Source organism: Eucyclogobius newberryi, unplaced genomic scaffold (genome assembly GCF_026437365.1).
Source record: "Eucyclogobius newberryi isolate DKJ021-1_F unplaced genomic scaffold, fEucNew1.0.hap1 SCAF_4, whole genome shotgun sequence".
NCBI lineage: Eukaryota > Metazoa > Chordata > Actinopteri > Gobiiformes > Gobiidae > Eucyclogobius > Eucyclogobius newberryi.
In genome coordinates, this window is record NW_027316056.1 from 8,991,784 (window position 1) to 9,063,636 (window position 71,853).

General features: G+C 39.8%; 4 protein-coding genes across 4 annotated transcripts in view; 3 read left to right on the forward strand and 1 right to left on the reverse strand.

The window, feature by feature from the left end:
• The first annotated feature begins 9,430 nt into the window (after positions 1–9,430).
• Positions 9,431–13,109, forward strand: LOC140377555 (ladderlectin-like). The gene is made up of 9 exons (XM_072463001.1): positions 9,431–9,493; positions 9,763–9,825; positions 10,102–10,161; positions 10,737–10,796; positions 11,272–11,307; positions 11,400–11,491; positions 12,010–12,135; positions 12,646–12,745; positions 12,995–13,109. Exons 2-9 carry the CDS (start codon positions 9,771–9,773, stop codon positions 13,066–13,068), a joined length of 603 nt encoding a protein of 200 aa, XP_072319102.1. The 5' UTR covers positions 9,431–9,493; positions 9,763–9,770; the 3' UTR covers positions 13,069–13,109.
• Positions 13,110–30,781: 17,672 nt separating this feature from the next.
• Positions 30,782–34,622, forward strand: LOC140378174 (ladderlectin-like). Its single transcript, XM_072463891.1, has 9 exons — positions 30,782–30,815; positions 31,116–31,178; positions 31,455–31,514; positions 32,090–32,149; positions 32,809–32,844; positions 32,937–33,028; positions 33,547–33,672; positions 34,183–34,282; positions 34,532–34,622. The coding sequence occupies exons 2-9, from the start codon at positions 31,124–31,126 to the stop codon at positions 34,603–34,605; spliced, it is 603 nt and encodes a 200-aa protein (XP_072319992.1). The 5' UTR covers positions 30,782–30,815; positions 31,116–31,123; the 3' UTR covers positions 34,606–34,622.
• Positions 34,623–37,664: 3,042 nt separating this feature from the next.
• On the forward strand, positions 37,665–51,682 carry LOC140377645 (mitoferrin-2-like). The gene is made up of 4 exons (XM_072463122.1): positions 37,665–38,050; positions 46,809–47,037; positions 47,473–47,529; positions 48,721–51,682. Exons 1-4 carry the CDS (start codon positions 37,730–37,732, stop codon positions 49,257–49,259), a joined length of 1,146 nt encoding a protein of 381 aa, XP_072319223.1. The 5' UTR covers positions 37,665–37,729; the 3' UTR covers positions 49,260–51,682.
• A 10,856-nt stretch (positions 51,683–62,538) lies between these two features.
• Positions 62,539–71,853, reverse strand: part of LOC140377538 (homeobox protein Nkx-2.5-like) — an 11,043-nt gene continuing 1,728 nt past the window's right edge. The window contains exon 2 of the mRNA XM_072462980.1: positions 62,539–63,172. Coding sequence (XP_072319081.1) covers positions 62,598–63,172 — 575 coding nt within the window. The 3' untranslated portion in view covers positions 62,539–62,597. The remainder of the gene's footprint in view (positions 63,173–71,853) is intronic.

The window sequence follows — 71,853 nt, forward strand, 5'->3', positions numbered from 1 at the left end:
GTGGTGTAATATGCCATTGTGTTTCTTCAGCTACTGTCATGTCAATTATACATTGTACATTATATATTATACATTACATAACCTTTCAAGTTGATCACTTATTTTCTTCCCTCTATATTCCATGTCTGTGTATGTTGATCGATTGTCCCGATTGTCCCGTGCATAATACAGGTGTTCAGCACCCATATTACCGTCATCGCTGTGATGATGATAACTGTTGATTTTTTTCCCACAGAGTATGGTACTCTGCGCACCGTAGCCTCTGGCTCTCGTTCAGCGTAGCAGAGTATAGTACTTTGCGTACTGTAGAATCTGTCTCCCCATCCATTGTAGCAAGTATCGTACTCTACCGTAGACTCTGGACAAAACTCATACAAACGAAGTCCTGCGTCTTGTAGATTGCTTATGGATCTGGTGCTGTGTTGTCTGCTGCACCCATGATCTCGTCCCTCCACTGGTCGGTGTGTGGACGACACGGTGTGGCTCCGTCCACTTGGCTCGTCCACTTGGCTCGTCTCTGTAAACACCACATCTCCAACACGTTCTTTGCTGCGGTGATAAACAAAGTCTTTTCGACAATTCAGTGTATTTCAAACAGTTTTCTTGTTTACAATTTATTTATTTTTTTTGTTTGTAATTATTGATTCGGAATATTTGTTTACACGTACATATCCCTCCTTTTTGAGATATGGCCTTGCCCATTTCTCAAACTTCTACATTTAAACAAAATTCAATAATCCAGATAGTTTACAACGATGTAATCAAGGAAGAGATGGAATTGCGTCTGTCACTCCAACTCCGCAATGTCACCTCTTGACCTTTCACAGTTCAGTGGTCACGTCCCTGGCTGAGCCCCCCCTTCCACGGCGCTGGGCCCCCACCCTAAGTGTCTGTAATCCGACACTGCCAAACCTATCTGTTTTACCACCATTTGTTTCAAACTCCAAATGTTTCAAACTTTAAATGTTTCAAACTCTAAAAGTCTCAAACTCTAAAAGTCTCAAACTATAAATGTCTGGTGTCCACGTGTGCGCGCGTATGTATGTGTGTGTGTGTGTGTATGTGTGTGTGTGTGTGTGTGTGTTTCAAATACATCAAACAATAATAATTATCCCAACAATTCCCCGTTGAGCTGGCCAGTTCAGTCAGTTCACAACTTAGAGTATCAACATCAAATTTCACATCTCCTCTGTGGGTGTGGCCTGAAAAAAGTCACCCATCTAATGTAATATGTGCTAATCTTCTATATGTCTATACGTCTATATTTGTATAACAATCAAAATGATTCTAAACCTTCCCCTTGTACATAAGGCACATCTTTTATCAACCTGTTTTTCCCCTTGTTGCCTACTTTCTTTGTCTTTTCTTTGTCACTCATCTCATCTTCCTCTCTGTCTCTCTCTGTCTTCCTCTCTGTCTTCCTCTCTGTCTCGGAGGAAACACCCATTTCCAAATTTCTACACCTGCTTTTTCTTTCTCTCTTTCACTTACTCTTAACCTCACTTGTAACCTGCTTTTACTTTCTAATTGCTGCTGATATAACTATCAGACGCTGCATCCCCTGGGGTTCCAGTGTTCTTCACTCCTCCTGTTTAGTTCCCGTTATCACTGGTTTCATAACTTCTATAGCGTCTAAATTTAGATGATGTTGTCTAATTTAAATTTATTCAATTCTTGATTGAATCTCAACAATCCTTCAGGTATTTCCTTTAGAATGTCAAATTCTTTCCCTGTTAATGTTAACTTTTCCTATTACTCATCAGTCAACCCCCCCTGAGGTGTAACCTCTTGGTGTCCCTGTGATCCGTAAAGATAACAACATCTGCTCCATCTTGAGTCCTCCAGATTCTTTGCCAGTCAATAGCCCCTTATCTCTGACTATCTTTTATGACTTGGTGTCGTTTGCCTTTAGTTAATGACACACAGTCATGTCTTTCCAAGGAGGACATCCGCACGTCACTATTTAACTTATTCCCTCACTTACGTCTACATGCAATACGAGGTTTCCTCATGATAATACAAATAAATAAGTTACTGATATACTTTTACTATCACTTTACTTACTGCCCGTTCTACTCCTATGTCCAAAAACATCAGTAGTCACTAATTTACCCATATTATCACACTCCAGGCCCATGCTTGGCATTTGATCCTAAATTTAAAAACACTTATGTCTTTTCGTCCTGTACTTTTATCTAGTCATGCATTAAGTCCAAAAATACAATTTTCGTCAAGTCCAAAAATGAAACAAAACAAAACAAAACGTAGGTTTGTTCTGTGCACTCAAAAAACACGATACCGTAAAAACACAACTTTTGTCTTCTATGTCGGGGACAGGAAGTGTCCTGTCTGTGATCACATTCCCCAAAAAATTGGCCATCTATTAAAATCTGAATTCATCTTCATCTCTTATCAAGTTTAACAAAATCTTTATAATTGATTGTTGTCAATCAAACAAAAACCCTTAAAATTTGTTCTATAGAGCTCTCAAATACTAAAATTTAAAACCAGCTGAGTTTAGTTCCTAATTCATTCATTCAGAGCGTCCTCTGATAGCTGTCTTCCAATTCTCCTGTCTTGTTGACCCCCCTTATCTCCCCCTCTCTGCCATGTCATCTGAGCATACTTGAAGTCTCCCTCCAAAATCCTCTTATGACTTTTCCTTTGTCTTTTTACAGTTTGGGGTGATAATTTTGGCATTATGTGGTCTCGGTCGTCCGAGAGAAATGCTACTTGCTTTACAGTCACGGTCAATGTCAAGCTTCTAGAGAAAATTCCTTATTAGATTCCTCCGGACATAAACGTGGTGTTTAATGATTCACCCGTGACTGCAAATTTTAGATCTCTCAGAATAACGCCTTGTGACCCTTGTATGATTAATTGTGATTCACACTTGTTAGTTAATCACTTATTAATCCTCATTCACATATTCACACTTCTCTCTTACTTCCTTCGCTCGTGCACAGCGCTTACATTCACTCATCTTTATGTCAGTAACAACTCGTACATAAGGCCTCATTACTTGCTTTCGGTGAGAAACTTAACTCGTGGTGAGCAATTTAACTCCTTTATGTGAGAACTTATCTACACAAAGCTAACCAATATTTTTCAGAAATATTAACTCCCTGCTTATGTGAGAAACTTATCTCGCCCATAAGCCTAAAATATTTCCTCAGTAATATCAAAGTGGGCTATAAAAGCCTACAATATTTCACAGTAATATTAAACTGGGCATCCACCAACAATATTTCACAGTAATATTAAACTGGGCATCCACCAACAATATTTCACAGTAATATTAAACTGGGCATCCACCAACAATATTTCACAGTAATATTAAACTGGGCATCCACCAACAATATTTCACTTTAATGAGTAAATATTAAACTCCTGTATTTTTTTTAATGAGTAAATATTAAACTCCTGTATTTTTTGTCTGAGAAATATTAAACTCCTCTTTATGCGAGTAACTAAACTCCTGCATAAAGCCTATGCATAAAACGTTTTATGGCTCACTCTTTTTCACACACAAAGTTTTTGTCTGACCTTCTTTGTCGCCTGTGTTCTCCTGCTGCTTCGAAACGACGCGCTCTCCTCGCGGAGAATGAGGTGCGATGGGCGGCCACGGGAAAAGTGTACTTCTTTCTGCTGTGAACACAGACTTTCACCGATTCACCCGTCAATCTCCGCGAAGGGGCTGCTTGTCATCCGGCTCGAAGGACCAGAAAATGTCATGGAATCAGACATACACCGATGCTATTCCGTAACACATCGAGAACACAATTCAACTTAGAATATGAAACGACACAGAAATATCAGACATTTGTATGGCAAGCTTGGGAGAAAACGCCGGGACTGATTACGCAGGCTGTGGTACGCAGCCTGCGTGATCCTCCTGCATCTCACCCCGTTTTTTCCCATGCTGGTTGGTTTTATTAGATATTCTGGAATAGGCGGGTCACATTTCTCATTGGTCAGCTTCACATCAAGGCACTTGTTTACAGCTGGTATTTTTCCGTAGAGATCAAGCCTTGGGTAAACATTACCCAAACTCCTCTGGGCTGTCACAACCCCTAGAGTAAACATCCTTTGGCCCATCTTTACGACCCCTTCACAAATGCAGTTTGTCACACACCCATTCTTCTCTTAGACTAATGATGCAGATGATATATCACTATTATGCAGATAAAATACATCACAGAAATATAATCATATATTCACATTTTATCACACAAAGATTGTCAAATTGAGTCTGAATTTAATGTCTGTTTATCATGTCGGTCCAGTCCTTGGTCATTGGTTCAGTTCATCATCCATTTTCTTGTGATGGCCTTTTTCGCTTTAGTCAGAAATATGTTCCAGAAGTTTCCATTTATTGAGTTTTGAGGCCTAAATACTTAGCTCTGAAATCTGAAATGGCAATGTCAAAAACAGACTGCTGTGCTTTATCTGAGTCCAATATCTATGAGCAACAGGACAGTCCCAAAACACATGATAATGATGGGCTCCTGGCAACCACAAGTTCTCCAGCAGTTACATTGTGTTAGTTTGTGGTCCTCCATCTGGATGTACATATATTTTCCCAATCTGTCGGTCAAAAATAAATAACATTATCTTTCACATTTGTTTATATAGTATATATTTAGTGGAATGCCTCTGCTGAGGAGGTGATCGGCTGCAGACTTCCATCTCTGCAGGACCTGTACGTCTGCAGGGCTCTGGGACGAGCAGGGCGGATCACAGCCGACCCTTCTGACCCTGCACACGGACTATTTGAACCACTCCCCTCAGGCAGGAGGCCACTCCCCTCAAGCAGGAGGCCACTCCCCTCAGGAGCCTGCGCTGGAGCGCAAAGCAGTTGCGCAGTGTGGCTCGCAAAGTGGAGCCACGGAACGCACAAGAAGGAAACGGAGAGGGAGGGAAAGAGAGAGGAGGAGACAGGTAGTTCCAGAGCGTAATCTTACCTGTAAATGCTTTTTTATTCCCCACAAATCTGTTTGTTGTTGGCATGAGGAAAGTGACTTTCTCAAAGTTTCAAGCCCCTCCACCGAGCGTTACCGTGGAGATCACATATCAGGGGTGCAGAGTTTATACGCTCACCGTATTTATAGTCGCGGCGGAGAGTGGGGGTGTGTGAAGTGTTTTCTTCTTCCTAGGGGGGGCTTATCAGAAAATAATTAAGAAGCACTGCTATAGCCTAATTATGGATAAACAAAAACAAAAACCTGTTTGATACTGACAAAAAAAATAATACTAAATTATACAATACTTTAGATCTATAGGTAGATCTTCGGGCTTTGTCGAATATAAAAGTAACTTATGAGCCGAAAATGTGTGGGCACCCCTGATTTAGATATTATTGCCCTTGAGAGTTCTGATTTATAAGCCTTTATAATGATTTCAGTTAGGAGGTTAACATTTTTGTTGTTTGGTTAATTTTTTTTGTTATAATAATTCATTATTTGTAAATACCTATAAAATCTCCAAGTCAAAGGATTATTTCAACATATCAAAGACTTTCATTTGATTATCTTTTACAATTCAATTCAATTCAATTCATTTTTGTAACGCCCAAAATCACAATTTTGCTTGATTTATATGAGCTTTAAATGAGAGCTCTTAGTCAAACAAGACTCTGAGGTTTCTCACAGTAGAACTGGAAGCTACACTGACATTGTCCAGTGAGACTATCGGCTCAGATAAAGTGTCTCGTAGGTGTTTAGGGCCAAGCACAATGACCTCGGTTGTTTCAGGGTTAATAATCAGATAATTAAGTGTCATCCAGGTTTTTTATATCCTTCACACAAGCGCTAAGTCTGTCTACTTGATCGCTCTGATCAGGTTTCATTGATAAATACAGCTGAGTGTCATCTGCAGAGCAGTGGAAGTTAATGCCATGCTTTCTGATAATGTTGCCTAACGACAGCATATAAAGAGGAAACAGAACTGGGCCGAGTACTGATCCCTGAGGCACACTGCAAGTTACTTTAGAGCAAGGTGAGGAGCTCTGGTTTACATTAACAAATTGGTACCTATAAGATAAATAGGATTTAAACCAGCTGAGGACTGTTCCTCCGACACCTACATCATCATTCTAACCTCTGCAGTAGAATAAGATAAGATAAGATGTTGTGGTCCATGGTGTCAAACGCTGCGCTTGAGGTTGTTGGTGCTAATTTACTGAGAATAACAAGACAAGATTCTGGTCGTTATAATAAAAGTATTTATTCCCTACGATTACAAAACTAACAGATTAAAACGCATGTCATGTCCCTCAAGTTCCCAGCAGACATCTGTGCTCCTCATCTGGGGGCCTCTCACACACAGGACAAAGAATATGAATATTCATAAGAAGGTGGATCTTTTCTAGCACCTCTTGGTACCAGGCTTTACCTTCCAGGACATCCTAATATGGTCGTGAGATGCAACCCTTAACCCAACAGAGAAGTTGGGGGAGCAGAGACAGACACAACCAGACAGAGCGTGTGTGTGTGTGTGTGTGTGTGTGTGTGTGTGTCCAGTCTGCAATAACAATGATAGGTATATTAATGCATTACAATATTAAATGCTTATTAATTCCTTCAAGGTCCAACAGAACCAGGATTGAGACCAGTCCATCGTCAGCGGCTAATAACAAATCATTTGTGACTTTAACTAGTGCAGTTTCAGTGCTGTGGTGGGCTCTGAACCCTGACTGGAAAACTTTAAATAAGTGATTGTTCTGTAGGTGGCGACAAAGCTGTTTAACTACAACTTTTTCAAGGATTTTAGAGACAAAGGGAAGATTTGAAATAGGTCTGTAGTTTACCAATAGGTCGGGATCTAGATTAGGCTTTTTCAGAAGAGGTTTAATGACTGCATGTCTGAAGGACTGTGGAACATAGCCACTTTCTACTGAAGTATTTATTATATTAAGAATAGGGTCTATAATTAGGGGGAGAATGTCTTTGAGGAGCTTGGAATGGGGTCTAGGACACAAGTAATTTCATCTAATTTATCTCTGATTGTTTTGGTTTTTTTGTCAAAAAATAGGAGGAAATCATCAGAGCTGAGAGAAGCTGGGATTGAGGATTCTACTGCGCTGTGACAGTTTGTTAGCCTGGCTACAGTGCTGAGAAGAAATGTAGTGTTGAAAGGTAATTAGGAAATGATCTGACAATATAGGGTTTTGAGGGAGGACAACGAGGTCACTAATCTCTATTCCATACGTTAGGACAAGATCCAGAGTGTGCTTATGACTGTGAGTCGCTATATTTACATTTTGAGTGAAACCGATGCTGTCTAACAAGGCGCTGAAGGCCCTACTGAGAGAGTTATCACTCACGTTCACGTGGCTATTAAAGTCTCCAGCTACAACTACTTTATCCCAGGCTAACACTATTAACAAAAAAAAACAAAACAGTTTGATAGTTTTAAATGAAAGTAATGATCTCATGGTTTTATTTGCCTGTTATCATGTTGGACTTTTCACTCCTTACTGTAAGGTCATGTGTTTTTCCTGATAACTTCCTTTGAACCGAAAAACAATAAAACAAATTATGGCCCAACCCCAAAATGTACAAATAAGGGAGTTTCTGCAGTTCCTGGTTAAACATTTAGGATTTTTTTATCAAACAAATGGGTTACAACATCTCGCCTTTTGTAAATATAAGTGAGTAAATATATGTAAATATCACTTCATAATTGTGAAATTTACCCATGTGTGGACAATAAAGGAATATCTTATCTTATCTTATCTTAAGAAAAGAAGTGTAAAAAAATAATCTACATTCTAATCTTTGTGGACAAGCCTCTGAGTCTCGTATCTGTTTTGTCTCTGGTCCAGTTGTTTTTTAAATTGCAGTTACAGTTTATTTTTACCGTCATCACGTTTCAAGCATCCTCAGTGTAAAGGTGTTCTAAAGAGAAATAAAGTTGTTAAAATCACTCTCGATTCAACGCTTTTACATTGTTTAAAATCTGCATGAAATATTTCTACATCTTTGAAGTACATATTTATTTATTTTAATCTGTTTTCACTTAATAAATACATAAGTTTTCACATAATAAAGTGTGGGAGTGTGGCAGAAACCCAAAATAGCTCTTCCTTTTTAGACACTATTTAAACCAGTACTTCTAAACTTTTACTGACGTTGATTTTTATGTACTACTTTTACTTTGACTTGAGTATTTGTTTCATGCTTTATCTATACTTTTACTGAAGTAAACAACATTGAGAGCCCAAACTGACCAAATGAATCCTTTGGGACCTCCTGATTACGGGTCAAATGCTCAGATGGGTTTCTTACCCTGATTAGTCGGTGAAGAGGTGAATCAGATGAACCAGCTCGACTGAACTCAACTCATGAATGAGAGGATTTAAACTGTGGTTTTCACCCTGTTTTCTCTCTCACTGTTACCACTTTTAGAGTCCTGGTTTAGTCCTGGTTTAGTCCTGGTTTAGTCCTGGTTTAGTCCTGGTTTATCCTGGTTTAGTCCTGGTTTATCCTGGTTTAGTCCTGGTTTAGTCCTGGTCTAGTCCTGGTTTAGTCCTGGTTTATCCTGGTTTAGTCCTGGTTTATCCTGGTTTAGTCCTGGTTTAGTCCTGGTCTAGTCCTGGTTTAGTCCTGGTTTATCCTGGTTTAGTCCTGGTTTATCCTGGTTTAGTCCTGGTTTATCCTGGTTTAGTCCTGGTTTAGTCCTGGTCTAGTCCTGGTTTAGTCCTGGTTTATCCTGGTTTAGTCCTGGTCTAGTCCTGGTCTAGTCCTGGTTTAGTCCTGGTTTGGACCTGGTTAAGTCCTATTTAAATCCTGTTATTCAGAGCGATGTCAAAATTGACAATTGATATTATTAATATCACAAATTAATTTGTAAAAAATACTAAAATGAATATTGAATTGTGCTGTTTTAATGAATTAATGCTGTTTGGAAATTCCACTGAAGTATTCCTGCTTTGGTCATAAAATAAATGTCTTTTACTGTCACCATTTATTGTCTTGATTTTTATTGTGAAGCACTTTGGTCCTTTGAGTGTTGTAAAGGACTTTATGAATAAAAGTTACTGTAATTGATTCATTCACCGGGAAACAATATAATAATGTCTTTGAAGAAAGGCCGTGTGCCACGGTCAAATGGCCGAGCAGTTTCGGGAACCGCGGCACTGCCATATAGCCTCATGCCTAACCCTGACCCTAACCTTAACCCGGCGCGGTCTAAAACGGCGCTAAAACGCGGTCAAATAGCGACGCAGTTTCAGGAGCCGCGGCACAAGATAACATGGCAGTTTCGACCGCGCGTCGCGGCTCTGTAGACATTCCCTTAAAGAAATACTACTTACAGTAACAAGAGTGTAAAGTGCACATGATAACAGGCAAATGACTGCATCTTGTGAAGTATAAAAGGACCAGGAGAACTCCATAGCATCACACATACTACTACTACTACTACTACTACTACTACTACTACTACTACTACTACTACTACTACAGTTCATCTTGAAGAGCGTCATTTCTGAGTAAGTAAACTTTACCTTTAATTCATCAAAAGTTTATGAAGAAAATAACAAGCTATTTCAAATTGCAGTTGTGTATTTTGTCAATATTATTTATATATTATTATATAATATATTTGTCACAATATTTTTTTTCTGAACAGTTTTGATGATCTTGAGCTTTATCATAAGGGAGTGTCTACAGAGCCTCCCTTATTATAATAATAATAATAACTATAACATAACCATAGTATTGTTCTGAATCTAAATGTGTGAACATGTTTTTCCTGCAGAGTTAAAGATGAAGAATGTTGTGGTGTTTCTCCTTTTTGCAGCCGTCGCATTAAAAGCCACAGGTAATAAAACCAAACACATTTGTTCATTACTTTCAAATCAGTTTTTTAAATAATCCCAAATTCTATGTTTATTTTATCAAAGGCGAGACTTTAGGTGAAAAAAAGCTCATATTTCTTGTATAGTTGACTTACATAAATGTGAGAGGAAAATGTATTACAAGATGTTCAATGTTTTCAGATCAAAATAAAGTGCATATTGTGGATTATGTAAATATTATTATGTAAATCTGAAAAATGTGTTTCCGTGACTTTTAAATGATCATTTTCTCCTTCTAGCGGCTCCAGCAGAAGAGGCTCCAGTGCAGAAGGTGGAGGTTCAGGAGGAGCCTAAACCAGGTGAATAGAATTCACTTACAGAGCAGCAGAGAGGTTCACCCGGTAACCAGAGGGTGACCGGTTCATTCTTGAAACGCTAAAGACCTGACATCATAACTCCAGCCTCAGGCACTATAATAAATAATAGTTCAACTCACAAACAGCACAACTTTTAAGTTTTAAGTTATTTTTATTCATAATAGTTCTTTTATTGATGAAAATCAGGTGCTAATTTTGTTACTGTTAATGTAATGAAAGTAACTGAGCTGAAATCATAAATGTAACTTACAGTGTTGTTCTAACTTTACAAGACAATGTGAGTTATTTCCACTTATCATTTTAAAATATTCAGATGATATTATGTCAGTCCAAAAGAAATGTACTAAAACATGCCTTTAAACGTATCAGTTGAGGTTTAATAATCAGACACATGTCTGTAAAATCACAATAGTGCAGAAATATCTTAAACCTTTTTAACCATAAACCATAAACTGGATGTTCATATTTAGCACATCTGCAAAACAACATTATACGATATTATCTACATTTCAATGTATTGCTCACCTCTGATTATGTCCAATGCTTTCTCCTCTCAGCGGCTCCTGCAGAAATGACTCTGGTGCAGATGGAGGAAGTCCAACAGGAGCCTAAACCAGGTGAATAGAAATGTGCACCCACTAACCAGAGGCTCTTCAGTTCAAGTCCTACCGTTGGCACCATGCTCACTTCCTATTTGATGAGTGTAAATCAGGGGTGGAAAATTATTTTCCTCAAAGGGCCATATTCGAATCCAGGCAAGTAGTGGAGGGCCGGCCCGTGATCATTGGTGTGAAAAAAAAAATCTAAATAATTAAATATCAAATAAAATATCACTTTTCTGTCAAATATAGGCTATTAAATCTATCATTTTTTGGAAACCAACTCCAAACTAACAGCTCCAACAGAGCAGGACCGTCTGTTTAAGCAGTGGTGCCGTAAATACGTTATGCATTTGAATCTCGTGCGTCACAGGTTCAAATCCCGACTCTGGCACTTTGAATTTGGCTTCAATCATTACTTCAGCCGCTCAGTTTAGTTTAAAAAAATGTGTCAAGTCATTGATAAAATTATAAGGATGTCTTTGTTTTGCAGAAGTTGTGGAGAACCTGCCTGATCTGAGCCCTGAAGGTGCAGCCACAAACATTTAAATATAGCCATATGTGTTGCTTTGTTGACTCCATAATCATTTTCATTTGTCGTTGTATTATTATTTTTTTCAGTTATCTCTCAGTATTGTCTTCCTGGTTGGACCTATTACCGCGGGAGCTGCTATTTGCTGGACAGGACCTCCCGCTCCTGGAGAGATGCAGTGGTAAAATAAATTCATAGTATTTTCATTAACGATAAGAGCAGCACGAGTTATTTTATTAATGAGAGAAATGTGAGAATAACACTAATACAACAACAAACAGAAAAAATACAATTAAACAATTAAGAGACAAAAAAAACACATCTCAAAACCATTAAATAAAATCAATCACTTAAAATTGAAAAAAACACACACATTATTTAGGACATACAAGTAGAATAGGCACATCGGTAGTGGACTTTACAAAAGTCACAATTAAGGAGACGTTGGACACTTTCTTTTATAGCGACAGAGAAAAGGATTCCATTGTTAAAAAAAAGTAGACGTAATCCCCGTTTTAGAAGTGTTTGTCTTTTCTGTTTAAAGAAAGAAAAGCAGATCATGTTCACATTGCATATGGAATATCAGGGGTTATAGTAAAAACAGCCACAGCACTCCACGTTGCTGTAGTTAATGCACTCGTCTTACTTTGAGTGATTCTTCTGTCAATGAAGTGAGTGTTTTTCCTGGTGTCTGTGCAGAGTTACTGTGCAGCGTTCGAGGCGACTCTGGCGGCCGTGCACAGCCCTCTGGAGTACAACCACTTCCAGTACATGGTGGGCACCGCAGGCTACAGCTCCGCCTGGATCGGAGGATTCCACTTTGAAGTGAGTCATTCATTGTGATATTTGTGCAGGAAACCAAAGGAACAGTTTCTATCATTTGAAGGCTTGTTTCCACTGGTTCACTTTGGAATGAATCGGGACGGTCCCAAAGTGTCTTTATTGAACTGTACTGGCTCCAGATCTAAAGCAGACACTGTGAGGTCTGGCTTTTGGCTCTCAGAACGAGAGTGAGGTGATTGTAGAGTGAACACAGACTCAGGGGAATACAAGATGGCAGAAAGCAGATAGAAACAGAAAACCAGACATTCTTACCAACGCTGACTTGATCTTTGTGATAAACCACAGTATTTCCAGTGATGATAACTTCATGTTGAGCCGACAGACTTTGCAAAGTCATCAGCGGTTTTCTGTTTATCGACACACAACACTTTAGCAATTCAGAATATATTTATTGGAAAACATTAGTTATTTGAAAAGAAACCGCATAAACAAACTCATACGAAAAATTAGTTCTGAGTAAGCTTTTATTGTGAAATAATCTGTGTTTTCCAGAGCTCCTGGAGGTGGCACGACGGCTCACTCTTCGACTACAATAACTTCAAGAGCGGAGGCTCCGGTTCAACCCACAAATGTCTGAGGATGGACACTCAGGGTGAGTCAAGTATTTAAAGGATCATCTTTGGTGCTTGGATTTCAGACATTGTGATGTTATGAAGGACAGAATGAAAGATTGTGTTGAAAATATCTGGGGCCTTGACATTGAGAAAAGAGATGGCGGAAAGGTTTGAGCACATACAGAAGTCTACACATGAGGGGTACAAATGGATAGGGTGTATTAATGGTTTGATAAATTATATTCAGTTCCAGACCTTTATAATGTTGTGATGTTGTTGTTTTTCAGCTGGTCAAGGCTGGTACAGTTATCCCTGCAGCTATGGTGCCCCCTCCATCTGTCAGATGAAAGTCCACTGCTAACATGAGCCCCTGTTTGCTACTGTTGGATTACAACTAATTAACTGTCAAAATGTTTTTTTACAAATCAAACATTGATTGATGAACTTGTCAAATACGGCAACTTTCTATTTTGATTGTTTTTTTTTGAGTAATTGCGTGTTATTCATGTTATTGTGTGTAACTGCTTTAACAATAAAATAATAAAAACTTGACTTTGTACTGGTTTGATCCACTGGTGTGAGAAACAACTAAGTCCAGCTCAGACCTCAAAGCTGTCCATCCCATGACCCTCCCTTTTGTCAAACTGACTGTAAATTGAACAGAAATGACCTTTCTCAATAATTTTTTTTTCTTTTTGGTATATATAAAACTAAATATAACACAACAAAGAGAGAGGGAGAACAAAAAAAGAAAAAGCATCACACGACATTCAGTTAAAGGCGGTATGGACAATTTTTCGGCGATTTGAGAACGCAGGCGGAAGTGCGCATGCGCACTCCCCCGTGTGGACCGATACAGCACACACGTGCATTTGTTTATTAGCGCAACGGAGCGCATCGCATCGCTCGTCTCCCGTAGATTTCTGTCCACTTCTGCGTCAGCTCGAACTGTCTTTCTCCGTCTTCATTTTGCCCCGTACGCTGAGGGAACTATATTATGATGAAACGTGGGGATGAGCCTGACGCGGCTGCAGGTGAGCGGTAGGTGCGTTTTATGATTGATACGTGGCAGGACAAATGATTTATCCACGCCACGAGGAAATATGATAAAAAAAATTGCTGAAAAAAATCGTCCATACCACCTTTAAATCAAATGACATCACGGCACACATTGTCCAATATAAAAGTCCTGTTTAGTCAAAATGTCATGGATTCAGACATACACCGATGCTATTCCGTAACACATCGAGAACACAATTCAACTTAGAATATGAAACGACACAGAAATATCAGACATTTGTATGGCAAGCTTGGGAGAAAACGCCGGGACTGATCACGCAGGCTGTGGTACGCAGCCTGCGTGATCCTCCTGCGTCTCACCCCGTTTTTTCCCATGCCGGTTGGTTTTATTAGATATTCTGGAATAAGCGGGTCACATTTCTCATTGGTCAGCTTCACATCAAGGCACTTGTTTTACAGCTGGTATTTTTCCGTAGAGATCAAGCCTTGGGTAAACATTACCCAAACTCCTCTGGGCTGTCACCCCCCCTCGGGTAAACATCCTTTGGCCCATCTTTACGACCCCTTCACAAATGCAGTTTGTCACACACCCGTTCTTCTCTTAGACTAATGATGCAGATGATATATCACTATTATGCAGATAAAATACATCACAGAAATATAATCATATATTCACATTTTATCACATTTCCCTCCTGTTTATCAAAGCATTAGTCACTGTTTCATATGCCAAACACATTACTCTTTTCAGTTTTCAACATGTCTTTCATATTGGTGTTAAAATGACACTTTTACACTCAAAAAGGTGATGCACAGTTCTCAAACATTGAACACACTCCTTTCTCTCGGCCAACAACATTTCTACTGCATTACTGTCCTAAATTTTGAGTCAGATTGGTCAATCTCTGTAATTTGACAGACTGACAATTTATCTTGTCTATAATTTTGTGCGGTGTGATGGGAAATATAGAAGTACAAGTGGAAAGCCCTTAAACCCGCTGCTCTCTGGTCAGTCAGTTTGACTCGTCAGGGACCTCTCTGGACACCCCAATAGAATCAAATACGTAGTATCAGGTGCTACTGGAACCAGATTGTCCACTAACCTCTCTCCTTGACCTTGCGGTATGGTTCTGGGTGATGGTTATGGTTTTGGCCACAAAAGAGATACATAGGCACAACGTCCTAGTCCCTTTGCCCTCTCAGCACTGTGTCCCCACACCACCATACGTCCTCGCATGGTTCTTAAGAGACCATCTTCCGCTGCTCGCTTCGGTCACACCTATGACACATATGAACTGGTACATTTCCCATCTCAATTCATAATCTCATTAACATTGCATGTAGTTATGTTGTAGCAGATAAAAAAAAAACCTCTTAGTTAGTGCAAACAACAGTGGCTGTGGTGTAATATGACATTGTGTTTCTTCAGCTGCTGTCATGTCAATTATACATTGTACATTATACATTATACATTACATAACCTTTCAAGTTGATCACTTATTTTCTTCCCTCTATATTCCATGTCTGTGTATGTTGATCGATTGTCCCGATTGTCCCGATTGTCCCGTGCATAATACAGGTGTTCAGCACCCATATTACCGTCATCGCTGTGATGATGATAACTGTTGATTTTTTCCCCACAGAGTATGGTACTCTGCGCACCGTAGCCTCTGTCTCTCGTTCATCTTAGTAGAGTATAGTACTTTGCGTACTGTAGAATCTGTCTCCCCATCCATTGTAGCAAGTATCGTACTCTACCGTAGACTCTGGACAAAACTCATACAAACGAAGTCCCGCGTCTTGTAGATTACTTATGGATCTGGTGCTGTGTTGTCTGCTGCACCCATGATCTCGTCCCTCCACTGGTCGGTGTGTGGACGACACGGTGTGGCTCCGTCCACTTGGCTCGTCCACTTGGCTCGTCTCTGTAAACACCACATCTCCAACACGTTCTTTGCTGCGGTGATAAACAAAGTCTTTTCGACAATTCAGTGTATTTCAAACAGTTTTCTTGTTTACAATTTTTTTTTTTTTTTTTTTGTAATTATTGATTCGGAATATTTGTTTACACGTACATATCCCTCCTTTTTGAGATATGGCCTTGCCCATTTCTCAAACTTCTACATTTAAACAAAATTAAATAATCCAGATAGTTTATAATGATGTAATCAAGGAAGAGATGGAATTGCGTCTGTCACTCCAACTCCGCAATGTCACCTCTTGACCTTTCACAGTTCAGTGGTCACATCCCTGGCTGAGCCCCCCCTTCCACGGCGCTGGGCCCCCACCCTGTGTGTCTGTAATCCGACACTGCCAAACCTATCTGTTTTACCACCATTTGTTTCAAACTCCAAATGTTTCAAACTTTAAATGTTTCAAACTCTAAAGTCTCAAACTCTAAAAGTCTCAAACTATAAATGTCTGGTGTCCACGTGTGCGCGCGTATGTATGTATGTGTGTGTGTGTATGTGTGTGTGTGTGTGTTTCAAATACATCAAACAATAATAATTATCCCAATAATTCCCCGTTGAGCTGGCCAGTTCAGTCAGTTCACAACTTAGTATTAACATCAAATTTCACATCTCCTCTGTGGGTGTGGCCTGAATAAAGTCACCCATCTAATGTAATATGTGCTAATCTTCTATATGTGCTTCAGGTGAGTTTCAAACTCTATCTCTCACACCTGCTCATGTGGTGCTTTACAAACATTGTGTATTAGTTTGTTCTAGCAAGTCTATATGTGTATAACAATCAAAATGATTCTAAACCTTCCCCTTGTACATAAGGCACATCTTTTATCAACCTGTTTTTCCCCTTGTTGCCTACTTTCTTTGTCTTTTCTTTGTCACTCATCTCATCTTCCTCTCTGTCTTCCTCTCTGTCTCTCTCTGTCTTCCTCTCTGTCTTGGAGGAAACACCCATTTCCAAATTTCTACACCTGCTTTTTCTTTCTCTCTTTCACTTACTCTTAACCTCACTTGTAACCTGCTTTTACTTTCTAATTGCTGCTGATATAACTATCAGACGCTGCATCCCCTGGGGTTCCAGTGTTCTTCACTCCTCCTGTTTAGTTCCCGTTATCACTGGTTTCATAACTTCTATAGCGTCTAAATTTAGATGATATTGTCTAATTTAAATTTATTCAATTCTTGATTGAATCTCAACAATCCTTCAGGTATTTCCTTTAGAATGTCAAATTCTTTCCCTGTTAATGTTAACTTTTCCTATTACTCATCAGTCAACCCCCCCTGAGGTGTAACCTCTTGGTGTCCCTGTGATCCGTAAAGATAACAACATCTGCTCCATCCTGAGTCCTCCAGATTCTTTGCCAGTCAATAGCCCCTTATCTCTGACTATCTTTTATGACTTGGTGTCGTTTGCCTTTAGTTAATGACACACAGTCATGTCTTTCCAAGGAGGACATCCGCACGTCACTATTTAACTTATTCCCTCACTTACGTCTACATGCAATACGAGGTTTCCTCATGATAATACAAATAAATAAGTTACTGATATACTTTTACTATCACTTTACTTACTGCCCGTTCTACTCCTATGTCCAAAAACATCAGTAGTCACTAATTTACCCATATTCTCACACTCCAGGCCCATGCTTGGCATTTGATCCTAAATTTAAAAACACTTCTGTCTTTTCGTCCTGTACTTTCATCTAGTCATGCATTAAGTCCAAAAATATAATTTTCGTCAAGTCCAAAAATAAAACAAAACAAAACAAAACGTAGGTTTGTTTAGTGCACTCAAGAAACACGATACCGTAAAAACACAACTTTTGTCTTCTATGTCGGGGACAGGAAGTGTCCTGTCTGTGATCACATTCCCCAAAAAAATGGCCATCTATTAAAATCTGAATTCATCTTCATCTCTTATCAAGTTTAACAAAATCTTTATAATTGATTGTTGTCAATCAAACAAAAACCCTTAAAGCTCTCAAATACTAAAATTTAAAACCAGCTGAGTTTAGTTCCTAATTCATTCATTCAGAGCGTCCTCTGATAGCTGTCTTCCAATTCTCCTGTCTTGTTGACCCCCCTTATCTCCCCCTCTCTGCCATGTCATCTGAGCATACTTGAAGTCTCCCTCCAAAATCCTCTTATGACTTTTCCTTTGTCTTTTTACAGTTTGGGGTGATAATTTTGGCATTATGTGGTCTCGGTCGTCTGAGAGAAATGCTACTTGCTTTACAGTCACGGTCAATGTCAAGCTTCTAGAGAAAATTCCTTATTAGATTCCTCCGGACATAAACGTGGTGTTTAATGATTCACCCGTGACTGCAAATTTTAGATCTCTCAGAATAACGCCTTGTGACCCTTGTATGATTAATTGTGATTCACACTTGTTAGTTAATCACTTATTAATCCTCATTCACACATTCACACTTCTCTCTTACTTCCTTCGCTCGTGCACAGCGCTTACATTCACTCATCTTTATGTCAGTAACAACTCGTACATAAGGCCTCATTACTTGCTTTCGGTGAGAAACTTAACTCGTGGTGAGCAATTTAACTCCTTTATGTGAGAACTTATCTACACAAAGCTAACCAATATTTTTCAGAAATATTAACTCCCTGCTTATGTGAGAAACTTATCTCGCCCATAAGCCTACAATATTTCCTCAGTAATATCAAAGTGGGCTATAAAAGCCTACAATATTTCACAGTAATATTAAACTGGGCATCCACCAACAATATTTCACAGTAATATTAAACTGGGCATCCACCAACAATATTTCACTTTAATGAGTAAATATTAAACTCCTGTATTTTTTTTAATGAGTAAATATTAAACTCCTGTATTTTTTGTCTGAGAAATATTAAACTCCTCTTTATGCGAGTAACTAAACTCCTGCATAAAGCCTATGCATAAAACGTTTTATGGCTCACTCTTTTTCACACACAAAGTTTTTGTCTGACCTTCTTTGTCGCCTGTGTTCTCCTGCTGCTTCGAAACGACGCGCTCTCCTCGCGGAGAATGAGGTGCGATGGGCGGCCACGGGAAAAGTGTACTTCTTTCTGCTGTGAACACAGACTTTCACCGATTCACCTGACAATCTCCGCGAAGGGGCTGCTTGTCATCCGGCTCGAAGGACCAGAAAATGTCATGGAATCAGACATACACCGATGCTATTCCGTAACACATCGAGAACACAATTCAACTTAGAATATGAAACGACACAGAAATATCAGACATTTGTATGGCAAGCTTGGGAGAAAACGCCGGGACTGATCACGCAGGCAGTGGTACGCAGCCTGCGTGATCATCTTGCGTCTCACCCCGTTTTTTCCCATGCTGGTTGGTTTTATTAGATATTCTGGAATAAGCGGGTCACATTTCTCATTGGTCAGCTTCACATCAAGGCACTTGTTTTACAGCTGGTATTTTTCCGTAGAGATCAAGCCTTGGGTAAACATTACCCAAACTCCTCTGGGCTGTCACACCCCCTAGGGTAAACATCCTTTGGCCCATCTTTACGACCCCTTCACAAATGCAGTTTGTCACACACCCGTTCTTCTCTTAGACTAATGATGCAGATGATATATCACTATTATGCAGATAAAATACATCACAGAAATATAATCATATATTCACATTTTATCACACAAAGATTGTCAAATTGAGTCTGAATTTAATGTCTGTTTATCATGTCGGTCCAGTCCTTGGTCATTGGTTCAGTTCATCATCCATTTTCTTGTGATGGCCTTTTTCGCTTTAGTCAGAAATATGTTCCAGAAGTTTCCATTTATTGAGTTTTGAGGCCTAAATACATCGTTCTGAAATCTGAAATGGCAATGTCAAAAACAGACTGCTGTGCTTTATCTGAGTCCAATATCTATGAGCAACAGGACAGTCCCAAAACACATGATAATGATGGGCTCCTGGCAACCACAAGTTCTCCAGCAGTTACATTGTGTTGGTTTGTGGTCCTCCATCTGGATGTACATATATTTTCCCAATCTGTCGGTCAAAAATAAATAACATTATCTTTCACATTTGTTTATATAGTATATATTTAGTGGAATGACAAACAGAGACTACAGAGCATTGTGCCTCTGCTGAGAAGGTGATCGGCTGCAGACTTCCATCTCTGCAGGACCTGTACGTCTGCAGGGCTCTGGGACGAGCAGGGCGGATCACAGCCGACCCTTCTGACCCTGCACACGGACTATTTGAACCACTCCCCTCAGGCAGGAGGCCACTCCCCTCAAGCAGGAGGCCACTCCCCTCAGGAGCCTGCGCTGGAGCGCAAAGCAGTTGCGCAGTGTGGCTCGCAAAGTGGAGCCACGGAACGCACAAGAAGGAAACGGAGAGGGAGGGAAAGAGAGAGGAGGAGACAGGTAGTTCCAGAGCGTAATCTTACCTGTAAATGCTTTTTATTCTCCACAAATCTGTTTGTTGTTGGCATGAGGAAAGTAACTTTCTCAAAGTTTCAAGCCCCTCCACCGAGCGTTACCGTGGAGATCACATATCAGGGGTGCGGAGTTTATACGCTCACCGTATTTATAGTCGCGGCGGAGAGTGGGGGTGTGTGAAGTGTTTTCTTCTTCCTAGGGGGGGCTTATCAGAAAATAATTAAGAAGCACTGCTATAGCCTAATTATGGATAAACAAAAACAAAAACCTGTTTGATACTGACAAAAAAAATAATACTAAATTATACAATACTTTAGATCTATAGGTAGATCTTCGGGCTTTGTCGAATATAAAAGTAGCTTATGAGCCGAAAATGTGTGGGCACCCCTGATTTAGATATTATTGCCCTTGAGAGTTCTGATTTATAAGCCTTTATAATGATTTCAGTTAGGAGGTTAACATTTTTGTTGTTTGGTTTATTTTTTCTCCAAAATCTCCAAGTCAAAGGATTATTTCAACATATCAAAGCCTTTCATTTGATTATCTTTTACAATTCAATTCAATTCAATTCATTTTTGTAACGCCCAAAATCACAATTTTGCTTGATTTATATGAGCTTTAAATGAGAGCTCTTAGTCAAACAAGACTCTGAGGTTTCTCACAGTAGAACTGGAAGCTACACTGACATTGTCCAGTGTGACTATCGGCTCAGATAAAGTGTCTCGTAGGTGTTTAGGGCCAAGCACAATGACCTCGGTTTTTTCAGGGTTAATAAGCAGATAATTAAGTGTCATCCAGGTTTTTATATCCTTCACACAAGCGCTAAGTCTGTCTACTTGATCGCTCTGATCAGGTTTCATTGATAAATACAGCTGAGTGTCATCTGCAAAGCAGTGGAAGTTAATGCCATGCTTTCTGATAATGTTGCCTAACGACAGCATAAAAGAGGAAACAGAACTGGACCGAGTACTGATCCCTGAGGCACACTGCAAGTTACTTTAGAGCAAGGTGAGGAGCTCTGGTTTACATAAACAAATTGGTACCTATCAGATAAATAGGATTTAAACCTGCTGAGGACTGTTCCTCCTACACCTACATCATCATTCTAACCTCTGCAGTAGAATAAGATAAGATAAGATGTTGTGGTCCATGGTGTCAAACGCTGCGCTTGAGGTTGTTGGTGCTAATTTACTGAGAATAACAAGACAAGATTCTGGTCGTTATAATAAAAGTATTTATTCCCTACGATTACAAAACTAACAGATTAAAACGCATGTCATGTCCCTCAAGTTCCCAGCAGACATCTGTGCTCCTCATCTGGGGGCCTCTCACACACAGGACAAAGAATAAGAATATTCATAAGAAGGTGGATCTTTTGTAGCACCTCTTGGTACCAGGCTTTACCTTCCAGGACATCCTAATATGGTCGTGAGATGCAACCCTTAACCCAACAGAGAAGTTGGGGGAGCAGAGACAGACACAACCAGACAGAGCGTGTGTGTGTGTGTGTGTGTGTGTGTGTCCAGTCTGCAATAACAATGATAGGTAAATTAATGCATTACAATATTAAATGCTTATTAATTCCTTCATTCCCTCTTTTGAACTCATTTAGGAGTTCACAATATAATCAATGTGGTCTGTAACTGGGGGAGCATATAGTCCCTTCAGTTCTTACTTTGTTGATTATTATTTTATAATTATTCTCTTTGTAATATATATAAAAAGTGGAATTTTGGTCTGACGGTTCATAGCCAATCTAGTCCTACGTAAAATTCTCTAGGAGGTGTCCAGTTGGTCTAGTTGTATTGGAACTGAATCTAATCTTGCATAGAATATACTCATTGTCAGTCTGTGTTATATGTGTTTGATGTCTAATGATTTCCGATGCGTCCCAAAGAAGAATACCTATTCTACCTACAACTCTACATTCTATTAAAACAATGACTGCATAAACTAACCACATAAACCAACCTATGACCTCATAAACCAACCTCCCTCTCTTGGACTGGGGAATACCCAGCCCACCTGAAAAAAGCAATGTAAGCGTGTGAGTCATCAAACAGGACCCTGGACAGTGCACGTGTAAGAAGACTACCAGACCATCTCTAAGCCAGGGAGCTCAGAGATCTACCGAGTCCTAAAACCAGCACTCAAACAGAGTCTACAACACATAAATGTTTAGCAGAAGCACAGGAAAAAAATAAATGTAAAAAGTTCAATTTAAAAGGAAATGTTCTTTAGAGAGTCTCTTGTGGCAGGGGTAATCTGAGATGTAGATGACGCCACAATTCTCCTTTATCCACCGGTTTCTCTGCGTGGGAGGTCCTGGCTTTGACAGTGAATGGACCAGACCAGCGAGGTTCAGTTCAAGTCTCCGGAGCACTTTCAGGAGAACCTTGCCGGGCAGAGGTTTAGCCGGAGCCGTAACCGCCTCCTTGTGGATCTGGGTGGAAAGACTAGATGCCCAAGGCATGTAATTGAGAAAACAGGAGATGTATTAACATTAGGACCTAGGGGCAGAAAAGATGTCCCAGTCAACAGTTCAAATGGGGAGTATCTAGTTGTGCCCTGCACACGGCCTGTTTTACTGTAAGCAGAGCAAGGGGTAATTAATCAAGCCAATTCACGTCAGTGACAACCATAATTTTGCCAAACGTAATTGTAGTAAAAATTAAATAAAATATAAAAAATAATAATTTTAGAGTGCCATTGAAGCGTTCGAAATCTCCTTTGGGACTGGGGATGATAACAGTGCCAAAAGATGTGTCGAAGATCACACATGGCAACAACAGTGTGCAGATAAACATTCTTAAAATGGTAGCCTTTGTCAGATTTGATTCGGAGCTAGGATATGCTTTTGGCCAGTGGGAGAATAAGTCAATTATAGTCAAAAGGAAACATTTGCCACAAACTCTGGTACTCATGTTCATGATATAATTTGTGGGCGGTACCAGGGTGAGGCAAATTAATTGTAGTGGGGTTTAACATGTGACGGACTTGTCAGTTAAGGCAGCGTCTAACAGCGGTCCAGTGAGAAGAACAGGCTTCCCTTTAGGACGCCGCCAGAGGCCAGTGTCACTTTGGTAACAGTGATGGAGTCATTGTCAACGCTTAGGCTTTGACAATGACTTCAGTAGATAATGTAGGTAGCAGCAGTGTGGAGAGCAGAAAGTTACTCACCATCCGACAGCGTCTGAGGCGATATAACCCGCCGCTCTCCTGGCCAGGCAATCTGCGGCCTCAGTGCCCCTGGAAACAAAGTCCTGCCCTTTGGTGTGGGCAGGGCATACAACAATAGCGATAGCTGAGGGCAACACAAGTGCATAATCTAACATTTTGATTAAATCTGGATGTCCGACTGGACCTTATTTAACTGTCCTGAAATAATTTCTTCACCATTCTGCCAGGTGAGTGACTATAACGCTCACGGCGTAAGCAAAGTCCGAGTAGATAGTCACCGGTTAGTCAGCTGAGTCCTCAAGAGTAAGCACAATATCCAAGATCACTACACGCTGTGCAGATGGGCAGTAAGAGAGTGTAGAAGAACACCAGTCAACAAAAGAATCTCCTCCAGCTTGAACAACAGCAGCGGCAGCAGCAGACAGTCCCGCTTCCTGAAACAACAGCCATCAGTAAAGAAAACTATGTGTCAATCAGAAGTTTAAAAGAGAGGTCATATTGTGCCTTGGCCAAGGTCTTAGTAAGAGAAACACAGTAATGAGGAGAAGGTCGAGGTTGTCAGCCATGTTGACACCGTCCACAGAAAATGAAGTCCAGTCCAAAGTGGCAGTGTTCTTCATCCGTTTCTCACAAATAAGTGCACGCAACGAGGCAGTGAACAACGTATAGTCGGGTATGAACAGGCAGCTGTAGCCACAAAGGCTAAGAAAAGAGAGCATGTGTCCAAAGTCCTGGGTTAAAGATGGGTCAGAATCATGTTTTCATATTCAGGAGAAATACAATTACCTATACTAGACACTGTTCATCTTAAGAAGTTCACATATCTCCTACAGCATTGTAGCTTCTACTGAGAGATTTTAAAGTCGCACTTGTGAAACCTCAGCAAGACATTTTTGGTGGCGGACAGACACGTTGAGACAGTGGGAGCAGCCAGCAGGAGATCATCCACATACTGCATCAGTATGACTCTCTGGCAGCTGAAAGATTGAAAGCACTTTCTTCAGCACCTGGTAAAAGATTCCAGGACTTAATTTAAACCCTTGTGGCAATCTAGTGTATTGTAATTTTGCACCCTTGTGGGTGAAAGCAAAAACATGTCGGACCCCAGGAGACAGTGAGATGCACGTATGAGAAGGTACAGTTCATTGATTTTCCTAAAGTCATGAGTAGGTCTAAATTTTGAATTTAGAGAGGTCCTTCTTAAGTACAGGTAGAATAGGAATGTTAACGTTAGATGATAATAGTTCCAGCACACAGGATGCCAATCAGTAACAGACGTTAGTCTTTTAGTCATTGGTCCTAAATCTTTCACCTGATGAGCCGGTGAGATAGCCAGGGACACGTGTGGCACGCTACCCTCAGACATTCTATACCAATCCAATTGTTCTTTGATCAGCTGACAATAAGCAGCTACACCTTCTTTTCCTACCAACATTTTATCAATAGCTATATTTTTAGTATGTACGGAATCAAATTTAGATTGAAATACTTCATTTTCTCGACCTGTCATGAAACAGAGTACAATGGAGGGAGTCCTGTGGTGCGTGGTAGGATGCCAGAGTGTCAATTCAGGGTGTCCATGCCTGATACTGTGCAGCCACACCTTCTGTGATGTCGTTCAGGCGGGCCCAGTAATGCAACAATTAGTCCTTTATCAGAGCATAAAATAGTGTCTCCAGTCTTCATCAGGAGATTGCGTTCAAGCAGGTTCAATGTCAGTGTGCAGAGGTTAAGCCCATGGCAGAAATGAGTGAGTCCCAGAGAAACCAACCAAGAAGAGTGACAGTTCAAAGAGTTGGTTGCGGTGGAGGGGGAAGTTGATGGACGAGTGCATGGCTCCGGTGTCCACCAGCATAGGTACAGCTTGTCTCTCCACCTTCACATGAAACATAGGCTCTGCTTGACATGGCTCCTCTGGACACCCATAGTCTTTCTTGTCTTCGTGGCCAGTGTAAAACTGCCCACTGTGGGAGCCTCAGCATTTGGTTGTGCATCAGGTGGAGGCCTGTGCACAGTGGGGGCTCCTCCTCTTCCACAGTGAGGAGCCGGTTGTGGGCAGGCTCGCACCCAAAGGTCAGTGGATCCACAGTGATAGCATGTTCCTTCCTCCCGTTGTTGATCAGTCTGAAATCCTCGACCACGACTTATTCCACCTTTGGTTCCTCCAAAGCCTCTTCTGAATCCTCCCTTAAAACATCAACCTTTCTTATTTACATTGTCTTTTAGATCTTTTACTTTTAATTTTAATAACTGTTCCTGCAATTTCTGTGTCTCTGATTTGTTACCTTTTTCCTTGCTACGGTGTTGAGTCAAAACCAGAACCACGTGTCTCCTGAACCAAGCGTTATCACCAGCCATGAGGTCAGAGTTCATATTTAGATGTTCTTTAACATTCGGGGGAAGGGCTGCCATGACAGCGATCATGCATATTATTTTCCTATCTAAGTATCTCATCGAGTGTCTTCCTGTCAAATCAAATCAAATCAATTTATTTTTGTAAGGCCCAAAATCACAACAACAGTTGCCTCAGAGGGCCACAGGGAGAAATGAATCAACAATGTCTGTGGTGGCGATGAAGTCAGACAATGTCTGTGGTGGCGATGGAGTCAGACAATGTCTGTGGTGGCGAGGGACGATGTCCCAGGGTCCTCTGTCGCATCTATCCACTGAGTTAAACACTTCTGGAACCATGTTTCTGGTCCAACAGTGGGAGTCCATGGTGTGAGGCCGGAAATGCTGACGGCCGGGTCAGGATATGTTTTTTGGATTATTGTTTAAAAACTACTGCAGCACTCACCCATTATGCCCCTGATGCTGTCAGCTGGTGTCCGACTGTTAGACTATTAGCCCCGTTAAATTTGGTTCAGCTATGGCTTATAGATCTTTGAATTGGGATGGTTGGAAACCTCCCAAACCTCCACTTCTGTCCACCATCAAAGGCATTTGGAGCAAAGTAGGTTCTAATTCTGTCCAACCAGACTTTCTCTTTTCCTTATTTGATTTTCACTATCTTTCTTCACTCGTGCTCATGCCTTCCTCATCATCCCTGTATTTTGAGCCGGCCTTTTTCAATTACCATCTTTGGTCCGGGGTCAGAGTCTTGTCTGTTTCCTGACTGGAGGAGGAGGAGGACGAGAAGAATCCTTCCTCCTCTGATGAGTCAGTCTCTGTGTGTCCCCTTTGTTTCTTACCTGTTTGGCATTTTTCTTAGTCGCTGATTTCTTCAGTCTCATCTCTTTGACTTGGTCCTTTTGCTCTCGGTCCAACATCCTTTGATGTTCATCCACTCAGTGTTCCCGTTCTTCTCGTCTAAGTTTTGTTTCTCCAGAGCTTCTGGTGTCTGTCGCATTTCTCTTCCCCATGTTACTTACCTGAAGTGTCATTCTCATGTCTCCATTCCATTTTTCCTATCACATGAGTCAGGATTATTAATCTTTTTAAAATTAATTAAAAATCAATCATCCATCAATCAATCAATCAATCAATCAATCAATCAGCTAAACAACCAATCAATTAACCAATCCATCAACCAATATTTATTTCTTTATGTATTTATTTGTTACTTTATTTATTCATTAATTTATTTATTCTGAATCGTATTTATTTATTTGTTCATTTAGTTGTTTATTTATTTATTCATTAATTTATTTTGAATCTTATAACCTATATATTTTTCCTATAGCATATTTAAATTGTTTATCTTTTTGACATATATAGCTTTCTTTTTCATCATTATTTTATGTTGTACACTAAATCATCAAAGCAATTTCACAGCACAAGCACACAGCACAAGTATACGAGACAAATACACAGCACAAGTATACGAGACAAATACACAACACAAGTACACAAGACAAATACACAAGACAAGTACACAACATGGTGCCCTCAACTCCTCAAGGGAGGGGTAAAGCTCCGCCCTCCGAGATACTCCAAGCCCCCACCTTTTTTCTTTCTTTCCCTGACTGTCACTTTCTCTGCCTTCAAGAAGATTTTTCCTTTTCTTCTTTTTTTTTAATTTCTCTTTCTTTCTTTTTTATTTCTCTATCCAATTTTCCGTGGAATTTTGTGTCTGCTCTGTTGAATTCTTCGTCCATATTGCCGAAGTCCCTGACTTCAAAATTAGTTTCTGGAGGGCCTCAATTCTCCAAGGTTTACTAAAACCTCACAACGATAGAATCACGTCTGATTCTTATCACCAGTCTACGGTAGGCCGAAGTCCCTGACTTCCGAGGAATTTAAATCCTCTATGGACTCTAAGGACCCTGTCCTTTTCTCTAAGGACCCTGTCCTTTTCTTTTCTCACACTGCGCAGTGTTTTATTCAACGTCTAGCCTTGACACAACAATCCGGGGTTTGGACCCAGGTTAATTCCAAAGTTCAATTTATCAATTTAGGCAGTATTTCAATAAAGTCACCTTTAACTTATTCAACATCTGTTATCCCACATTCAACATTCAACAACAGTAACATACTTTATACAAGACAAAACATCACAACATTGCCACAATTGTAAAACAGCAGTGCAAAAATCCCACATAGCAAACTATAAAAAATAAAAAAGTATAAAATCAGCAAAAAATCAAAAAGGTCCTTTAAAATTTTCAAAAATGTTTCAGAAAAAGTAACAACAAAAAACAACAAAAAATCCCCTGATCCTATTGATACCCCCAATGAAAGGTATATTAATGCATTACAATATTAAATGCTTCAAGGTCCAACAGAACCAGGATTGAGACCAGTCCATCAGCAGCAGCTAATAACAAATCATTTGTGACTTTAACTAGTGCAGTTTCAGTGCTGTGGTGGGCTCTGAACCCTGACTGGAAAACTTTAAATAAGTGATTGTTCTGTAGGTGGCGACAAAGCTGTTTTACTACAACTTTTTCAAGGATTTTAGAGACAACGGGAAGATTTGATATAGGTCTGTAGTTTACCAATAGGTCGGGATCTAGATTAGGCTTTTTCAGAAGAGGTTTAATGACTGCATGTTTGAAGGACTGTGGAACATAGCCACTTTATAGTGAAGTATTTATTATAGTAAGAATAGGGTCTATAATTAGGGGGAGAATGTCTTTGAGGAGCTTGGAATGGGGTCTAGGACACAAGTTGAGCTTTTAGAGGACATAATGAAGTTATCTCTGCTTGATCAACAGCTGTGAACCTTTCTAAATTTACTGATGGATTTATATGGAACATTAGTTTTACAGCTTGGGCTAGTTCAGGGCTGATAGCGGGAGTAATTTCATCTAATTTATCTGTGATTGTTTTGGTTTTTTTGTCAAAAAATAGGAGGAAATCATCAGAGCTGAGAGAAGCTGGGATTGAGGATTCTACTGCGCTGTGACAGTTTGTTAGCCTGGCTACAGTGCTGAGAAGAAATGTAGTGTTGAAAGGTAATTAGGAAATGATCTGACAATATAGGGTTTTGAGGGAGGACAACGAGGTCACTAATCTCTATTCCATACGTTAGGACAAGATCCAGAGTGTGCTTATGACTGTGAGTCGCTATATTTACATTTTGAGTGAAACCGATGCTGTCTAACAAGGCGCTGAAGGCCCTACTGAGAGAGTTATCACTCACGTTCACGTGGCTATTAAAGTCTCCAGCTACAACTACTTTATCCCAGGCTAACACTATTAACAAAAAAAAACAAAACAGTTTGATAGTTTTAAAGGAAAATTAACTATTTTATTTATGTTTTATTTGCCTGTTATCATGTTGGACTTTTCACTCCTTACTGTAAGTTCATGTGTTTTTTCTGATAACTTCCTTTGAACCGAAAAACAATAAAACAAATTATGGCCCAACCCCAAAATGTACAAATAAGGGAGTTTCTGCAGTTCCTGGTTAAACATTTAGGATTTTTTTTTCAAACAAATGGGTTACAACATCTCGCCTTTTGTAAATATAAGTGAGTAAATATATGTAAATATCACTTCATAATTGTGAAATTTACCCATGTGTAGACAATAAAGAAATATCTTATCTTATCTTAAGAAAAGAAGTGTAAAAAAATAATCTACATTCTAATCTTTGTGGACAAGCCTCTGAGTCTCGTATCTGTTTTGTCTCTGGTCCAGTTGTTTTTTAAATTGCAGTTACAGTTTATTTTTACCGTCATCACGTTTCAAGCATCCTCAGTGTAAAGGTGTTCTAAAGAGAAATAAAGTTGTTAAAATCACTCTCGATTCAACGCTTTTACATTGTTTAAAATCTGCATGAAATATTTCTACATCTTTGAAGTACATATTTATTTATTTTAATCTGTTTTCACTTAATAAATACATAAGTTTTCACATAATAAAGTGTGGGAGTGTGGCAGAAACCCAAAATAGCTCTTCCTTTTTAGACACTATTTAAACCAGTACTTCTAAACTTTTACTGACGTTGATTTTTATGTACTACTTTTACTTTGACTTGAGTATTTGTTTCATGCTTTATCTATACTTTTACTGAAGTAAACAACATTGAGAGCCCAAACTGACCAAATGAATCCTTTGGGACCTCCTGATTACGGGTCAAATGCTCAGATGGGTTTCTTACCCTGATTAGTCGGTGAAGAGGTGAATCAGATGAACCAGCTCGACTGAACTCAACTCATGAATGAGAGGATTTAAACTGTGGTTTTCACCCTGTTTTCTCTCTCACTGTTACCACTTTTAGAGTCCTGGTTTAGTCCTGGTTTAGTCCTGGTTTAGTCCTGGTTTAGTCCTGGTTTAGTCCTGGTCTAGTCCTGGTTTAGTCCTGGTCTAGTCCTGGTTTAGTCCTGGTCTAGTCCTGGTCTAGTCCTGGTTTAGTCCTGGTCTAGTCCTGGTTTAGTCCTGGTTTAGTCCTGGTATAGTCCTGGTTTAGTCCTGGTCTAGTCCTGGTTTAGTCCTGGTTTAGTCCTGGTTTAGTCCTGGTTTAGTCCTGGTTTAGTCCTGGTTTAGTCCTGGTTTATCCTGGTTTAGTCCTGGTCTAGTCCTGGTCTAGTCCTGGTTTAGTCCTGGTTTAGTCCTGGTTTAGTCCTGGTTTAGACCTGGTTAAGTCCTATTTAAATCCTGTTATTCAGAGCGATGTCAAGATTGACAATTGATATTATTAATGTCACAAATTAATTTGTAAAAAATACTAAAATGAATATTGAATTGTGCTGTTTTAATGAATTAATGCTGTTTGGAAATTCCACTGAAGTATTCCTGCTTTGGTCATAAAATAAATGTCTTTTACTGTCACCATTTATTGTCTCGATTTTTATTGTGAAGCACTTTGGTCCTTTGAGTGTTGTAAAGGACTTTATGAATAAAAGTTACTGTAATTGATTCATTCACCGGGAAACAATATCTTTAAAGAAATACAACTTACAGTAACAAGAGTGTAAAGTGCACATGATAACAGGCAAATGACTGCATCTTGTGAAGTATAAAAGGACCAGGAGAACTCCATAGTATCACACATACTACTACTACTACTACTACTACTACTACTACTACTACTACTACTACTACTACTACTACTACTATTACTACAGTTCATCTTGAAGAGCGTCATTTCTGAGTAAGTAAACTTTGCCTTTAATTCATGAAAAGTTTATGAAGAAAATAACAAGCTATTTCAAATTACAGGTGTGTATTTTGTCCCTTCTCATGTTTTTAGACTTGTCAAAAATATCTATGAAATATAATATAAAGTGTCGATACTTTTCAAAAATAACAGACACAATATTATATTTTTTCTGAACAGTTTTGATGATCTTGAGCTTTATTATAACACTCCCTTATTATAATAATAATAATAACTATAACATAACCATAGTATTGTTCTGAATCTAAATGTGTGAACATGTTTTTCCTGCAGAGTTAAAGATGAAGAATGTTGTGGTGTTTCTCCTTTTTGCAGCCGTCGCATTAAAAGCCACAGGTAATAAAACCAAACACATTTGTTCATTACTTTCAAATCAGTTTTTTAAATAATCCCAAATTCTATGTTTATTTTATCAAAGGCGAGACTTTAGGTGAAAAAAAGCTCATATTTCTTGTATAGTTGACTTACATAAATGTGAGAGGAAAATGTATTACAAGATGTTCAATGTTTTCAGATCCAAATAAAGTGCATATTGTGGATTATGTAAATATTATTATGTAAATCTGAAAAATGTGTTTCCGTGACTTTTAAATGATCATTTTCTCCTTCTAGCGGCTCCAGCAGAAGAGGCTCCAGTGCAGAAGGTGGAGGTTCAGGAGGAGCCTAAACCAGGTGAATAGAATTCACTTACAGAGCAGCAGAGAGGTTCACCCGGTAACCAGAGGGTGACCGGTTCATTCTTGAAACGCTAAAGACCTGACATCATAACTCCAGCCTCAGGCACTATAATAAATAATAGTTCAACTCACAAACAGCACAACTTTTAAGTTTTAAGTTATTTTTATTCATAATAGTTCTTTTATTGATGAAAATCAGGTGCTAATTTTGTTACTGTTAATGTAATGAAAGTAACTGAGCTGAAATCATAAATGTAACTTACAGTGTTGTTCTAACTTTACAAGACAATGTGAGTTATTTCCACTTATCATTTTAAAATATTCAGATGATATTATGTCAGTCCAAAAGAAATGTACTAAAACATGCCTTTAAACGTATCAGTTGAGGTTTAATAATCAGACACATGTCTGTAAAATCACAATAGTGCAGAAATATCTTAAACCTTTTTAACCATAAACCATAAACTGGATGTTCATATTTAGCACATCTGCAAAACAACATTATACGATATTATCTACATTTCAATGTATTGCTCACCTCTGATTATGTCCAATGCTTTCTCCTCTCAGCGGCTCCTGCAGAAATGACTCTGGTGCAGATGGAGGAAGTCCAACAGGAGCCTAAACCAGGTGAATAGAAATGTGCACCCACTAACCAGAGGCTCTTCAGTTCAAGTCCCACCGTTGGCACCATGCTCACTTCCTATTTGATGAGTGTAAATCAGGGGTGGAAAATAATTTTTCTCAAAGGGCCATATTCGAATCCAGGCAAGTAGCGGAGGGCCGGCCCGTGATCATTGGTGTGAAAAAAAAAAATCTAAATAATTAAATATTAAATAAAATATCACTTTTCTGTCAAATATAGGCTATTAAATCTATTATTTAATTCATTTCACGTCATTTTTATTAAAGATACAAGTGCAGACAGAGGCCTGAGGGCAAAAAAGGAAAAAAAACTTGGCATGTTTGGCGGGCCGGATTATGAAGACAAACGGGCCACATGTGGCCCGCGGGCCGTAGTTTGCCCACCCCTGGTCTAACTTGTCACTGAACATGTGATTGTGTGAGCGGAGAAACCAACTCCAAACTAACAGCTCCAACAGAGCAGGACCGTCTGTTTAAGCAGTGGTGCAGTAAATACGTTATGCATTTGAATCTCGTGCATCACAGGTTCAAATCCCGACTCTGGCACTTTGAATTTGGCTTCAATCATTACTTCAGCCGCTCAGTTTAGTTTAAAAAAATGCTCAAGTCATTGATAAAATTATAAGAATGTTTTTGTTTTGCAGAAGTTGTGGAGAACCTGCCTGATCTGAGCCCTGAAGGTGCAGCCACAAACATTTAAATATAGCCATATGTGTTGCTTTGTTGACTCCATAATCATTTTCATTTGTCGTTGTATTATTATTTTTTTCAGTTATCTCTCAGTATTGTCTTCCTGGTTGGACCTATTACCGCGGGAGCTGCTATTTGCTGGACAGGACCTCCCGCTCCTGGAGCAGCGCAGTGGTAAAATAAATTCATAGTATTTTCATTAACGATAAGAGCAGCACGAGTTATTTTATTAATGAGAGAAATGTGAGAATAACACTAATACAACAACAAACAGAAAAAATACAATTAAACAATTAAGAGACAAAAAAACAATCTCAAAACCATTAAATAAAATCAGTCAATTAAAATTGAAAAAAACAACAACACATTATTTAGGACATACAAGTAGAATAGGCACATCGGTAGTGGACTTTACAAAAGTCACAATTAAGGAGACGTCGGACACTTTCTTTTATAGCGACAGAGAAAAGGATTCCATTGTTAAAAAAAAGTAGACGTAATCCCCGTTTTAGAAGTGTTTGTCTTTTCTGTTTAAAGAAAGAAAAGCAGATCATGTTCACATTGCATATGGAATATCAGGGGTTATAGTAAAAACAGCCACAGCACTCCACGTTGCTGTAGTTAATGCACTCGTCTTACTTTGAGTGATTCTTCTGTCAATGAAGTGAGTGTTTTTCCTGGTGTCTGTGCAGAGTAACTGTGCAGCGTTCGAGGCGACTCTGGCGGCCGTGCACAGCCCTCTGGAGTACAACCACTTCCAGTACATGGTGGGCACCGCAGGCTACAGCTCCGCCTGGATCGGAGGATTCCACTTTGAAGTGAGTCATTCATTGTGATATTTGTGCGGGAAACCAAAGGAACAGTTTCTATCATTTGAAGGCTTGTTTCCACTGGTTCACTTTGGAATGAATCGGGACGGTCCCAAAGTGTCTTTATTGAACTGTACTGGCTCCAGATCTAAAGCAGACACTGTGAGGTCTGGCTTTTGGCTCTCAGAACGAGAGTGAGGTGATTGTAGAGTGAACACAGACTCAGGGGAATACAAGATGGCAGAAAGCAGATAGAAACAGAAAACCAGACATTCTTACCAACGCTGACTTGATCTTTGTGATAAACCACAGTATTTCCAGTGATGATAACTTCATGTTGAGCCGACAGACTTTGCAAAGTCATCAGCGGTTTTCTGTTTATCGACACACAACACTTTAGCAATTCAGAATATATTTATTGGAAAACATTAGTTATTTGAAAAGAAACCGCATAAACAAACTCATACGAACAATTCGTTCTGAGTAAGCTTTTATTGTGAAATAATCTGTGTTTTCCAGAGCTCCTGGAGGTGGCACGACGGCTCACTCTTCGATTACAATAACTTCAAGAGCGGAGGCTCCGGTTCAACCCACAAATGTCTGAGGATGGACACTCAGGGTGAGTCAAGTATTTAAAGGATCATCTTTGGTGCTTGGATTTCAGACATTGTGATGTTATGAAGGACAGAATGAAAGATTGTGTTGAAAATATCTGGGGCCTTGACATTGAGAAAAGAGATGGCGGAAAGGTTTGAGCACAAACAGAAGTCTACACATGAGGGGTACAAATGGTTAGGGTGTATTAATGGTTTGATAAATTATATTCAGTTCCAGACCTTTATAATGTTGTGATGTTGTTGTTTTTCAGCTGGTCAAGGCTGGTACAGTTATCCCTGCAGCTATGGTGCCCCCTCCATCTGTCAGATGAAAGTCCACTGCTAACATGAGCCCCTGTTTGCTACTGTTGGATATAAGAGTTTTTACAAATCAAACATTGATTGATAAACTTGTCAAATACGGCAACTTTCTGTTTTGATTGAATTTTTTTTGAGTAATTGCATGTTATTCATGTTATTGTGTGTAACTGCTTCCACAACAAAATAATAAAAACTTTGTACTGGTTTGATCCACTGGTGTGAGAAACAACTAAGTCCAGCTCAGACCTCAAAGCTGTCCATCCCATGACCCTCCCTTTTGTCAAACTGACTGTAAACTGAACAGAAATGACTTTTCTCAATACATTTTTTTTTCTTTTTGGTATATATATAAAACTAACTATAACACAACAAAGAGAGAGGGAGAACAAAAAAAGAAAAAGCATCACACGACATTCATATTAAATCATATTAAATCACGGCACACATTGTCCAATAGAAAAGTCCTGTTTAGTCAAAGATTGTCAAATTGAGTCTGTTTATCATGTCGGTCCAGTCCTTGGTCATTGGTTCAGTTCATCATCCATTTTCTTGTGATGGCCTTTTTCGCTTTGGTCAGAAATATGTTCCAGAAGTTTCCATTTATTGAGTTTTGAGGCCTAAATACATCGTTCTGAAATCTGAAATGGCAATGTCAAAAACAGACTGCAGTGCTTTATCTGAGTCCAACATCTATGAGCAACAGGACAGTCCCAAAACACATGATAATGATGGGCTCCTGGCAACCACAAGGTCTCCAGCAGTTACATTTTGTTAGTTTGTGGTCCTCCATCTGGATGTACATATATTTTCCCAATCTGTCGGTCAAAAATAAATAACATTATCTTTCACATTTGTTTATATAGTATATATTTAGTGGAATGACAAACAGAGACTACAGAGCATTGTGCCTCTGCTGAGGAGGTGATCGGCTGCAGACTTCCATCTCTGCAGGACCTGTACGTCTGCAGGGCTCTGACGAAGGCCCAGTGACCGAAACGTTGCCTTTTTACCAATAAACTTTGATTTGCAAGTAAGACAGTGTGCGGGATTTCTTTCCCTATTACAGTTAGTTACAGTTCTCCTACACACTTGGCACAGAACCTGACGTGCGGAACCAGGCATTTCTCTAAAATGAATGAAAAACTTGAAAATTTGGCCAAAATAAGGAGTAATTTGTGAAGTTCGTGCCAATTCAAAGATGAAAATGTTTTTTAAATCGTGTTTTGTTGAATGAAGTTGGTCTTTTTAACACATTTTTGCATAATTTTGCTGGTGCCTTGTCCGTATGTCAGTTAAGGTGTCGGCTCAGTCATTCATTGTCAGTACACTGAAAGTATCCATTCATTGTGTTCATGGCAGGAGGTTTAAGGCCCAAATACATAGTGCTGACACTGAGTGATGATGTCAAAAACAGTCGGAGTCTTGTTCATTTCCAGGACAGGACAGTCCCAGAACACATGATAATGGTGGGTCTCTTGGCAACCACAAGTTCTACAACATTTAGCATTTCCCTGTGAATAGTGAGCACTTTGACGTGAATATAACTTTTTGTGTATCACAGTTTTTTGTCCATTGGTTTACAGTGCCCAAAAGGAGGAGGAAAAAGAAAGAATATACTTTTGATTTCCCAAATTTTTAATATTTAAATAAAAAAAGTTGATTGTCAGTCAGATGCACTTCCCACTTCCCCCTGTCGCTGTTTGAACGTGAACAAAAGAGACTTTGTGATTTATTACAGGACTTTGATGTTTAGCTTTATTCACCATTCCACAAAAATCTCAGGAAGCCTCCAAATCCAACCTGCTTTATTGACTTTTCCTTTACCATACATCTATCATCACGGGCAGGAAGAGAAAACACGTGCTGAACTTTCGTGTCTGACTTTTACTGATTTGCACAACAGTGATTCTTCACATGTTTCACAACTATTTACTGTAAAGGCTCAAGGTTAAGTCCACTCTCCTGTTATCTGTGTCTGTGTGTACATGTGTTTAGATTATATTGAACATCTTTGCTGTCGAGGCAACTGCTGTCATGATTTCAGGCTTTACAAAAATACATTGAATTGAATTTCTGCAACCCTTTTTAAATGAATGTTTTCAGTAAGACCTGTACATATCGTTACATATTGCAGACTGGTGACAAATTAAGATAAGTATGTTGTTCTCCTAGACTGAGGTCTGCACATGTGCTCGGTGGACAACATACGTCAAATCCATGGATCTGAGCTCAAACCACGCTGAATAAACCTGTGTGGGAGTCAAGGATGTTTGCTGGTTTTGCCCTGACTGGAGGAGAAGGAGAAGTGAAGCAACAGCAGCTCCAAGTTTGAACAAACTTGAAATTAAATCTATCTAGAGACAAGTCTTTGTTTGTAGCTAAGGCTTTGTTCACGTTTCTAATGATTAGACAAACATAGAGCCCTAATGTGTGTAATTAATTGATCGGAGAAGCGAGGCTATTTAGTCCATTCAGTTTTTTGATTCAGGTACAGGAGTTAAGCTCAGTGGGATCAGCCTTCACCCTACACACTAGAGACCAGGGTTCAAAATTAAGTCTTGCATGTTTTTTTTAATATAATTTTGCATGCAATTGTTATCCACTAATTTTAGATATATATATATATATATATATATATATATATATATATATATATATATATATATATATGATGTTATTATGATTATAATGGTAAATTTGCAATAAAAAGCACTGCCTATGATCAGAAAGCCAATTGAGTAGGCAGTCTGAGGGCCAACAAAATGCATCTGAGGGCTACTTTTATTTGCACATCCCTAATCTAAAGATCTCTGGTGGTGTCGTTTACATTTGAACACAGGATTTCCAAAATGAAAGCGGAAACAATCCATTGTAAAAGACTTCCGGTCTGGACTTCCCACGTGAATCCCCAAAGTTGCGAAAGCGCCGTTTTGTAACTCTCAGTCGCCATTAAACCCCGCCTCTTTTGACCTTAACCAGTCACATTTCAGGAAATATGCTTGATGGGAATTGCAGCCAATCAGCTTTCAGTAAGAATCGCCGTCCCGCCCTTAGATCCAGTTTCACCGCGTCGCCTCAGTCCTTGAGACCCGCCAAGACTTCACTTCCCGCAGCCCGGCCGGGACACGACCTCCGCGGACTGTTTTCGGATGGAAGCGGACGGTTTTGTGGCCCGGGCGCCCGTGGAGACGTCGGGAGTCGATGGCCGTGAGATCCGATGGCTGGGCGGCAGGATTCTGGACGCAACTGGAGGCTTTCCCGGTGCGTTGCCTTTCACTACACCCAGACTGGAGCAGGACTTTGCCCCGGCGGTGGTGCATCGAGCCCCGCCGGTGGAAAGCTCCGCGGACACTACAGACATGGACTATGAAGGCTTGCCCCAGGGAGTGGCCACGAGCACGCACATGCTGGCAGGAGCCGTGGCTGGCATCATGGAGCACTGCCTGATGTACCCCATCGACTGTGTTAAGGTATTTAAACGCGCCAATCCGTACTTAAGCACACACTTTGACGCGTCTTGTTGCGAGGTTGTATGATCGTGTTGTATTTGCGCTTGCGATGGCGATCATATTGTGTTTTTAAACTATTTCTGGAGCTTGTTAGTGTCAAAATGAGCAGCCGCTGTCACTACCAGATCTGTTGCCATAGAAGTCACCCCAAGTGCTCTGCGCATGCGTGGAGGTTGACGCTGGATAGTACGCTTCGAAGGGACCGTCCACTGTTATTGGTCATTTACGATTACGTTTAAGAATAAGATTATATATATATATATATATATATATATATATATATATATATATATATATATATATATATATATATATATATATATATATATATATATATATATATATATATATATATATATATATATATATATATATATATATATATATATATATATATATATATATATATATATATATATATATATATAAAAATAAATAAATAAATAAATAAATAAATAAATAAAATAATTGAATGTTGTTTGCCGGGTTATTGTTAAGTAAGTCAGCAAAAAACATTTTTGGGGAACAAGGTAGTCTGCTCCGTCCCGTCCCTCCAATCCCAGCTATCTAATGTTAGCTAGCGCTAACCATGCGCGAACAGACTTCATTTATCCAAAACTTTTAACTGTTGCATGTTTTGTTTTTAAAAACCTAACAATCTAATCCATTGCCTTGGTGTTGTTTTCTACTGTTTTTAACCCAATGGAATTTTAACTGGTAGAGTAATAACATGTTATCAACGCTGGTGTAAATCTTTGTGTGAAACAACATGGGCTTCAAATTAAACTGAGCATTATTATGATTATTTTTGCCTCAATCATATTTTTTTTTAATCCAAGCAAATCAATAAAGTGAAGTATCGAGACGCATTAAAATAGTTTTGGGTTTGTTTGTGTTGCTTGTTAGCGTGTGACACAAATCGTGCAGGCGCAGCTGTGTAAGGCCTCTACTGAAGCCTGCGCTCCAGTTAGCCACATGCTATCAGCCATAACCTTGTTATCAGAGGTCACTTAAGTAATAAGTTCAACTGGAAATGTGATAAAACAAAGCATATGATTACAGAATAAGAATACAATGTCATGGGACGTAATGTTATAAATGCCTGACGATGATATGAGCATGCAAACGGTAAAGTTACCGTTAGCTCCTGTGTTAAACATGGATGCTCATGTTACTAGAAGCCTTCAGTCATACTGTATTATTGCAACATGCCATGTTAAAAATACTTTCACCATAAAAAGGCAGTATTCAAACACATGGTTGAATCTAAAAATGTAATCCCTATTTGTTTCACTGTCCACCATAAAGTTGTAAGTTTGTATGTAAATGTAAACTCAACATGGCAGTTATTTTCCTCGGAAAGGTCAAAACGAGAACAATCTTCACTCTCTTTATCTATTTGGGTAATCTTCAGTACAATGCCAACAGTTTACCGATAAAGACACATGTATTATACGGCAAATACATGAATTAATTAATTTGTAATTCTTCAGGCTTTTTAAAATTGTTGCAAGGAATATTTTTTAACAATAAATCATATTAAGCTGCACAATATATTGCTATTTATGTTTGGGCAATTATGAAATGACAAATACTGCAATTATTTAGGAAACAGAATGACCTCAGCAAAGTAAACAAAGATTTCTTATTATAGAAAAAATCTTGTGCTTGTAGTTTAGAGCTCCACAAACATGTTCTGAAATGCATGGGATTCTTGGCTTAATCAGTTCAGATTCAAATATTAAAGCTCCTTGAGTTGTTTACAATACACTCTCCGAACAGAATCCTACTTCTTAAACATATCGCAGATCAAATTGTAAAACCAAAATCATGCAGATCTAATTCCAATTAATCAACATTCATTTGGTTTACGATTCGGAGGTCTGACTTTTCGAGTTTCAACTTGTAAATTGACACTGGAACACTCGCATCTCGGAATTTCTACTTGGAAACCTGGGCAACATTTCAGAAACCAGAGTTAAATCGTTTTTCTGACTTGATGCTAGAACGCAGACATTCTGAGAAAACATCTTTCCAACGTCCGTGTTCTAAACCCAGGATGACTGGAAAGACTACGGGACTATTTACACAAGACATTCTTGATGATGCTGGACTTCCTTGTGATAATCCACGTGTCTTCTGAAAAGGAAATACATTAAGCTAATTTACAAGAAAAGGATATAAGTTCCTTATTTGTTACTTGCGCAATAACAAAACTAAATGAAACATGATGCAAGCGGAAGACATTTATTCTCATTATAAAAATACTACAATATACAGAACATTTGTGTTTTAAGGAGCTTTCTGATGTTCATTTCTATTGAAATAATAATGATGATAATACTTCAATAGTACTTAGGTTTTTTTTGTATTGTGTTTATTTATTGCCAAGCTTTTGTGAGTCTACAAGGAACAAGGGCTAAAAAGCTGTCTCTATTAAAGATGATTAAATAAGATAATTAAATACATACAAACTGAAAAGATTATTGTGTTTGAACTTTCCGATTAAAAATCAAGCTCAGCTGGATTTGATAAACATGTTGTGCTTGTGTGACGTCAGCGATGGACGAGGGGAAACTAAACTGGAAATAGCTGTCACATTAAGAGTACAATATAAAAATATGTCTTTTGCAGAATAGGAAACATCAGATAAAGGTTTTTTGACATTGTTGGTGAACAAAAATTCACAAACAACATGAACTTGCAACATGAAACAATAATAATAATGGCATAATATATAAGATAAACCTCCAGTAAAAGAATAATACATTTACACACCACTTTAAAAAATATAGTGTTAATATGAATTATGTTGGATTATGTCGGCCTGTCTCGAGCTCTAAAAGATGCATGGGAATAAAGAATCTGTTCTTTGTGTTGAAAATCATATTATATTGTCAAAAAAACACTTATCACGTGACAATGAAGCCCTTTAATATTGAAGTTTGTCATTTTAGTGTCGTTTAGATGCTTTGACACAATAACAAAGTCTGTAATCTGAGAAAACCTTCTTATTTAACACATTGTATAAAATCATTAGCATCAGAATCACATATGTAAATGGTTTACTCTCTATAATGAGTTCGTGAATTTTAATTATTCAACCCTGTACAACTCAAATGTTAATCTGCTACAAGGAAATCAGAAAACATTCCCTACTAGAGCAAAGAAAATAATACATATTTAAAAAGAACAGTATGTAACTTTCACCTGCATGAGTCATTGGAAAGTTTAAAACATTCTACATCATTGATTTAAAAAAAAAAAAAGAAGCTATTTTGGGGGGGCTAAAAAGTTCCGTACTGGAGCTTTAAGTAGTTTGACTGTAATTTATTGAATGAGAAGGCACAAAGACTCATTGAAGCGTTTGTTGGTGTGAAATTGAGGCTGATAAAGTGCACTTCAGGGCTTCAGTCGAGTGGATCATTTGACTGAACAATTACAGCAGCTGATGAGTTGGTCTTTATGGTTTTTATTCCTGTTTTGTTCTCTTGATCGTACATGTAATTGTAAATCAATGAACCTTCCTCTGATGGTCTTCTGTAGATGACTAAATGCCCCATGACTTACTTCCACTGTCGACGAAGGCTGGACGTGATGAACTATTGGACTGTGGTCTTATAAGGTTGTGGTTTTTATTTCATTTTTTTTAACTTAAGAAGAGCATCAATCATAGAAATAGTTGATTTGAAGTTGTGCAAAATAAAAATGATCCCACGCACGTAAGTATTGGTTCCTTGTATAAAAAGAGATGAGATATATACGGTATGTGAATGTTGTATAGTTGTTTTACAGATCCGAACATACAATATTGAGTGTATTGTCTGTATCATGTGTTATTGAAACTATTAAAAATGACCTCAAAGAGACAAACGCTCAAACAAATGTATAAAGTGATATACTTTTGTTTGAGCTTTGTGGTTAATTTTATGATCCATTCACATTTTTATGAGACACAGGTTTAGACACAGACACATTTGAACATATTTCTGATGAAAAAATGTCAATGAAAATTATATATTTTAAACAAAATAGTGTAATTTTTAACACAATAATAATAGCCTTGCTGTAACTTTGCGCGCCTCAGCACGGCGGTTTGCGGTGCCTGCGGTGTGGCCCATAATATGTGTACATTAAGGTTGTAATAATGGCAACAAATATAACCGCATAAGTGACGGTATGTGTGTACATTAATGCACAATATTGTACAAAAAGGGGCCTCTTGGGCTCACAGCTGATATACAGCACAGATGCACAGCACTTATGCTTTTACCACACGTTTATGGAGGATTATGGCAGATAAAAGTATGGCTGAACTTTACATGGACTTAGTTTGGCTGCATCTTCTCTCGGGATTTAAACCACGCCACATTTACTTACAGTTTACCTGGACCGAGGAGGAGGAGGATTACAGCACAAGTGTTGATGGTCTTCAGACTGTGATGTGGGTTTATGCACCACTGCAGACTTTGTGTTTTTGGATGGATATTTCAAGTTAAGTTACACTTTATTGTAGGGAAATTTGTCCTCTCCATTTGACCCATCCTTCAGTGCCACTGGGGCGTCTCCTCAGGAGCAGTGGTCGCTGCATTTCAAATCGCTTTCAAATGGCGATCATTACTACTGCACAGCTTCATTATCGAGGCAGAAGCAAGCCAATATTTCTGCTCTCAAATATGTAATTCCCTTTGCTGCCAGTAGATGGAGTCCTGAGTTCAGTTCCTCACATGGCCTGGAACGCCTTTGGTTTTCTATTCAACTTTTTAGTTCTACACAAAAAAAGCCAAAGTTACTCAAGAGCATGTTTAAAGGGCAATAACGAAACAAATGCATAAGATTCGCTCTTTAAATGTATAATGTATCAATTAGTTTAAACCGTTTAAACATATTAAATATTTCCACATTGGTGCGTTTTTCTCGACAGTACAATCTCTGGCTGGGAGGGATCCGTTGTTAATTTGTGACCTTCTTTCTTGACTCTTTGAGGGGGAAAAACAGATGAAGATTGTTGGATTAGTGGATCACATGAGCGGCTCTTGTTTGTGACTCAAACGCTGTTTTACTGAAGCGAACCAGGCGCAAACGAGACGGTGTCGGCCGTGAAGAGAAGAAACGCCAACAGAAATAGAAGACCTTTACGTGCTGTTTTTGCTCGGTTAATTTGCAAATCTCATTATTATTTTAGACGTCTTAACATGCTACTGATTTTGGCCTCATTTATACATTCTGGCAGAGAGCAAATCCATGAATAAGTAGTATACATTATAAATACTAACAGATGTATTCAAGTATGCATTTTGTACTTTACTTCTAGTTCTCCATGAATATGTCATCATGAAACTAAAGTATTTATTCAGTATGTAAAGTCTCACTGTGGTGAAGCTCAGTTCAACAGAACAATGCTTCTGTGTTTGGCTCTAAATGTTCCTTTTGTTCAGTCCTACTGAAAACCACCTCAGAATGACTGAGCACTTTCCAGGAAACTCCGGTCTGACTCTGTTTAAATATTTAACATTTCAGGAGTATTTGGTCATTTCTATTTATAAAGTGTAATCTCCAGCTCTAATAAAAGAACACACTTCTATGACTCTGGTCTCAGCGGCGCCCTCTGGTGTTTGGCATTCAAACAGTTGCAGTTAAAGGCGTAATGGACGATTTTTCGGTGATTTGAGAACTCATGTGCACTCCCTCGTGCGGACTGATACAACACACACGTGTTTGTTTATCAGCGCGACGGATCACATCATCTCGTCTCCCGTATATTTCCTTCTTCTGAGACAGCTCCAACTGTCTTTTTCCGTCTTTATTTTGTCCCGTACACTGATGGAACTATATTATGATAGATTAATGCGCTTAGACAAGCGGAAACGTGCTGCTCGTGGGGACGATCCGCACGCGGCTGCAGGTGAGCGATAGGTGCGTTTTATGATTGATACGTGGCAGGACTAATCGTCAGTCCACGCCACGAGGAAATAAGACTTAGATTTGGGCCAAAAAAATCGTTCATTCAACCTTTAAGTGAATGTGATGACTTCTGGACTAATAATAATTATTATTAGTATTAGTATTAGTATTAGGCTGAAACATCCAACTTCTTGTAAATTAGTGCATTTTTATTTCCCCCATTAAGATTACCAATGATTATTATTAACAGGATGCTGCACACAGTCGTCTAATTATAAAAAAACATTAACTATCATTACTTGATCACTAATCATGACTAGTCAACTACAAAAAATGATTGCAATCACCTCTTTTATATTCTCTATCTAGAACCTTTAGTCACCACACGTTGCATGTCATATTGAGAAATAAATGTTTTAAAGTGATAAGTTTAGTTTCTTCCTCCAAAGTCTGAATTCTGCTCCAAACCACATGTTTTTACTGTCAGCGCATTAGACGTGACTCAATCTCAATCTTGGTGAAAATTTGATTAATTTCCCTGCTCTAAATTAAATCTCTGGGAACATTTTCATCCATGAGTGTCGCCCCCTGCAGGACACTCTGTCCACTCTGGAGAGTGAGAGACTGATCCACCCTCGCTGTGTGAGACAGGTCTTTCCTTCTGCTGCTGTCAGACTTTATAACAAACACTGTTAGTCCTGAACACATGCAATACTGACCTAACCATGTGCAATACTGACTTAACCATGTGCAATACTGACTTAACCATGTGCAATACCGACTTAACTTAACCATGTGCAATACTGACCTAACCATGTGCAATACTGACTTAACCATGTGCAATACCGACTTAACCTAACCATGTGCAATACTGACTTAACCATGTGCAATACTGACCTAACCATGTGCAATACTGACTTAACCATGTGCAATACTGACCTAACCATGTGCAATACTGACCTAACCATGTGCAATACTGACTTAACCATGTGCAATACTGACCTAACCATGTGCAATACTGACTTAACCATGTGCAATACTGACTTAACCATGTGCAATACTGACCTAACCATGTGCAATACTGACCTAACCATGTGCAATACTGACCTAACCATGTGCAATACTGACCTAACCATGTGCAATACTGACCTAACCATGTGCAATACTGACTTAACCATGTGCAATACTGACTTAACCATGTGCAATACTGACCTAACCATGTGCAATACTGACCTAACCATGTGCAATACTGACTTAACCATGTGCTGTCATATTCATGTGCACATAACTGATGAAAATAGTGTTTATTTTACCATTATTATTAGTATTATCTTAATATTATTATTAACGATAGCCGTTTTTATTTTATTTTATCTTTATTTTTCCCCACCATTCCTTATTAAGAAATGAGAGGTTGTGTCTGTAGTTTTGTTTTGTCTATAAGAGTTTTGTTTATAAGAGTTTTGTTTATTATAAGAGTTTTGTTTATTATAAGAGTTTTGTTTATTATAAGAGTTTTGTTTATTATAAGAGTTTTGTTTATTATAAGAGTTTTGTTTATTATAAGAGTTTTGTTTATTATAAGAGTTTTGTTTATTATAAGAGTTTTGTTTATTATAAGAGTTTTGTTTATTATAAGAGTTTTGTTTATAAGAGTTTTGTTTATAAGAGTTTTGTTTATAAGAGTTTTGTTTATAAGAGTTTTGTTTATAAGAGTTTTGTTTATAAGAGTTTTGTTTATAAGAGTTTTGTTTATAAGAGTTTTGTTTATAAGAGTTTTGTTTATAAGAGTTTTGTTTATAAGAGTTTTGTTTATAAGAGTTTTGTTTAGAAGAGTTTTGTTTAGAAGAGTTTTGTTTATAAGAGTTTTGTTTATAAGAGTTTTGTTTATAAGAGTTTTGTTTATAAGAGTTTTGTTTATAAGAGTTTTGTTTATAAGAGTTTTGTTTATAAGAGTTTTGTTTATAAGAGTTTTGTTTATAAGAGTTTTGTTTATAAGAGTTTTGTTTATAAGAGTTTTGTTTATAAGAGTTTTGTTTATAAGAGTTTTGTTTATAAGAGTTTTGTTTATAAGAGTTTTGTTTATAAGAGTTTTGTTTATAAGAGTTTTGTTTATAAGAGTTTTGTTTATAAGAGTTTTGTTTATAAGAGTTTTGTTCATAAGAGTTTTGTTCATAAGAGTTTTGTTCATAAGAGTTTTGTTCATAAGAGTTTTGTTTATAAGAGTTTTGTTTATAAGAGTTTTGTTTATTATAAGAGTTTTGTTTATTATAAGAGTTTTGTTCATAAGAGTTTTGTTCATAAGAGTTTTGTTCATAAGAGTTTTGTTCATAAGAGTTTTGTTCATAAGAGTTTTGTTCATAAGAGTTTTGTTCATAAGAGTTTTGTTCATAAGAGTTCTTCTATTAAGAGTGTGTTTTAAACTTCCTATAAGTTATCTGTCCTTTTCCTCTGCATCTACTGCGTTGCAACAATGAAATTTCCCCATGTGTGGACAATAAAGGAATATCTTATCTTATTTATATGACCAGAAAAAATCTAAGAATTAGAATGATCTAAAAACTGAATCATTAGACCTGTGTTTTTCCAGCTCAAGAGAAATCTGATCCTCTAAAAACCTGGTGACATTAGAGTAACTGCTGTGTTTGGAAGACAAAGTACATTGTTTTTGTCTTTGCCACATTAGTTTGGTCTTTTTGCATAATTTCCCCTGTTGAAACCTTCAATGGTGCGACGAGTCTGAGAGAAATGATGTTGTTATGGTCCTGATGTCGATTCTGCAGAAAAGTCACTTCAGCTTCACGTCCCGTTTCAGACCCGGATGCAGAGCCTGCACCCGGAGCCCGGCGCCCGCTATCGCAACGTGATGGACGCGCTGCGGCAGATCGTCAGGACGGAGGGCGTGTGGCGGCCCATCCGGGGCGTGAACGTTCTGGCCGTGGGGGCGGGGCCTGCTCACGCGCTCTACTTCGCCTGCTACGAGAAAATCAAGTTCCGGCTCAACGACGCCATCCGCCCCGGGGCCAACAGCCACTTCGCCAACGGTAACCTCAAAACGCTCAGTGGACGAAAAAAGAAAAGTCGTGCGGAACCAGAAGTGCAGAACAAATATACTTTAATGGAACATGTTCACAAAATGGCTCTTTGATGCCCGTGGCTCATTGTGTTGGATTTTAGACCTTTTATATCACAATATTTCTATAAAACGAGAGCGAACAGAGGATTTTTTAAATTTATTTCTACATAAATAGCTCAAATCTTTTCCCTTTTTCTTGTTTTTAATGATATAGATGTCAAAGAATGTCAAATTTACGACAAAGACCGTTCTTCAAATGTAAATACTATTCGATGTCACTGCTTTATTATAATCTGAGACCTGATAAGTGCGTTTGAATCCCCTCAGAGGGCCCCGTACCCCTGATTGTGAAACTCTGGTCTATATCTCTGCAAACATAGATATGACATGCTTTTCTCTGCAGGAATGGCTGGTTGCATGGCAACCGTGATCCACGACGCCATCATGAACCCGGCTGAAGGTAACCAGGCTTTGTGTTACTATTATTTTTTCTATTTTAGAGCATATTTTAGTTTCCTCTTGTTTGCATTAGTTTGGAATTGGGTACACACTGTATTAAGACGGCAATTGTTGTTTTGGTGATGAGCTAATGTAATTATTGAATTATACATTCAATAATTATGATAAATATAAAAATAATTTCCAAATAAGGCCCAAAGTCACTGGGATAGGCTCCAGTCACCCGCGACCCTGAAAAGGAATAAGCGGTAGAAAATGGATGGATGGATAAAAATAATTTTCAAAAAATAAGCTTGATAAAGGTGATTAACAGACACATAGTCTTTTAAATTAATCTACAAAGTGATTTTCTGCACTTTAGTGGTTAGTTTTACACTCTATTCCTGTTTTGTTCTGTTTGAACCTCAGCATTCACGGTCAATTTCTCACATTTCAATAAATCTGAAACCTGATCGCTCGGTTATTGAAGTTTGTAAATGCTTTTAAATACTTTGATGTCATAGCTGATGAGTTTAAACCTCATAAAAACTCAAAGTAGTGCCTTAAATTGAGTTTTACTTCTATAAACCTGCCCAAGTGCTACATTCTCTCCCGTCAGTGTTTCACGCCTCCGTACGCTTCATAACGAGCTGTAGTGTGCGGACCCTCTGTTGTGAACCGTACCCTGGTGTTAGACCATTTCCTGCTTTAGCGACTCGGCTGAGGTTTATTTTGAAGTGGGTCTTCTTCCTCCAGACCTAAGTGTGTATCTTCAGCATGGGCCTGATGGAGCTCAGCATCATGCTCCAAATTGCAGAGTGTAAATAATTTTGACACGCTGCCAAAAGACTTCTAGACGTCTGTTTTAATATGAAATGTTCTGTTGTTTGTTGTTGTGTTGTTGATGCCTCTTGGCAGGACTAAAAAGAGGTCATGTGACTTTCCTGGGTAAATAAAGGTTAAATACATAAAAACACCCCCTGAATATTGTCATTAGGAAAACCCCCAATAGTATCCAGATTCATTTCTGTCAACAATATTTTAAGACACTTATTTCTATCATACATTTAGACTTTTTAGATGCACTATTAACAAAATAAAGGTCGAAATATGCTGACGGAAGTGTATTATTGATTGATTTTAGCTTTGATAATGCCACAATGCCCCGTCTCCGTCCTCATGTGCTAACGCCCTCGCTCTGCCTCTGTCCCAGTGGTGAAACAGCGGATGCAGATGTTCAACTCTCCGTACCGCGGCGTGGTCCACTGCATCTCGTCGCTGCTGCGGCGCGATGGCCCCGCCGCCTTCTACCGCAGCTACACCACGCAGCTCACCATGAACATCCCCTTCCAGGCGCTCCACTTCATAACCTACGAGTCGCTGCAGGAGACGCTCAACCCGCACAGACAGTACGACCCGGGCTCGCACGTGGTGTCCGGGGCGCTCGCCGGGGCCCTGGCCGCCGCCGTCACCACGCCGCTGGACGTGTGCAAGACGCTGTTGAACACGCAGGAGGCGCAGGCGGTGACCATCCAGGCGGAAGGCGCGGCGGGCGCGGTCGGCGGGAGGCACATCTCGGGTCTGGGCGAGGCGTTTCGGACTGTCTACAGGACGGGGGGAGGGGCGGCGTTCTTTAAAGGGGTCCAGGCCAGGGTGATCTACCAGATGCCCTCCACGGCCATCAGCTGGTCCGTGTACGAGTTCTTCAAATACGCCATCACCAAACGGCAACACGAGAGGCTGCTCAAGTGAAGAGAGGCTGCTCAAGTGAAGAGAGGCGGGGAAAATGTGGAGGAATGACGAAAACGCAATAAACGACGGGCGCTTTTGTCTGGGCGTCTGTTCAAAGTTGGAAGGAAAGTTTTGACGTTAGTTCAACTGGAAACATTAGTCTGCTTTAGTTCAAACAGGGAGGAACGACTAACCCTTTACTAACCAAGTTTGGGTGGGCAATATTGAGAAAAATGAAGAATCTTGTTTTTCCCGGTAACGATCGTCCGACATTATTACGCCAATCCAACAGAAGTGTCTTAAAACGTGTTCATTGAAGATTATTTAGCAAAGAAATGTGACGTATCTATCAAATTAATCACAGAACTGCAGAAATATCACTGTTGTGCCCTTATTAGGGTTTACAACATCAATTTATCATTTTGGATTGACAATTTTTTCGCTTTTTTACAATAAACAATACACTCGATATTCAAATCTTGCATATCTTTAAAAATAATATCTACATTTTGATATATTGCCCACCTATAAACAAGTAACTTTAGTGATAGTGCGCCCCCTGCTGATCCCTTGTGAAAATACACTCAGAGAACGGCCTTTTTTAAACTTTGAAAATAGATTCAAATAAGGCATTATAATCACATACAACATTTAATGTTGCCAAATGTATGAAAGATTTTCCCAGAAACCATCACAGGAAAGAAGGTCCTTTAACACATCATTTCTCATTATTATTATTTTTTTAATTTTGGTTCATGACACAAACTGAAGCAAATACGATAATAACACATGTGAAATGCGGTTTATTTGTACAGAAAACATCACATTAATATTCAAACTACTTCAAAGTACTTCATGTCACTGACACAATAACCCTAAAGCAAAATAAAGTCGTATTGTTAAAAGCATGAGATGCACCAATGAAAAGCAGAATTACATTTAAGTCATTTGTTTGTGGTAGATGTTAATTATTCGACACGCCACAGCTCAAATGTGAAAATATGACTAATAATGAAGGAACATTTTGCTGTTGATGCAAAGAAAACCCACACAATGCATTTTGAGCACTAAAAATGTTAATTTATTGAACAATAAACGGGCCTAAACAGAAAGAATATATCAATAAGAATGAAAAAGATGCTATTTTTAAGCTTGTGTAACGTATAAAGAAGAATTTAGAGAATAAAATGCTATCAAAAGAACATAAAAAGATTATTACAAGCAGTTTTATCTACGTTTCACCCAAACGGTAATACTTCTGCTTGGAATGGGACTGAAAATTTCAAAATAAACATACAAATACCAAAAGATATGAGCGATGTTACAAAATATTCAGGGATTTGTTTTATTTGTTTGTGTGTCAGTTTGTGGCCACCAGAGGGAGCCCTACTCAAACCAGTTTTAAGATCGTAACAGTGGCTGATACAAAGTGCCTCAGGAAAATATAATCCACACATTTTATCCTCTAATATTTCATTTAACAAACTAAAATCCCCTTTAAAGTCATTCGAATTTAGGTGGTATTTATGTTTTCCCTCGATAGAGCTTGAAAGTTCAAATCATTCATTTTATTTCCAGCACTCAAAAAAAAAAGTTTTTTTTTTAGTTTTCAGTGAAAGAGAGAGAGAAGCCGCCATGTTTACCACGCACAAAACTCAACGATTGTCTTCAAAATGTCACGATTGAGCCAGAGCAAGCTAAAGTACAGTTACTAAAGTACTTTCAAACCATCAAAAAGTACATCTACTTCTGCTGCTGCTGCTTAAGAGTTCATTTAGTCCTTTTCTCCTCCTCTACACTGCTGTTACTAATAGAACAGTTCGAAGATTTCGAAAGGAAAAAGACAGACGTGTTGGTATTGAAAATGAGCTCTTCGTTGTGGCAAAAAATACTTAAAAAAAAAAAGACTGTCAGTATTTAAAACGCTCCTGCCGTCACCGAACTGATGAAAACGCCTCTAACTACAGAAGAATGTTACCGCTATTTATTTTCGCCTTATTTAAACTGACACAATGGTGATTTTGCAGAAAGTCGGACCGAATATCGTGTACATGTTATTCATACTTTACGTAATTAGCTACTTGAAGTGTAAGCGTCACAGTGCTTCTGTGTGTGACAGCTTTGACCGTTCACGTTTGACATCCTGAGCTTAAGAACTTCACATATTTGTAATAAGAACAGCCGTAAAGTGGTGGAATCGTGCTACGTTGAACTATCTTCTGACAATTGTAAAAACGCGTTCCTCTATATTTTGGACGGTCCTATTGTTTCATTGCTTTGAAGCCAAAGACTGGAACAAGAGACGCTCGGACTCTGAACATTGAAGCGCGTGTGAAGAGCCATTTCTTCTGTGAATTGTGTAAATATAAAGTTTATGGCAGCTCCTCGCAGAAGCAGGGTCTTCTCTTGGTGCTGACTCCTAGCGCTGCGAGAAATAAATTAAAACGAAAAATACGATACAACACTGCGTTTTGTCTTTATTTCCAGTCCGTCTCGGTGTGAGAGACGTGGAGCACGCCGAGGTCGGAGACACCAGGAATTGTGTTAAAGGTGTAACTTTTCTGGTGTTTTTTTGTCCATTGGTCACATTTTCAATCAGAATCCAGACACACACTTGTTATCTTCATCATTTATGTTGTAGAATTGACCATCACACGCAGAGTTCTCCAGTTTTCTAGCTCTATATATGGAGACCTCATCCAACTGGTACAGAAAGTCCTCTTCAGTCATCTTGTCTCACAGAAGTACGTTCTGCACTTCATGTCCCGCTCGCTCGGCTGCTGTTTAAACCCGTGTGTGGAAGCAGAGTCTTCAACTAAACTAGCAGCACGACTGTACATGAGCTTCTCCTGCCTCGGACGTCCGGAGGTCCGGAGTCCTGCCTCGCCGTACGTCTCTAAGGATGCTTCCCAAAGCCTAGGTACCTTGTCTCGGTTCTGAAGTCGGTTCCTTCCAGTCTAAGGCAAGTGTCCTGCCTCAGCCCTGGATCGCAGCTGATGGAACATATTCTGATGCGTCACATTATGAGGTGATGGGGTCTTCCTGGGTTAGAGGGACTTATTATTATTTTATTTAAACTTGGTGGGGTTTTATTCAGCAAATCTATTACAAAGTCACATGCAATAATGTCACATTCATGTGCATATAACTGATTAAAATAGTGTTTATTTTACCATCATTATTATTAGTATTATCTTGTCTTGCGCTGTTTTTATTTTATCTTTATTTTCCCCCTCCATTCCTTATTAGGAAATGAGAGGTTTTGTCTATAGGAGTTTTTGTTTATAAAAGTTCTTCTATTAAGAGTGTTTAATAGAGTGTCCTTTTCCTCTGTATCTACTGCGTTGCAACAATGAAATTTCCCCATGTGTGGACGATAAAGGAATATCTTATCACTATAGTTTGTGTGTTTTAGAATGCTTTAAACTGAAGTTGATTTTGAAGCATTAGATTCATGCTCTTATTTTTGATTTTCTAGAACGATCGCGGTGCATTATGGGTATATTCACCAGTTCAAGGCAGCGAATCCTTCACTAATGTATCCCCTAGCTGACTTAGCCACATGCTAACCATACAGTGGACTTGTGCCTCTGGTGCACATGACATTTGGAACGCGACTTGGATGACCTGATGCCCTGCCACGCCCGGATCAGACCAAGGCGAGGAAAGCCTTCGGGGAACCGCCCAGGAATTGCTACGACGACACTTTATGTAGTTGTGTTTTGATGTGCTCATGCAGGTTTTACAGGAATAATGCTGCATTTGAAAAGTCCTGTTTTCACCTACCCCCTATGCCCACCCACATTCCTGTACTTAGTTGCTCAGAGGGATAAATGTTTGGTTCTAAAATGTAATATAGAATTTTTAAAAATGTAATGGTTTATTAATAGAAACGGATCCATTGACTTCCTTTCACTGTAAAAAGCATTTAAATCAATATTGCAGTTTACAATGGACAACATATAAAAAGATGTTCTACTTATGTCATGTTTAAATTCTAAGTCCTTGAGAAAGAGTTTAATGTCTCCTTAAATGGTCGGACGACGCTTGACCGTTTTCCGAGCGTTGGCCCCTGAACCTCCAGTTTTCTCCCGATGTCGCTCCAGTTTCCCTCCCGGAGCCATGTCTCTTGTCGCTCCAGTGTTTGTTGACGTTCCCCCAGGGCGCACACGCTCCTGTTACCGCCGTGACCTCTGACCCTTCTCTATGTCTGGCCCCTGCCCTTGCGGCGTTACCGATCCGCGCCGTCGGGCCTGACACCGGGAGGTTGGGCTCGTCTGCCGCGCACGCGACGCACACGTTTCGGGTCAAATCCAAGGTCCCTCCCGGGCCCCGGATGTGTGTGTTCCACCTCGGGGCTCACAGCCTATTGAGAACAAGTTGAAGGCCAAAAAACAAACACATTTTTCGTGTCTGCACAAGTCCACCCCAGGCCTACAGGCGCCATTTTGATGACTTTTCGACCGTTCAAAAGATATATATTTTGCAGCGACAGTGCTTTAAAAACCCCTAGTCCTCTTTACACTCTTCTGACATCCTGGGAAAAGGGATGTTGCCGACCCAAAACATGCACAATACATAACGTGCAATACTTGACGGACTTAATCATGTGCAATACCTTCATATTCATGTACAATACTGACTTAATCATGTGCAATACCTTCATATTCATGTACAATACTGACTTAATCATGTGCAATACCGTCATATTCATGTGCAATACTGACTTAATCATGTGAAATACCGTCATATTCATGTGCAATACTGACTTAATCATGTGAAATACCGTCATATTCATGTGCAATACTGACTTAACCATGTGAAATACCTTCATATTCATGTACAATACTGACTTAATCATGTGCAATACCTTCATATTCATGTACAATACTGACTTAATCATGTGCAATACCGTGATATTCATGTGCAATACTGACTTAATCATGTGAAATGCCGTCATATTCATGTGCAATACTGACTTAATCATGTGAAATACCGTCATATTCATGTGCAATACTGACTTAATCATGTGAAATACCGTCATATTCATGTGCAATACTGACTTAATCATGTGAAATACCGTCATATTCATGTGCAATACTGACTTAATCATGTGCAATACCGTCATATTCATGTGCAATACTGAATTAACCATGTGCAATACCGTATTAACCATGTGCAATACCGTCATATTCATGTACAATACTGACTTAATCATGTGAAATACCGTCATATTCATGTGCAATACTGAATTAACCATGTGCAATACCGTCATATTCATGTGCAAAGCTGATGTAAATAAGAGTGTTTACTTACCATTAGTATTAGTATTATTTAGTCTTATGCTAGCTATTTTTACTTTACTTTATTTTATTATATTTTTATTTTATTTTTATCTTTATATATAATTTTTTTTCCTCCATTCCCAATTAAGATATGAGAGGAGTTTTGTTAAGAGAATTGTTTTGTTTATAAGAGTTCTTCTATTAAGAGTGTTTTTTTTTAAACTTCCTATAAGTTATCTGTCTTTTCCTCTGTATCTACTGCGTTGCAACAATGACATTTCCCCATGTGTGGACAATAAAGGATTATCTTATCTTATCTTATAAATTCCTCCCGCTCTGACCAAGCCCAGCTCAGGATGGAGCTGCAGCAGGGCGTGTCCTCGAGCAGCGACATTAAGGACGGCTCAAATGCACAGAATCCATTTCCCTCACGAGACCAATCAAGTGCTGCACCTCGAAAATGAACAGAACAAAACCGTGCGCTCGAGTCTTTCAGATCAGGCCTTTTCTGACTCACAAGTGACTGGACCAAGTGCATAATTACCTGCTCTTTTCACACTTTATTCTCGAAAAGAAAGAGAAATGGTCCCATGTCCCCACAGCCCTTTTTTTTTGTTGCATTTCATATATATTTCTGAAAATAAATCCTTAGCACCTCATCCTGGGCCCAAACCTTAACCAGAAACTTAACATTATTATTATGAGCTGACCCTAAAATACACGTTTGTTATACAGTTATGAAAAAGACATCGAAATAAAACGATAAAACGGCTTTGACGGCTCCGAGTGTGGATTCCCTGGCGTTCTGATGTGCTTTTAGTTTACATTTTTCTATTTTTATTCAGTATTTTATGTCGCAACATGTCGCCGAAACAAAGTCTTCATTTGTAATCTTTGTTCTCTGACTGATTTCTGATTTTTCAGTTTTTTCTTGTAAACATCAGACCCTGGCTGTAGGAGTTTGGATACGATTAGGGCCTGGTTGTAGGACTTATCTGGTTTTGAGGTCGTTTACCTTCAGACAGGGCCGTGAAAACACCCCAAATATCTCCACATAATTCCTCCCCAGACGGTGCAGAAGACGGAGAAGACCTCGCCTGAAATCAATTCCGCCCGACAGCAACACGGCACATTTCATTTCGAGAGCTTCCCGTGATGGAGCGTTGTGAAAGTGTGGTTTTACCGCCTGCTGAGACTGCACAGGTGAGTGTGTGAGGAGATTACGCTGATGTATGTTTTGTGTGGTTCTGTTTGGAGAAAGTGGCTGATTTATGGACTTCCTGCAGCAGAGCCGTGGGAAGACGAGAGGCAGACGTGGGACAGAGTCCACAGGAGAGGTGGGAACAGTCCTCTGCACTCGGGCTTCAAATGCACCGTTTTTCAAAGTCGTAAAGTGAGAATGAAGCGGGACTTTTGTATTTCAATCCTCCGCTCTGATTGGACGGAGCTCAGAAAACGTGTAAACTGTGATTTCAAATGTCTAGACTTGTGTACTGAAATATTTGCTTCTCCGTAAACTTATTTTCTGTTTTATGACACCACTGTAGAAATGTGGAGCTTTGATATGGACTGTGATGGAATAACTAAAGTTTGTATGAGTTTGTACACATTGTCCAAAGACTTGATTTTTTTAAAGGTTTCTAAAGTTTCATTTAGACACTGTTTTAGAAATCAAGATGTTTCAATTTCCATCTACAAGTCATTTTCAATCTGATGGTTTGAGCAGCGGCATTTGTTCTCTCCTGAGCTCTGATTGGTCCCAAGCCCCTAAAGGGAGGAGTTATAACTGAAAGTTGCCCTGTCCTTGTTTAAAGTCTCACAGCTCGGTCTGTCCTCCTGTCACTCAGAAGTCACATGTTCCTCATCAGCATTTGACTGGTTTCATTCATTCATTTTCTACCACTTGTGCCTGGAGCATGGAGCCTATCCCAGTGACTTTGGGCCTTAGGCGGGGTACACCCTGGACAAGGGCCAGCTCGTCATAGGGGTTTGATTTATATCAGGGTTTTACGAGGCTGTTGTAAACTGAGAGAGTTTTTGTCAGATAAAGTAGTTCCCCTTGGCACTTGTGTATTAAAATAAAGCATGTGTGTGTTAAAATAAAGCATGTGTGTTAAAATAAAGCATGTGTGTTAAAATAAAGCATGTGTGTGGCATGTGTGTGTTAAAATAAAGCATGTGTGTGTTAAAATAAAGCATGTGTGTGGCATGTGTGTGTTAAAATAAAGCATGTGTGTTAAAATAAAGTTAAAATAAAGCATGTGTGTGTTAAAATAAAGCATGTGTGTTAAAATAAAGCATGTGTGTGTTAAAATAAAGCATGTGTGTTAAAATAAAGTTAAAATAAAGCATGTGTGTGTTAAAATAAAGCATGTGTGTTAAAATAAAGCATGTGTGTTAAAATAAAGCATGTGTGTGTTAAAATAAAGCATGTGTGTGTTAAAATAAAGCATGTGTGTGTTAAAATAAAGCATGTTTGTGTATTAGAATAAAGCATGTGTGTTAAAATAAAGCATGTGTGTTAAAATAAAGCATGTGTGTGTTAAAATAAAGCATGTGTGTGTTAAAATAAAGCATGTGTGTGTTAAAATAAAGCATGTGTGTGTTAAAATAAAGCATGTGTGTTAAAATAAAGCATGTGTGTGTTAAAATAAAGCATGTGTGTTAAAATAAAGCATGTGTGTGTTAAAATAAAGCATGTGTGTTCAAATAAAGCATGTGTGTTAAAATAAAGCATGTGTGTTAAAATAAAGCATGTGTGTTAAAATAAAGCATGTGTGTGTTAAAATAAAGCATGTGTGTTAAAATAAAGCATGTGTGTGTTAAAATAAAGCATGTGTGTGTTAAAATAAAGCATGTGTGTTAAAATAAAGCATGTGTGTTAAAATAAAGCATGTGTGTGTTAAAATAAAGCATGTGTGTTAAAATAAAGCATGTGTGTGTTAAAATAAAGCATGTGTGTTAAAATAAAGCATGTGTGTGTTAAAATAAAGCATGTGTGTTAAAATAAAGCATGTGTGTTAAAATAAAGCATGTGTGTTAAAATAAAGCATGTGTGTGTTAAAATAAAGCATGTTTGTGTATTAAAATAAAGCATGTGTGTTAAAATAAAGCATGTTTGTGTATTAAAATAAAGCATGTGTGTTAAAATAAAGCATGTGTGTTAAAATAAAGCATGTGTGTGTTAAAATAAAGCATGTGTGTTCAAATAAAGCATGTGTGTTAAAATAAAGCATGTGTGTTAAAATAAAGCATGTGTGTGTTAAAATAAAGCATGTGTGTTCAAATAAAGCATGTGTATTAAAATAAAGCATGTGTGTGTTAAAATAAAGCATGTGTGTGTTAAAATAAAGCATGTGTGTTAAAATAAAGCATGTGTGTTAAAATAAAGCATGTGTGTGTTAAAATAAAGCATGTGTGTTAAAATAAAGCATGTGTGTTAAAATAAAGCATGTGTGTTAAAATAAAGCATGTGTGTGTTAAAATAAAGCATGTGTGTTAAAATAAAGCATGCGTGTTAAAATAAAGCATGTGTGTGTTAAAATAAAGCATGTTTGTGTATTAAAATAAAGCATGTTTGTGAGTTAAAATAAAGCATGTGTGTTAAAATAAAGCATGTGTGTGTTAAAATAAAGCGTGTGTGTTAAAATAAAGCATGTGTGTGTTAAAATAAAGCATGTGTGTTCAAATAAAGCATGTGTGTGTTAAAATAAAGCATGTGTGTTAAAATAAAGCATGCGTGTTAAAATAAAGCATGTGTGTGTTAAAATAAAGCATGTGTGTTAAAATAAAGCATGTGTGTTAAAATAAAGCATGTGTGTTAAAATAAAGCATGTGTGTGTTAAAATAAAGCGTGTGTGTTAAAATAAAGCATGTGTGTGTTAAAATAAAGCGTGTGTGTTCAAATAAAGCATGTGTGTTCAAATAAAGCATGTGTGTTCAAATAAAGCATGTGTGTTAAAATAAAGCATGTGTGTTAAAATAAAGCATGTGTGTTAAAATAAAGCATGTGTGTTAAAATAAAGCATGTGTGTTCAAATAAAGCATGTGTGTTCAAATAAAGCATGTGTGTGTTCTCTCAGCTGTGAGTCGGCCTGTGCTGGAGATTTGAGCCGTCGACTAAAAAGTATAAATATCAGCCCCATATATCATCTGGTCAAAAGGTTTGGGTTTAAGTTAGTTAGACCCTTCTCTGATGGGTGTAAGTTAGTTAGACCCTTCTCTGATGGGTTTAAGTTAGTTAGACCCTTCTCTGATGGGTTTAAGTTAGTTAGACCCTTCTCTGATGGGTGTAAGTTAGTTAGACCCTTCTCTGATGGGTTTAAGTTAGTTAGACCCTTCTCTGATGGGTGTAAGTTAGTTAGACCCTTCTCTAATGGGTTTAAGTTAGTTAGACCCTTCTCTGATGGGTTTAAGTTAGTTAGACCCTTCTCTGATGGGTTTAAGTTAGTTAGACCTTTCTCTGATGGGTGTAAGTTAGTTAGACCCTTCTCTGATGGGTTTAAGTTAGTTAGACCCTTCTCTGATGGGTGTAAGTTAGTTAGACCCTTCTCTGATGGGTGTAAGTTAGTTAGACCCTTCTCTAATGGGTTTAAGTTAGTTAGACCCTTCTCTGATGGGTTTAAGTTAGTTAGACCCTTCTCTGATGGGTTTAAGTTAGTTAGACCCTTCTCTGATGGGTGTAAGTTAGTTAGACCCTTCTCTAATGGGTTTAAGTTAGTTAGACCCTTCTCTGATGGGTTTAAGTTAGTTAGACCCTTCTCTGATGGGTTTAAGTTAGTTAGACCCTTCTCTGATGGGTTTAAGTTAGTTAGACCTTTCTCTGATGGGTGTAAGTTAGTTAGACCCTTCTCTGATGGGTTTAAGTTAGTTAGACCCTTCTCTGATGGGTTTAAGTTAGTTAGACCTTTCTCTGATGGGTGTAAGTTAGTTAGACCCTTCTCTGATGGGTTTAAGTTAGTTAGATCCTTCTCTGATGGGTTTAAGTTAGTTAGACCCTTCTCTGATGGGTTTAAGTTAGTTAGATCCTTCTATGACGCGCTGTCCCACTGTGTGACATCACGCACCGAGTGATAATCGAAGATGTGCTCCTCCATGTTTTCAAAGTCCATACGCGTTTTCCGGACTGGTGCTTGTGATTTCAAGTACATTACAGCGTTTAATTAATCCTGAACAAAGACCATAATGTCCATTCACCAGGCGTTTGAACAGGAGTCTAAAGTACTTTGTTTAAACCTGCCTTTGGGGGCGTGGCTTTCCTCCTGTAATCGGCCAATCAGACGCGCCGCCGAGGGGAGCGTGAGGGTGTTTTGACATTTCATTTACACATGAATACAAGCTCCTCCAGAAGCTCTTAACAACGCCGCAGTATCTGTTCAAAAAGACTGTGATAAATGGAGATGAGGTCGTGCTCTGGACACACTTAACAGGCTGTTTTTCCCTTTTCTGAAGTGGAATCTAACCTCAGTAATTTTGTGTGAGATTTATTGGAGTCTGTGATGGTTAAAGGTGCTTCTCTGGGCAGGGTTCACCACTTTCTTGTCTCTATGTGGATGTTTTTGCTTTTATATGTGGAACATTCAGGCAAAGTCATATCCAAGGAAGTGATGAACACTAGAAATCATGAACTTGCATTTTGCCTTGTTTATAGACAAAAAGTCCTCTGACCACACCTCTATTACCCAGAAGCCTCAGTCACCGCTTGAGTGTGGAACTCCCGGATTGGATCCCCCACACTGAGTCTCCCAGCCATCGCTCTGCAGACCTGGTTGCGTGGTCCTTATAATGAGATGATGATGATTGAACGCTCCATTAGAATGAGAAACTATTAGTCTGCTTGAAATGTGGCTGGTGAAATTTCCATTAAAAATATGCAGGTTTTGTGCTTGGATTTGAATATTTGTAAAGATTATGTAATGACAGAAATAGGATTAGGCCTAAATGATTTTATTTTTTTGCTCCATATCCGCATTCTGCCAGTGCCAACAGTCAATAGTGAGATTATTTTCCTAAATCTTTGGAGCACAAACATTACAAATGCTGATTCTGATTTACAATATGTGTAAACAACATCAGATTTCAAAGATCACCCATAGATCCATGGTAAATGTAAGGAGGAGTGAAGATGCAGTGGAAAAAATGGACTGAAATGGATTAAAAGACAATAAACTCTAATAAACATAATAATAAACTCTAAAATTGTGTGATTTTTTTCTATTCTTTTTTGTTGTTGTTAATGTGGGTTTGGACACTCCCTGAATCGTTGATTTGACTGGACAAACGTGGGTTGTAGCTTTCCCTTTATGTTTTAAATACCTTGATAATTCCCTTTTATCAGATCCAAGGCCTAAATGAAGACAAAGTGCTCACATCTTCATTAAAAAGCCTAACTCTAAATTCTTTGAAGCATATTTTTGTTGATTTAACTCTTGTACTTGTACTTGACTAATATTATTTTAAAGCAAACCTCCAGATCGGGTCCAGCTCTGGGCAGTTCCGCTCTGACCTGTGCGTCAGAGGCAGCGCAGCGCGCGCTTTGTGTCCAGGCGCGAGGTGAATGACCCTCTTGGCAGGAAGAAAGGCCCCCTCCTCCCGCTCGTTCCGGAAACAAAAGCGGAAACTTGTCGCCATTGACGGGCCTTGTCCTCTGCACGAGCCCCCGCTGCCCGCGCGCTCCACAGGCTCCGCGGCGGGAACAAAAACGCGCACATTTTTGCTGCGCGAGCCTCCATGTCTCTCTTAATGGGGAATATTAGGACGTCAATCTCGCGGGGTCTGTGCGCCTTTGTGCCGCGCGCGCGCTCCCGGGGCCGCCTCCGTGGGACAGAGCGCGCCTCATTGTGGCCCCTGGCAGCGGGACAAAAGCGTCACATGGACCAAAGACCCGAGCCCACGTTTAGGAACAGCAGGTCTCTCAGGCCCCGCGTGCAGCTGCAGTGAAGGGTTTTGTAACAAGAGCCGAGTCCAGGGCCGTTTGCCCCGCGCGACAATGTCATAATCTGCACGTGATTAAGTCTATTTACTTATGCCCATTCCACAATATCAGTGCAAACTGCGGGACAGTCTTTATAACATGTTTATTTTTGTATTCAAAATTGAGCTAATTTTTACTTTCAATAGCAACAAATTCTAAAGGCGTGTGCAAATATTTAGGCCAAAGCAAGTCCACATGAAAACTTCAATAGCACTTGAAATATATGTAATATGTATCAGGTTCTGATCTGTGTTTGTTTCAACATAAACTCGAGCTAAAGCAGGTCATGGGTTTAAATCCAGAGTCCTGAGTCCAGACTAGAGTCCTGAGTCCAGACTAGAGTCCTGAGTCCAGACTAGAGTCCAGACTAGAGTCCAGACTAGAGTCCTGAGTCCAGACTAGAGTCCAGACTAGAGTCCAGACTAGAGTCCAGACTAGAGTCCTGAGTCCAGACTAGAGTCCTGAGTCCAGACTAGAGTCCAGACTAGAGTCCAGACTAGAGTCCTGAGTCCAGACTAGAGTCCAGACTAGAGTCCAGACTAGAGTCCTGAGTCCAGACTAGAGTCCTGAGTCCAGACTAGAGTCCAGACTAGAGTCCAGACTAGAGTCCTGAGTCCAGACTAGAGTCCTGAGTCCAGACTAGAGTCCAGACTAGAGTCCAGACTAGAGTCCTGAGTCCAGACTAGAGTCCTGAGTCCAGACTAGAGTCCAGACTAGAGTCCAGACTAGAGTCCTGAGTCCAGACTAGAGTCCTGAGTCCAGACTAGAGTCCAGACTAGAGTCCAGACTAGAGTCCAGACTAGAGTCCTGAGTCCAGACTAGAGTCCAGACTAGAGTCCAGACTAGAGTCCTGAGTCCAGACTAGAGTCCAGACTAGAGTCCAGACTAGAGTCCAGACTAGAGTCCTGAGTCCAGACTAGAGTCCAGACTAGAGTCCAGACTAGAGTCCTGAGTCCAGACTAGAGTCCAGACTAGAGTCCAGACTAGAGTCCAGACTCCTCCAAGGCCTTGGTCTCACGTGGAGCTTTGACCCAGAGTCCGGTTCAAGTCCAGGTTGATCCAGTTTAGACTTGTTTGTTTGTTTGTTTGTTTGTCTGTGCGTTACCACGCACGGATGCCCTGGCACGCGCTAATAGGACCCTGCGTCTGCGCCTGCGCGGATCCCAGGTTGGCGCTCGTGAAGGAGGCGTGGTTTGGCGGCAGCGCGTGCAGTCCGCTGTAGGTGCAGCTGTAGTTGCTCGCGCACGCGGGCGCGCTGTACGAGTACGCGCCGTAGCCGCTGTAGCTGTATCCGGGCGCGTACCCGGGGCCCGCGTAGCTCTGCGCGCCTCCGATGCACGGTTTTCCGTCACGCACGAGCACCGGCACCGCCACGCGGCGCGGCGGAGGCGGCGCGTGCTCCAGAGTGCGGTCCTGGCGCTGCCTCTTGCACTTGTAGCGCCGGTTCTGGAACCAGATCTTGACCTGGTTTGACGTGAGACGCAGCGACGCCGCGAGCGCCTCGCGCTCCGGAGCGGACAGATACCGCTGCTGTTTGAAGCGGCGCTCGAGCTCCAGCACCTGCGCCTGAGAGAAGAGCACGCGCGGCCTCCGCCTGCTGCGCGCTTTAGGCGCGCGCTGCTCCGCGACAGCGAGCGCGCTCTCTGACGTGTCCTCTCTCAGCAGCGCGAGGCCCTCTGCAAACACAACAACAACAACAACAACATGTAACAACATGTAACAACAACATGTAACAACAACATGTAACAACATGTCAAACTAGAAAAGAGTTTCTATCTTTTGTGGACTAAGTTTCCTAAAGGACAAACCTGCCCCTGTGTCACTGTGTCGCTGTGTCGCTGTGTGACTGTGTCACTGTGTTACTGTGTTACTGTGTTACTGTGTTGTGTCTGTGTGGCACTGTGTCACTGTGTTACTGTGTTACTGTGTTACTGTGTTACTGTGTTGTGTCTGTGTGGCACTGTGTCACTGTGTTACTGTGTTACTGTGTTACTGTGTTACTGTGTCGCTGTGTGACTGTGTCACTGTGTTACTGTGTTACTGTGTTACTGTGTTGTGTCTGTGTGGCACTGTGTCACTGTGTTACTGTGTCGCTGTGTGACTGTGTCACTGTGTTACTGTGTTACTGTGTTACTGTGTTGTGTCTGTGTGGCACTGTGTCACTGTGTTACTGTGTTACTGTGTTACTGTGTTACTGTGTCACTGTGTCACTGTGTTGTGTCTGTGTGTCACTGTGTCGCTGTGTCACTGTGTCACTGTGTTACTGTGTTACTGTGTTACTGTGTTGTGTCTGTGTGGCACTGTGTCACTGTGTCACTGTGTCACTGTGTCACTGTGTTGTGTCTGTGTGTCACTGTGTTACTGTGTCACTGTGTCACTGTGTTGTGTCTGTGTGTTACTGTGTTACTGTGTCACTGTGTCACTGTGTCACTGTGTTACTGTGTTACTGTGTCACTGTGTCACTGTGTCACTGTGTCACTGTGTTACTGTGTTACTGTGTTGTGTCTGTGTGTTACTGTGTCACTGTGTTACTGTGTTACTGTGTTACTGTGTTACTGTGTCACTGTGTCACTGTGTTGTGTCTGTGTGTCACTGTGTTGTGTCTGTGTGTCACTGTGTCGCTGTGTCACTGTGTCACTGTGTTACTGTGTTACTGTGTTACTGTGTTACTGTGTTGTGTCTGTGTGGCACTGTGTCACTGTGTCACTGTGTCACTGTGTTGTGTCTGTGTGTCACTGTGTTACTGTGTCACTGTGTCACTGTGTTGTGTCTGTGTGTTACTGTGTTACTGTGTCACTGTGTCACTGTGTCACTGTGTTACTGTGTTACTGTGTCACTGTGTCACTGTGTCACTGTGTTACTGTGTTACTGTGTTGTGTCTGTGTGTTACTGTGTCACTGTGTTACTGTGTTACTGTGTTACTGTGTCACTGTGTTACTGTGTTACTGTGTTACTGTGTTGCTGTGTCGCTGTGTCGCTGTGTCGCTGTGTCGCTGTGTCACTGTGTCACTGTGTTACTGTGTTACTGTGTCGCTGTGTCGCTGTGTTGTGTCTGTGTGTCACTGTGTCACTGTGTCACTGTGTTACTGTGTCAATGTGTCACTGTGTTGTGTCTGTGTGTCACTGTGTTACTGTGTCACTGTGTCACTGTGTTACTGTGTTACTGTGTCGCTGTGTCGCTGTGTTGTGTCTGTGTGTCACTGTGTCACTGTGTCACTGTGTTACTGTGTCACTGTGTCACTGTGTTGTGTCTGTGTGTCACTGTGTTACTGTGTCACTGTGTCACTGTGTTACTGTGTCACTGTGTCACTGTGTCACTGTGTCACTGTGTCACTGTGTTGTGTCTGTGTGTCACTGTGTTACTGTGTCACTGTGTTACTGTGTTACTGTGTTACTGTGTCGCTGTGTCGCTGTGTCGCTGTGTCACTGTGTCACTGTGTCACTGTGTCACTGTGTCACTGCGTTACTGTGTCACTGTGTCACTGTGTCACTGTGTCACTGTGTCACTGTGTTGTGTCTGTGTGTCATTGTGTTACTGTGTCACTGTGTCACGGTGTTACTGTGTCACTGTGTCACGGTGTTACTGTGTCACTGTGTCACTGTGTCACTGTGTCACTGTGTCACTGTGTTACTGTGTTACTGTGTCACTGTGTCACTGTGTCACTGTGTTACTGTGTCAATGTGTTGTGTCTGTGTGTCACTGTGTCACTGTGTCACTGTGTCGCTGTGTCACTGTGTCACTGTGTTGTGTCTGTGTGTCACTGTGTTACTGTGTCACTGTGTCACTGTGTTACTGTGTCACTGTGTCACTGTGTCACTGTGTCACTGTGTTGTGTCTGTGTGTCACTGTGTTACTGTGTCACTGTGTTACTGTGTTACTGTGTTACTGTGTCGCTGTGTCGCTGTGTCGCTGTGTCGCTGTGTCACTGTGTTACTGTGTTACTGTGTCACTGTGTCACTGTGTTACTGTGTCGCTGTGTCGCTGTGTCGCTGTGTCGCTGTGTCACTGTGTCACTGTGTCACTGTGTTACTGTGTTACTGTGTTACTGTGTTGTGTCTGTGTGTCACTGTGTTACTGTGTCACTGTGTTACTGTGTCACTGTGTCACTGTGTTGTGTCTGTGTGTCACTGTGTTACTGTGTCACTGTGTTACTGTGTTACTGTGTTACTGTGTCGCTGTGTTGCTGTGTCACTGTGTCACTGTGTCACTGTGTTACTGTGTCACTGTGTTGTGTCTGTGTGTCACTGTGTTACTGTGTCACTGTGTTACTGTGTTACTGTGTCGCTGTGTCGCTGTGTCGCTGTGTCGCTGTGTCACTGTGTTACTGTGTTACTGTGTTACTGTGTTACTGTGTTACTGTGTCGCTGTGTCGCTGTGTCGCTGTGTTGCTGTGTCACTGTGTCACTGTGTCACTGTGTTACTGTGTCACTGTGTCACTGTGTCACTGTGTTGTGTCTGTGTGTCACTGTGTTACTGTGTCACTGTGTTACTGTGTTACTGTGTTACTGTGTCGCTGTGTCGCTGTGTCGCTGTGTCGCTGTGTCACTGTGTCACTGTGTTACTGTGTTACTGTGTTACTGTGTCGCTGTGTCGCTGTGTTGTGTCTGTGTGTCACTGTGTCACTGTGTCGCTGTGTCGCTGTGTCGCTGTGTCACTGTGTCACTGTGTTGTGTCTGTGTGTCACTGTGTTACTGTGTCACTGTGTCACTGTGTTACTGTGTCACTGTGTCACTGTGTTGTGTCTGTGTGTCACTGTGTTACTGTGTCACTGTGTTACTGTGTTACTGTGTTACTGTGTCGCTGTGTCGCTGTGTCACTGTGTCACTGTGTCACTGTGTCACTGTGTCACTGTGTTACTGTGTTACTGTGTCACTGTGTTACTGTGTCACTGTGTCACTGTGTTGTGTCTGTGTGTCATTGTGTTACTGTGTCACTGTGTCACGGTGTTACTGTGTCACGGTGTCACTGTGTCACTGTGTTACTGTGTTACTCTGTCACTGTGTTACTGTGTCACTGTGTCACTGTGTTGTGTCTGTGTGTCATTGTGTTACTGTGTCACTGTGTCACTGTGTCACTGTGTTACTGTGTCAATGTGTTACTGTGTCACTGTGTCACTGTGTTACTGTGTCACTGTGTCACTGTGTCACTGTGTCACTGTGTCACTGTGTCACTGTGTTGTGTCTGTGTGTCATTGTGTTACTGTGTCACTGTGTCACTGTGTCGCTGTGTCGCTGTGTCGCTGTGTCACTGTGTCACTGTGTGACTGTGTCACTGTGTTACTGTGTTACTGTGTCACTGTGTTGTGTCTGTGTGTCACTGTGTTACTGTGTCACTGTGTCACTGTGTTGTGTCTGTGTGTTACTGTGTCACTGTGTCACTGTGTTACTGTGTTACTGTGTTGTGTCTGTGTGTCACTGTGTTACTGTGTCACTGTGTTACTGTGTCACTGTGTCACTGTGTTGTGTCTGTGGGTTACTGTGTCACTGTGTCACTGTGTCACTGTGTCACTGTGGTACTGTGTTACTGTGTTACTGTGTTGTGTCTGTGTGTTACTGTGTCACTGTGTCACTGTGTTACTGTGTCACTGTGTCACTGTGTTGTGTCTGTTTGTCACTGTGTTACTGTGTCACTGTGTTACTGTGTTACTGTGTCGCTGTGTCGCTGTGTCGCTGTGTCGCTGTGTCGCTGTGTCACTGTGTCACTGTGTTACTGTGTTACTGTGTTACTGTGTCACTGTGTTACTGTGTCACTGTGTCACTGTGTTGTGTCTGTGTGTCATTGTGTTACTGTGTCACTGTGTCACTGTGTCGCTGTGTCACTGTGTCACTGTGTCACGGTGTCACTGTGTCACTGTGTTACTGTGTTACTGTGTTACTGTGTTACTCTGTCACTGTGTTACTGTGTCACTGTGTCACTGTGTTGTGTCTGTGTGTCATTGTGTTACTGTGTCACTGTGTCACTGTGTCACTGTGTTACTGTGTTACTGTGTTACTCTGTCACTGTGTCACTGTGTCACTGTGTCACTGTGTCACTGTGTCACTGTGTTACTGTGTCACTGTGTCACTGTGTCACTGTGTCACTGTGTCACTGTGTCACTGTGTTACTGTGTCACTGTGTCACTGTGTCACTGTGTTGTGTCTGTGTGTCATTGTGTTACTGTGTCACTGTGTCACTGTGTCACTGTGTCACTGTGTCGCTGTGTCACTGTGTCACTGTGTCAATGTGTTACTGTGTCACTGTTACTGTGTTACTGTGTCACTGTGTCGCTGTGTCGCTGTGTCGCTGTGTCACTGTGTCACTGTGTCAATGTGTTACTGTGTTACTGTGTTACTGTGTTACTGTGTCACTGTGTCACTGTGTCAATGTGTTACTGTGTTACTGTGTTACTGTGTCACTGTGTCACTGTGTCACTGTGTCAATGTGTTACTGTGTCACTGTTACTGTGTTACTGTGTCACTGTGTCGCTGTGTCGCTGTGTCGCTGTGTCACTGTGTCACTGTGTCAATGTGTTACTGTGTTACTGTGTTACTGTGTTACTGTGTCTGTGTGTTACTGTGTCACTGTGTTACTGTCACTGTGTCACTGTGTCACTGTGTCACTGTGTCACTGTGTCACTGTTACTGTGTTACTGTGTTACTGTGTTACTGTGTTACTGTGTTACTGGGTCACTGTGTTACTGTGTCACTGTGTCACTGTGTTACTGTTACTGTGTCACTGTGTCACTGTGTTACTGTTACTGTGTTACTGTGTTACTGTGTTACTGTGTTACTGTGTTACTGTGTTACTGTGTCACTGTGTTACTGTGTCACTGTGTTACTGTTACTGTGTTACTGTGTTACTGTGTTACTGTGTTAATGTGTCACTGTGTTACTGTTACTGTGTTACTGTGTCACTGTGTCACTGTGTTACTGTTACTGTGTTACTGTGTTACTGTGTTACTGTGTTAATGTGTCACTGTGTCACTGTTACTGTGTTACTGTGTTACTGTGTCACTGTGTCACTGTTACTGTGTTACTGTGTTACTGTGTTACTGTGTCACTGTGTCACTGTGTCACTGTTACTGTGTTACTGTGTCACTGTGTCACTGTGTTACTGTGTTACTGTGTCACTGTGTCACTGTGTCACTGTTACTGTGTTACTGTGTTACTGTGTTTCTGTGTCACTGTGTCACTGTGTCACTGTGTCACTGTGTTACTGTGTTACTGTGTCACTATGTCACTGTGTCACTGTGTCACTGTTACTGTGTTACTGTGTTACTGTGTTACTGTGTCACTGTGTCACTGTTACTGTGTTACTGTGTTACTGTGTCACTGTGTCACTGTGTTACTGTGTTACTGTGTCACTGTGTCACTGTGTCACTGTGTCACTGTTACTGTGTCACTGTGTCACTGTGTCACTGTGTCACTGTGTCACTGTTACTGTGTTACTATGTTACTGTGTCACTGTGTCACTGTGTCACTGTGTTACTGTGTCTGTGTGTTACTGTGTCACTGTGTCACTGTGTCACTGTGTCACTGTGTCACTGTTACTGTGTCACTGTGTCACTGTTACTGTGTTACTGTGTCACTGTGTCACTGTGTCACTGTGTCACTGTGTCACTGTTACTCTGTTACTATGTTACTGTGTCACTGTGTCACTGTGTCACTGTGTTACTGTGTCTGTGTGTTACTGTGTCGCTGTGTCACTGTGTCGCTGTGTCACTGTGTCACTGTGTCAATGTGTTACTGTGTCACTGTTACTGTGTTACTGTGTCACTGTGTCAATGTGTTACTGTGTTACTGTGTTACTGTGTTACTGTGTCACTGTGTCACTGTGTCACTGTGTCACTGTGTCACTGTGTCAATGTGTTACTGTGTTACTGTGTTACTGTGTTACTGTGTCACTGTGTCACTGTGTCACTGTGTCACTGTGTCAATGTGTTACTGTGTTACTGTGTTACTGTGTCTGTGTGTTACTGTGTTACTGTGTCGCTGTGTCACTGTGTCTGTGTGTTACTGTGTCACTGTGTTACTGTTACTGTGTTACTGTGTCACTGTGTCACTGTGTCACTGTTACTGTGTTACTGTGTTACTCCTGATGTCAATACCTTGTGTGTCACATTGGAGAGTCACATTGGGCCATAAAGAGATTCACAGCTGGACAATATGTGGGTGACGTCCCTCATTGGTCCAGGAGTGTTCCACTGTAACAGGTTCAGTTGTAGATGATACATCATCTGGACTCTCATCAATGACTTTTGGAAACGTTTTGTTTTTTCTAAAGTCCAGAGTCCAGATGATACAACTGAACCTTTTCTACAACTTGACAATGCTTTAGTTTCTTTTTGTGTGCACTGTGTCTCAGGGTTTTAATATGTTGCCACTTGTTCCTCTGTTTCAGTGTGAGATGTTGATCTAGAGTCCCATGTTGTGTTTGGTCACGTGGTCCGGGCTCAGACGCGCTTTTGTCTCGCGCTCTTCACTGGCGCCACCGCGCGCGTGTCCCCGCCTTCAATCACCTGCGTCTGACACGTGCTCTTTAAATCACTCCGGACTTAAACAAACTAATACTTCTGTCTTAGCTCCAAGTCCGACTAAAAGTGTTTTGCTCTTCTAAGTCTGGAGTTAAACCTTTTCTTTGGCACGTGTCCGTGTTGTGTTTGTAGAATACTTGACAAATCAAATTGAAGTGATATAAAGTCAATAAAAGTCCTTAAACTCACAGTTTAGGCTCAGTTAAACCAATGAGACAGATTTATGGCGCAGTTAACGACCGCGTCTTTATTGAGGTCGTAACGTGACTCCATTATGCGCACTTTAGTTTCTCTTGTGCGCACTTTAGTTTCTCTTCTGCGCACTTTAGTTTCTCTTGTGCGCACTTTAGTTTCTCTTGTGCGCACTTTAGTTTCTCTTCTGCGCACTTTAGTTTCTCTTGTGCGCACTTTAGTTTCTCTTCTGCGCACTTTAGTTTCTCTTCTGCGCACTTTAGTTTCTCTTGTGCGCACTTTAGTTTCTCTTCTGCGCACTTTAGTTTCTCTTGTGCGCACTTTAGTTTCTCTTGTGCGCACTTTAGTTTCTCTTGTGCATAAATGTTCTTGATGACGCGATAGTTTGATTCATGCAAATTCCTCAAAAGAAGAACATGTTGTTGCGTGAAAACTGTGTCACGTGTTTCGTCATTAAAACTGAAGAAGAGAACTGGAGTTTCATTTGGATTTATTGTTAAACATTTATTTGATTTGCGTTTCAAAAAGAACCTTCGTTGCGCATATTTAGTCAAAGTGTTTGGTAACTTTACGGTTTATTTTTATTTTGTTTTAATATTCCCTAAAATGTTAAAATTAGAAATGCCACGGTCTATTTTTAATTATGTGTTGAATGTTGTGTTCCATTTTGTTCATTTCATAATTGTTTCTCCCGCTTTGTAATAAAATGTTGTTGTTTTTATTCCAGCTGCTGCTTCTTTTTATTTTATTTTTTTCCGTCAAAAGAAAATATTAAAAATAGTGACCACTTTACCCATTATATTCACTCTATTTAAAACTCCAAACGTTATAAATTATGCAATTTTCTCCCGCTTCTTTAACTTAATTTTAATGATCATCTTTTATCCATTCTTTTAACTTACCCAACTGAAATAAATAATAAAGAATGTATAATGGACAGAGGTTTATTAAAACAACTTTTATCTGGAGGAAACACGCAGTCAATTCATTTCAAGACGTAGATTTTTTTAGGTTTATTTTTTCTATTCACAATCAAACTAATCGTGTTGTAATTCGTGGTTATTTCCAAACGCATTAAATCATCAAGTCTCATCATCAGTCATCACATACTAATCATGTCTTTGTGTTGGATTCATAAAGAGTCCGTAATTGTCCATAATGATGTAGAATTACTGCGCTTTTCACGTGATTTACAATGAAGGGAAAGGCTTTAGTTTGATTGGATTAAGCCTCAGTTTTGTCAAATCTAGTTTGGTCACATCTTTAACACCGTTTTCATTTTTAGATCGATCTCTTTTTCACAATTTTATAGTTTGTTCTCAAGTTAAACCCAATTAAACCAAATAGTCTCCGTGCGTTAAAGTCTTTTAAAAGCCGCTTATTTTGCGTTGAAATCTTCCTCGTTCTCTATTTTCATTTTATTTTCATTTTATTTTATTTTTTCATCCAATTTACGCACTTGTTCTTAATTGATGCAACTCAGTTTGATGTGTAGAAAAAGGTTCCGTTGTGGTCAGTTTGAAATGTGCAAGTAAATACAGGAAAAATGCGCAGGAACAATTTCAACGTAAAATCTGGCATTGAATTGTGTTTTTTTATTTTTTATTTAATCTGCTATTTTTTGTACCATTTGTATGTACTACTTGGCTCTA

Coding starts and splice junctions, on each gene's coding strand:
- LOC140377555 (XM_072463001.1), top strand. CDS start 9,771: ATGAAGAATGTTGTGGTGTTTCTCCTTTTTGCAGCCGTCGCATTAAAA. Junction 9,826..10,101: donor CGTCGCATTAAAAGCCACAG/GTAATAAAACCA, acceptor TTCTCCTTCTAG/CGGCTCCAGCAGAAGAGGCT. Junction 11,492..12,009: donor GCTCCTGGAGAGATGCAGTG/GTAAAATAAATT, acceptor GTGTCTGTGCAG/AGTTACTGTGCAGCGTTCGA.
- LOC140378174 (XM_072463891.1), top strand. CDS start 31,124: ATGAAGAATGTTGTGGTGTTTCTCCTTTTTGCAGCCGTCGCATTAAAA. Junction 31,179..31,454: donor CGTCGCATTAAAAGCCACAG/GTAATAAAACCA, acceptor TTCTCCTTCTAG/CGGCTCCAGCAGAAGAGGCT. Junction 32,150..32,808: donor CCAACAGGAGCCTAAACCAG/GTGAATAGAAAT, acceptor TTTGTTTTGCAG/AAGTTGTGGAGAACCTGCCT.
- LOC140377645 (XM_072463122.1), top strand. CDS start 37,730: ATGGAAGCGGACGGTTTTGTGGCCCGGGCGCCCGTGGAGACGTCGGGA. Junction 47,038..47,472: donor CAACAGCCACTTCGCCAACG/GTAACCTCAAAA, acceptor TTTTCTCTGCAG/GAATGGCTGGTTGCATGGCA. Junction 47,530..48,720: donor CATCATGAACCCGGCTGAAG/GTAACCAGGCTT, acceptor CCTCTGTCCCAG/TGGTGAAACAGCGGATGCAG.